The following is a 58,994-nucleotide window of genomic DNA, read 5'->3' as shown; positions in this document are numbered from 1 at the left end:
CACTGTCCAGCCCGCGGGCACAAAAGACACACGTCCCAATGTCATATCTGAAAAGTGCACAATAAGACCACATGCATGCTGTGGCGTTGAGGGCACTCTGAAAACAATGTGAGTCTCTGTTATAAATATCAGCACGGAAAAACTCTGGAGAGCTCCGGGTCTCTCTCTCTCTCTCTCTCTCTCTCTCGCTGGAGATGGCGAGCAGTCACCATAATGAGAGAATGGCAAGCGGCTCTCAGGTGATCGCTCCATCCACACAAACACGGACACAGACTGAACATGCAGCCTCTTCTTCCTCTCCAAACCGTGACTACATGACGTAAAACAAGCATGGATTGACATGAGATGAAAGGCAGATGTTTTGGGCATATCGTAGCAAGTGACAGAAGAGACCCCCCCCCCCTCTTTCTTATCCAGTGGCTGCGTCGTAAGGGAGCACAATGTGGCAATGTGTCACATCTCCAGCCTGATAAGGTAAGTCAACATCGGTGCAAAGCCGCACAGAAAACACAAGGGACAAACAAACGCAACTCCTGACGAGCATCACCCCACGAGCACCCGACAAAGTAACGCTGTCTGCCAGTTTTTACAAACAAATAATCAATTTCACCCGCTGATAAACACACAAACTGGCTGCATTGAGTTACTCGCAAAAAAAAAGAAAAGTAGCCAGCTGGACAACTACCAGAGGGGTGGGTGACACAACTTATTGTGCTGCTGGAGTGACCACGACATGGGGGCAGACAATATATCTAACTCCGCTGACCACCACCTCCACCAACCAGTCACCGCGGGTAGGTTTCCAGCTCCCTGCGCAGCGAGTCTCCGCGAAGCCCTCCTCGGCACTGCTCCCGGTGGTTTACATGTTGAGGCAGGCTACTGTTATTTATCCCCGGCCGACCTAATGTGAAGTGCCCCCGTCTCTCGTATCGGCCCTTTTGCTGGACTGACGGAACCACTTCGGTGTTGAAAGGCATTCACCGAGCGAGCCCCCCGACCCACCGAGCCTCTCCTCTCCGTGCCCCCCCTCTCCCTCTCCCCCTTTAAAGACTCTCTCTTGTCTCTCTCTGAAATATTGAATAATTCTCCAGCTAATCAGCAGGCGAGATAAAAGATGTCTAATGACACAAACAGTTACGAACCCGCTCGTCCAGATGGCATGTGAACGACGAACAGGCACGACTCGGATACGGCCGCGTCCAGCCTTTCGCCTCTGCCGTCCGCGGCTGCTCACTAATCTCGACGGTTTTCGGCTCTAAAAAGTCCGAGGAGGGGGGGTGGGAGGGAGATAGGGAGAGAGGAGGAGGAGGGGAGGGTGGGGGGGGGGGGGGGGTCGTCAAGACAGTCCGTTTCGTATCGCCAGTCTCCAGTCTGGTGGGAGAGAGAGAGAGGGGCAGAAGGGTGCTCGGTGACTGCATGGGAGATGTAGTGCTCGGCTATCCACGCCCCGGATTAGACGCTGGAGAGGCTGGGAGGGGTAAGGACTGCAGGTACCGGCATGCAATGCGAGCTCCAGCCGCTCAAGGGGAATGGGGGATCGCGACCAAAGAGTGTAACGGTGCGCTAAACTGAAAAGGCTTATCGGGGTAACGAAGTAATAAACTATATTTCTTTTTTTAACCAAAGGAAGCCCCGAGTGTCTCTGAGCGGGTGTTTGCGTTTCAGTGGCGGTCAGGTCAATTAACAGAGTCAGAGCAGTGGGTGATGGCAGCTAAACGGAATTGCCAAAATATAAAAAAAACAGGAGAGTGGGAGAGGTTTGGGTCTGTTTCAGGGGAATTAACACGAGGAAGCAAGACTCCGGGTGCTGGAGGCACTCCAGTTGCATGCTGAAGGCTGCAGGCTGGTGCAGGCTGGAGAAGATGAGGGGGGAAACACTGAAGCCTTTTCTACCGATTAGTGTGTGGGATTTCAAAACCCATAACAATGCGAGTTATCTATCTTTGAGTAAAGTTTTGGTTATTTGTGTTGATGCCATGGATGTGACTTAACTAACACCTGAAGAGGTTTTGCTTCAGTTGTGTAAAAAGCCCTGGAAACACAAAACATTTGCTCACAAGGTGACAGAGAGCTGTTGGGCAAAATGTCACTTGTGCCTTCCCTTTGCTCACACAGGATATGAGCTGTATGACCATTTTCACATTCCTTTGCAAACCAACAGTGATATTAGGAATCTGTAGAGCCAATATTATTATTCTCATCTGTATATTGCCCGGTAATTCTTACTGTCCTTCACGGAAAACACTAAAACATACAGTTAATCCAAAATAACTAAAAAGACAACTCATGCAGCGACAACTTCACTCCCTTGGATTCATGTTGAATGCTTTCCCCTCATTCATTATGACTGACTATAATGTGACTACATCTTCTACTGAGCTCAACTAATCTGTATTATTTATGATTTCCTTGGCATTGACATTGTGTCAGCGAGACCACCGATAATCACTGATTATGAATATGAACAAAAACTCTGCAGCGCATCTTCAGCTCACTGCCATTCACATCTTGCAGTGCAGTGTGTCAAAATCACATGTCCTGTTATTATCAGGTCAGGTTTTAACTGGATTCATACACACAGTTTTCTACAGAGAAGTGGGCTTCAGCTGAGTTCCAAGCAAATCCACAATTTGGATAAGGCTTAGATTTTTTATTTTAATTTTAGCCCTTAGTTCTCTGCCAGACTTTACACAAGACAAGCTGTGCCAGTTCATAAAGACAATAGCCTTCAACCTACACTGAAATAATCCAAACATGCTTCACACAGCAACTGCACTGAGTTTAACACAGCAGAGGACAGACAGGTTATTTTATAAATACAAGGCACCAACAGCCATGGAGATGAAACGCTCCTCTAATATGATGTACAAAGGGACCTCTCCTGGAGGCTGTATCATATTTACATCATTATTTGTAATAGAATAAAATCTCCTTTTACTTGCAACATTTTCTATATTCTCATTTTGAATGAGTGCACTGTGAAACACCTTTTCCTTACTTGAAGTCTGACTATAACTTAAAGGCTGAAAAACAAAGACAAAAGGAGCTGAGAGGAATATTTGAGGACCAACAGCTCATATTTGCAGTTATGAGGTGAATGACAACACATCTGCAACTCCCAGTCTCACTCAGACAAACAGATAAAACTTTGCAGTATGAAATCAGTCTGTTGAGTCTTTTCTGATTCTCCCCCAAAGATAATCACCCACAGGATATTTAGCTCTCCTATTCCATAATCACATTTTGGCACAGTACTTAAGCAGTACAGGTTACCCTGCTGTAATTAGGCCACTTGTCTTACCTGAGTCCTGAAAGCAGTGTGGGCCTGCTGTTTACAAGGGTATCCACTCCTTTAGGCCAACAAATTTCCTACTTTTCTCAACACTTGTGGTGGTGAGGAAATAACCGTGCACACACAGCGAGGCTGACATCGTCGTGTGACTGAAAGAGTTTGTTTACTACCATGCACGATTTGCGTCGGATCCTGACCACTAAGGCGGTGCAGGACAACGATCCTGTCCGTCCGCCGAGAGCGGTATACGAGCTGAAACTATTTCGCTGCTCTCCTATCGCGGAGTGGATCGGTGTGTGAGAGCCTCTAACGTGCCCTTCGCCATTCGCTCAGTAATGGCTGCGTGCAAGCAGCCAAATCGTTGACAGATGGCCAAACGTGAAATTGGGAAACCAAAAAACGCCGATCAGTAAAAAGAGGAACGCCGTAGAGAACCGTGTCGGCGGAAAGCAGGAGTATCACAAAGTCGGCAGCTGACACATCGCATTGTGTCTGAGCCGGGGTAACCCGGAGACCTCAACGACCGCGCAAGAGCTATCCCGGTAGTGACCGGCTGCTCGGGGCTTCACCAATTATAGACGAGTTTGGTTCACAGGCTCCACATCGGATGTCTGAAGCTGTGGGGTTAAAAAAAAAAACTTGTTATGCATGCAATTATAAATCTCTCGAGCAGGGATGTGGTATTCCGCACATGCACTATGACAACTGCGATAGCTCAGATGAAGAAGGCACGTTGTTTATTCCGAAGGCCTGGTTTTTGAAGAATGTCGTCTTCAAAGTGGGCATACATGGTCATCTATCTGTGAGTCGTATTGGAGATTATCGACCCTATTTAGGCCGCCATGGTTTACAGCGACGAGGATGTCCCGTCTAAGTTCGTGGTTCACCTGGTCAATATTGAATGTCGAGGCTGGGAAGGCGGCGGGGGGTGAACGCTGAGTAAAAACCAAGCGCATTATTCTTCCATCTTGGTATAAGTAATGAATTATTCTACAATAAACGACGGGAGGATGGCAGCCGATCACAGAAACAGTGAAGGGTGATGTTCCTATTTGCCAGGTTAATGGATGGCCCGATGCGCCGTCCAGATGATGTTAAATATCTGTCTCAAATTGAAATGTGCATCACTTCATAGTTACTGTGTCAGCGTTTGGAAAGCCTGCTGCATCCACCGCCGACACGCATGGACAGCAGACTCAAGTATGTCATCTCGATACACAACTTGGCTGTCCATACATGTGACACGATCCTACATAATGCCGTGGGATAACAGCGAGACATCACCGCAACTACAGTAGCTCCCGCAAGACACCAACAACTAGAAAATAGAGATATCCAGGTCAAAGTTTGGCAGAGTTTTACTCGCCCTCAATAGCGTTGTGCAATGCCCCCTTTAATGCCCCCTGCTCGCCCGTAACGCCTTTGTTATTAGTAATCGCATGGTATTGCACCGTCTTACCTTGCGCTCCGAGCTGTCTACAGCCTCAAAGCCTGCACACAGCGCAACAAGCTATTGTTGTCTTCACAGAGGCGTCCGTGCGGGGCCAGGGATGTGATTTTGAAGTAGAATGAATACAGTATGCAATTTTGGCTTGTCCTCGCGATCTTCCCTTATTGCCAGTTTTCGGTCTGCAGCAGCTGGAGATGAAAATCGCGCACCCTGGGTCCTAGCGCCGGGTAAAGCCCTACAGGTGAATAACAAACAGACTGCTGCTCGGTGGGTTTGAATCTTTAATTGCAGGGGACTTCGCTGGAGTCAGATAATAAATAGTCCTTCTTAGGGCAGACGGTCTGGCTTTTTACCACCAAAGACTCAACCAAGATTTAGATATTATGCTTGGAGGATTCTTAAAAAAGATGTGAACTACATTTAGAATAAGAATGTCTTCGAGGCCTGGCCACACATTACTTTAACGACATATTGATGGTCTGCTGTCACACTGAAAATTATCATTTGCAAACAATTTCAAAAGCACTTCTTTTGCCATTTAGACGTCCACGTCATCCTACAGCCCAGTTCATCGTGGCACAAAACAGACTCTGGTTTCATTTCCAATGGGGCCATCCAAAAAAAGATAATATAAGTGTTTAAAATCAAAGTGTGCGACAATTGGCAGGTGCATCCACTGGTTTATAAAAGTTACAGTTACATTAAGCGTTTAATATTTGATTACAATGGCTGATTACTGAGTGGACCTGCTGGGCAAAGATTCAGGGGCCCAGTAAGTGAGGGGCCAGCAGCATCTGTGTGAAGCGACTGTTACCAACATTTCTTGTTTAGTTTTTTAATGCTACTGATACTGATACTGCAAATACATAAATAAATATCAGATCGGATTTGGTATGGATTGATTCTCAGTATTGAAAGACCTACATTATAACTGGAGAAGAGGTTTACATGTTTTTAAGAAAATATAACCTGCACCACATGTTCCTCTTGGTGGGTTTGTATTAGAGCCTGACAGATAAATCGACCAGGCCAATATATCGGCCAATATCAGCTCATTGCAGATAAATCTGTGTATATAACAGCTGATGAATGAAATTGAAATAAAGAAATGCCAAAGGTGTGTTTTTGAAACAGCCACCTTTCTATAGTTTGTTTTGTCTCTCTTCATTTCCTGTGTGAACAAAATACTGAAGTTCAGGTGCAAAATGTTGCTCAAACAGACGACCTAACATAACTGAATCACATACACAGTGTCTGCCATCACCTGTACATCCAATACATGCAAGTGTATTGTTATTTCGCTAATGAATCATAGTCTGTAAAGGTGTTTGGAGAGAGCTCATGTGTGGTAAACAGATCGGAAACAGCTAGTCCTTGTTCTCTTGGCAACATATATGGGCTAGACGAGAGAAACTAGATGTTCAGTACAGTACAAATATAGAAGTACAAACAAGTCTAATAATTATCAATGACATAGATGCACACAAAGCTGACAGAAACAAGTTTTCTTTGTTTTATTCTTTTGCTGAAATCACACACAGGCCACTTGCAGACACTTGAGGTCAGGACATCCTGGCAACTTATTAGTGGCTTGTAAAAGTAGCTTAAGTCAGTGAACAAATCAGGGCTGCTGTTAGTGAGTTAAAGACCCAGTAAAAGGGTCAAGACTTAATCGGTGGGATGTGAGAATACACCATGAAGGAAGCAGGCAATGGTCTGAGGTCAGGTAGGCCGTGTCTCAGTGCAACAAGTTAATGATACAGTGCGCATGGTCTCACTAGCCTTGTGAAGCCCATCTGCAATGTTAAGGTTGAGTCATCCCTGTGCCTCAAGAGGCAATACTGGAGCAGTACCTGAGATGTTCTTACAAAGCAACACTGTCAGATCACCACAGCAAACTAAAGGCTGCTGCAGACATCAGCCACAGACACAGGACATTATTTAGAACAGCTTCCTCCGCCAAGAAAGGGCATTGCTTTCATTGAAGTGGTGTTGAAGCCATTGCCCACTGAGGAGAGCACGCGATTCTGTAGGTACAAGCCGGTCATTTTCCAGACACCATCACAGACGCTAAACACGTATATATACCGGTCCACATTTACCCCGAGTGGTAAGTAGCCATACAGATAGTTTGTGATTTTATATGCCGAGGTTTTGAGATATCTGCTTCTGCGATTTCAAATGCCACCCCAATACAATGAGGCGAATTTCATTTATGGAAATGTGGCATGAAAAACTGTGGATAATGTACAGACCTCACTGTGAGCAATTTTCAGTGGAAATAATGTACTTTCTACTGAAGAAACAGACCCTATGGAAACTGTTGACAGTGAGGTCTGTGGATTATCCTGAGTAACTGGGACACTGCAGATGAGTTTCAAATGTAATTTCCAAACTTTTTTAGCAGCACAAATGAAACAGTACTCTGCATGGCTGGACACCACGAGGATTGATTGATAAAATGTTTTTTTGTGTAGTTCTAGTAGACTGACTCTTTATGCCAGATGTTGTTCTTAAATAGTTTCTTAGGAAGAAGAGACAGACGGGACCAGTAAGAGTAAGATGGACACCCAGTAGGTGGACGCCGTAGATGCCCCTGATAAAGATGGCATGCACCGTCTGTGTCGACTGAGATAGTCTCCAGAGGCTCTGCAGGCCAGCCGCTCTGCAGGGAGTTATTGGAATCACAAGTGTGCGCAAGAAGAGGGCCATCAAACGTGTAACAGCAAATGGTGTGCCCTTTTAAACTGGGAACACACTGCACAGTTGGAAGTCCCACTGTAACACTAACGTAGTCAAGGTGACTGATTGCACTGGTCCGCACCCTTATCTCGTAATGTGTGGGAGAGCGTCAGGACCTCCAGAGTGACGCTCAGATTATTAAATAGATATATTCACTGTGCTTTGTCTATGTTTGTAATCTCCAAAAGACAAGCATTTAAATGTGCAGTGAACTTCTGTTCCACACACAGTGTAACTTTCTTTACAAGAAAACTCCAGTGGGCATCTTGAAGGCCATTAGATTGAGTTCTGAAGAAATAACTAAAACAGGACCTCAGCAACAGACTAACCACGTCACTGTGTCACACCAGTTGAACACTGATTTCATTAAAACACCAGAAACAAAATCATAAAGAACCATTTAGAAACTGCTTCAACTCATGTAGAGGAGAAGTTTTGGTTAGCAGATTATGAACATGGATTTAGAGGTTAAACAATTAGTCAATTAATCGATTTTAGTTAATAGTAGTTAATAGTTAATTGACAGAATATCAAACAGTAACCCTTTTTATGATTAATTAATCCTTTAAGTTATTTATCAAGCTAAAATGCCAAACATTCTCTGGCTGCAGCTTCTCAGACAGAATCGGGTTTATTGCCAAGTAATTTGCTTTGGTATTTTGGTGCAAAACAGTAACCACAGTAAGTAGAAAATATTAAGAATATAAAGCAAGTACAGTAAGTCAAGAAGCTTAAATATAAAGTAGAAAATTGACAATAAGATATGAAAAAATATTCAAAAAATATGGTTGTATGCCTCCACCAAACAGTCAAGTTGCAGTTTACATCCATGTCTGTTCATACTCATATCATATGTTGTGAATACTTGGAAGGAATTGAATAAACTGTAAAAAAAAAAAAAAAAAAAAATGTATTTTTTGGCTAGCTAGGCGCGCTCCAATACGTTGTTTGCAGTGATTCTGATGACGCTCGAAATTCAGAATGAGGCAGGGAGTGAAAGGCAGAATGGATGAGATGGAGGAAAGCCCGTACAGTGGTAGTTGTTGTTTACTCATTGTTCCAGTCAAGATGTGTGTGTGAAACCTGGAATCTAAAAAACAATTTTGAGGTCACAATGACCTTTGACCTTTGAGTCAAAAGTGTCACCTATTCAGTGTCTGACTATGGTCACAATCCTCCCTTCAGTTACTGAGTTATGGCGTTGAATAATAGCCAAAAAAGTGTTGACCTTTGACCTTTAGGGTAAAAAATGTCAATGCTTCAACGTTGTATCCCATTAAACATCTCTGTGAAACTCTGTCATAATTACCGCATCAATTCTTGAATTATGACCAAAAATGCATTTCTCAAGGTCATTGTGAGGTCACAGTGACCTTTGACCTTTGAGTCAAAAGTGTCACCTTTAAATTGTCCGACTAACTGTGAAATATGGTCATCAATTCTTGACTTATGGCCAAAAAATGTGTTTTGTGAGGTCACAGTGACTTTGACCTTTGACCACCAAATTCTACTCAGTTCATCCCTGAGTCCAAGTGGACGTTTGTGCCAAATTTGAAGAAAGGCATTCCTGAGATATCACGTTCATGAGAATGGGACGAACGGATGGCCAGACGGTCACACAGGGTGATGGGGGCGGGTGGGGCTGGGCTCTTTCTGAAATCCACTACCATCTCCACTGTCTTTACAGCATTGAGCTCCAAGTTGTTCCGACTGCACCAGGTCACCAGATGGTCAATCTCCCACCTGTTAGTGGACTCTTTCCCCATCAGAGATGAGCCCAGTGAGGGTGGCGTCAACCGCGAACTTCAGGAGCTTGACGGACTGATGACTGGAGGTGTAGCTATTGGTGTACAGGTAGAAGAGCAGAGTAGAAAAGGACGTAGCCTTGAGAGGAACCAGAGCTGATGGTCCAGGAGTCAGAGACATGTTTCCCCAGCCTCATGTGCTGCCTCCTGTTGGACAGGAAGTCTATGATCCACATGCAGGTGGAGTCAGGCACACTCAGCAGAATCCCAGCATATGATCCTGAGGAGTCCAGGTGGTGGAGAATGAAGTGGAGGGCCATATTTACTGCATCGTCTACAGACCTGTTGGCTCTGTAAGTGAACTGCAAGGGGTCCAGGAGAGGGGCAGCCATGGATATGAGGTGTGACAGCACAGGGTGCTCAAATGACTTCATTACCGCAGAGGACAGGGTGACGGGTCTGTAGTTGTTTAGTCCTGTGGTCCTTGGCCTTTTGGGGACGAGGATGATGGTGAAGGTTTTGAAGCAGGCTGACACGTGGATATCTCCACTGAGGTGTTGAAGATGTCTGTGAAGACCAGAGACAGCTGATCAGCACAGTGCTTCAGGGTGGATAGAAGGTGTTCTGACTCTTGAAAAGCCTGTTAACGTCCCCCTCCTGGATGGAGACGTGGACAGTTGTGGAGAGGCCCAGGCCCCTGTCGAGGAGGGGGAGGGGATGGATGGAGCCACGGGGGATGGTGTCAGGACTGTCCCATTGTCTTTCAAAGTGACTGTGAATGTGAGTATTTGCAATTTTCTTAGTTTTATATGGTTGTAAATAGAATAAATGTAGGTTTTGGTCTGTTGGTCGGACTAAATAAGCTTTTTGAAGACATCGCATGGGCAAATTGCACTATATTAATTTGTCTGAATACCCGATGATTCATCGATCAAGCGAGGAAATACTTTTCAGATTAATGGCTAATGAAAATAATAATTAGATGTTGTATCCATTTTAAAGTGCAAATATAATATTGGACACCAGTAAATAATTATCATTGCTTTCTAGTATCACATGCACATATTGTATGTCAGTAAAATTCAGAACTTGTGGAATAGATCTAGCACGTCTTGAATTTTGATCCTGCCTACATATGAATCTACCTTGTCTATTAATTCTGGTCCGTTGTGTTGGAGCCAGGATCAGTGAGAGAACAAGCTCTGGCTGCCTCTCAAGGTGTGCTATTGTACCCCACATGATAAACAGATGCAGCTGTCATCCCCACATTCTCCAATGCAGCCTTACTGCCCTTCCCTCCCTGGCACCTAAGGAAGCTGGAGAGCTACAGTCAAAATGGCTAAAAAAGGAAGGACGATGCTAAGGGCAGACAATTTCAAGAGAGAAAGGAGAGGGAACTCAGACTAGGCCTTCACTGATTTCAGACCCTACAGCAGTAAAGTATGGAGAGATGGACATTTAAAGAGACTTTTAAAACAATCTGGTGCTCACTTTAAGACTCCTCAAACAGTAACACACTCACAGCCCACAACTTTAGTGAAAGCAGGATATATATATATATATATATATATATATACACACACACACAGCCTGAATATCTCAAAGCAGAAGTTAGCAGGAGAATTATGACTGGGAGGTTTAGAAATTCAGTTTTGAACTCTTAACAGATCCATGTGCATTTGATGCAGAGACCACAGCAGAAACACTGGCAGATATAACAGATAGAATCACAGTGCAGGAGCACTCTGAGAAGCAAGCTCTGTTGAGATGAGCTGTGTCACGCATACGTGATACAGCAGTTTGCAAACAAAAATCTGTATGAGGAGATGCAGTAGATGCAGATCCATGAATAAGTCAATTACATTGACTTAGCAGTTTATAGCCTTTATTCTAAACTGGACTGATGACCTTGCATTAAGAGGTTGGTGGCTACTACCTGTAGGTCAACTGTTGATCACCTTTATAAATGGGTTAAATGGGTAAGATATTCTACACTATAGTAATGTTGTCACACACAACCAGTGATGTGTAGTGTTTAAACATTTAAGGTGGGCTGTGCATCAGTTGTAAACTATTAAAAACTTGACTTTGGTTGACTAAATTGCAGTGTAAACATCCCGTTTGTTGTTAAGCACTGTAGGTTAATGTTTGTGTATATGGGATTTGTTTTTGGTAAAATGTCATGTGTGTTAATGTCTTGCCCTAAAATTGAATGTCTCACGTGTGAGGTGTCAGGGTCAGGCAGCCTTTTTGACAATACACTGTCATATTTACAGTAGGTAACCTAAGCTGGTAAGATGCATCAGACAGTCTCCTGTTTTATGGGAAACGACATTTAATCCCAAGTTTTTATAGTTAACATCACAAGTTTGAAAATGCACTAACACGTAGCTAGGTGGAAGCCAAGTCAGATTTTTAAACATACAATCACAAATCCTTAGTCCTCAACATGTTACAGTGCACGCAGGCGGCAGGCTGGAAAGACGGACAAAATGTAGGCGACTCGCCCAGCGTGATTATTCCAGGTCATGGCTGGCTCGGCTCAGTTGCTGCATGTTAGCTACCGTACCGTGTGATGGGCCACAAAAGCGAAACGTCCCAACAGGGCTCGACCCGCAACTGAACCAAAACACCAGCAGCTGAGACGTAACGCTAGCTCAGTATCCAAGCGAGATGACTTACTGGGGAGACTGAAGCTGACCGATATTTTGTTTCGCTACACCGCAGCCTGCAGCTACGAAGCTCAGCTGGACGTTACAGGAAGCTTCAGTGAATGTTTTATCATATCGCAGACAAGACTATACTAACCGTCATTATCACTCAATAATCGATTCATACACAAGCACATTTGTATAATGGTTGTACCTGCAAGGTCGATCAGCTGGTTCCATAGTGTAGCGGTTATCACGTCTGCTTTACACGCAGAAGGTCCTGGGTTCGAGCCCCAGTGGAACCACAGTTTTTCTGCCAGGATCAAATGATTCCACGAGTTACTGATTATCTATTCATAAAATAAATGATCGGCACCAAGTTCGCAAATACACACGCATGAACAACGCCATCAGAGAAGTATTCATTTAACCAAATGTTTACTATTGAGGCTGTAGTTTGCAGTGGTGTTGAACTGGACTGTATCACACTCCATTTGTGGAGGCTCTCTCTCTCACTTGTGTGCATGTTGTTGTTGTCTCTCTCTCCCTGTGTGTGTGTGTCTGCTCCTTTCTCCTACCTGTGTGAATGGTATGCTTGAGACTTGCCTCTTGTTTTGCTTGTGTAGTCTGTCCTCTTTCCAGGTCTCCATGGTGGAGGAGGTTGTGTGGCTCAGGTCCGATCTAAAGTTACTCCACATCCTCCTGGATCCATATTTTTAATATATGTTACAATCTATTTATATGTTAGTCATCGTGATTGTCCATACTGTAATTTTACTGTTGGTCTGTTCTGTACACACAACACACAGCATGTCTGTCCGTCCTTCCTCTGTTGCTCTTCCTGAGGTTTCTTCCAATTTCCCCTGCCCGTTAAAGGGTCCTTATCCAAATCGAGGGCCTAAGATAAATTTATGATTTGTGACATTGGGTTGTATACTTAAAAACTGACCTGAATTATGTCTACTGTTTTGTTATTTACAAACACGAGGGAGGCAGAATATTAGAAACACATTTCAATACAATGTAGTCCAGTACAACACCACCACTAACAACGACCTCAGTAATAATCAAGTAAGCCAAAAACAGCAATACACTATATGATCATATAAATTGTATACCATGTCTAATCCTTACAATGGCCACGGCCATTTTGCTTTTTGTTTCATGACCTGTCCCTAATACTTAGCCTATTCCTAAACGATGTATTGTTTTTCCATAAATTAGTAAAGCTGCAACAATTAGTACATTCATTGATTAGTCATCAACTATTTTGATAATCGATTAATCATTTTAGTAAGTCAGTAAAACTTTATTTATATAGCATTTTTCAAAACCAGGGTTACAAAGTGCTGGTTACAACAAGATGATAAAAGCACGCCCAAATCATTTATATTACTTTAATATTAAGATATATTGACTTTTCTGATTCTGAAATTCTAGTATTCAGTCTACTATCTCTGTTATGTTCATAACACCAAAGTCTGATCAATTCTTACATGACTCAAGGCCAACAGTGCCCACCAGCTTTTATAAAAAAAAATACTGATTTCAGATAAAAACAAACTAACCAATGGCCTTGGCAGAAGAAACAACTGACATTTAATAGCAAATTCATACTGATATCTGTTGATTATATGTGTACCAATAAAGAAAATGCAGTTTGTAGACTCAACCAAGCAATATGTTGACATAGAACTATGCAAAACCATGTCCAAAATAATTAGAAAAAATAAAAAACTGAGACAAGGCAGGAAAAAATGAAAGAAATACCAAATCAGCTATTGGTAAATACTAATATTATACCTTTTGTGTATTTCATCAGGCTTTACAGGTGCTGCTAGTTAACTGTTAACTGACTAACAACAGGCCCCTGACATTCCCAACGGCTACAGTTATATTAGTTAAGTTAGCTAGCTAATGAGCAATTTAAAAATAAGTTAGCTTCCTAAACTCCAATTAATTACTCACCAAATCTTCTGTTGTAGGAAACCTGGATCTTCCGGAGCATATCGGGCGCGTCTACTCACTTGTTTTAATTTTAATTAAGGAATTACCAGTTAGTTAATAGCATTTCATATTTTTGTCAGTCACAGTGCTGGAAGGCGGTCCAATAAAGTAGCTAACTGAACCGCGGACAACAGCGCCATCTATTTTTCCTATCAATTTGTGCTGACCACTTTGACCATCTCTGTTCTTCAGCGAAGCCCACTTTCAAATAATTATTGTTCATTGCCAGTTAATTATTAAAGAGAAAAACATATAATAGTGTCAACTGTGAAGAGGTTAGGAAAGGTCGCACTGTTGGTATTTGAATGTGGCCTTTTCCCACAAACGGATATTACGTTTTATCCTAACTTCCTGGTGTCACATTCATTTGTGTCCCCAAAATGGCGAATGTTGCTGCCGCTGCGGCTGCTGCCGCCGCCGCCGCCGCTGCTGCCGCGAATAGAGACCCAGCCGTTGATCGTTCATTACGATCAGTGTTTGGTAAGTTTGCGGCTGTTACTTGCCCGGTTGCAGGTCGTTTTATCGGTTAGCTACATAAGTCAATAAACCAACGGCTAATGAATTAAGGCTTGCTAACATAGGTAGCCGGCTAGTGTTACCGTTAGCTAGGCAACGAGGGAACAAACTCACCGATAGCTAACGCCTCATTAAGAACGAGAAAACACATATTTAAATAAAAAAGTGAATTTATTTTTATTGTCATATTAACGTTATGTCATATCTCCATTATTTTAGTGGGGAACATTCCGTATGAAGCCACAGAAGAACAGCTGAAAGATATCTTTTCTGAAGTCGGACTTGTTGTCAGCTTCAGGTGAGTGAAAGAGGGGTACCACTCAAATTCTGGTATCGACAAGTTAACCATCATTATGTGCTGCAAACCCCAGATAGATTATTATATTTAGCTAGATGCATGTTTTTGTTCTATTAAACACTATGGTGTTTTAATGGTTGTATATGTTAATGTGTGTTAAAAGCATGTGGAGTAACAGACATGAATATATGTGTCTTGTTGTTCTCAGGTTAGTATATGATAGAGAGACAGGAAAGCCAAAGGGATATGGCTTCTGTGAATATCAAGACCAGGAGACGGCCCTCAGTGCCATGCGGAACCTGAACGGGAGAGAGTTCAGTGGTCGGGCTCTCCGTGTCGACAACGCAGCCAGTGAGAAAAACAAGGAAGAGCTCAAAAGTAAGCGTTTATTTCCTCTTCAAACTAAACTGTTGTATTTGATTCGACTGAGAGATGTTTGTGTAAAACCACAGTTCTCTGCTATTTCTGTCTTGCACAGGTTTGGGAACAGGAGCCCCCATAATTGAGTCTCCTTATGGAGATAGTATCCAGCCACAGGAAGCCCCAGAGTCCATCAGCAGAGCTGTGGCCAGTCTGCCACCTGAGCAGATGTTTGAACTTATGAAACAGATGAAGGTAGGCTGCTTTACTGCTTCAGTTTTTTACTTGAGGTATTTCAGCTCCTTCTTGCGTGGGACTCATGTTACAGGTCTAGTTGACCTATCTCTCCACTCCATACAGACATTTTAAATTGATATAATTTAACACTGCAAGTCTTCTCTGCACTGTTTGACTTACTCAATCAAGTGGCGTTGGTTAGGTTGCACTTAGAAAGACCAGAACCATTTACAGTTTAAGCGGGGCTCACAAACGAACGAAATGAACCTTGTGTGTTTAAATATAGCACTCAAATTGACATTTGAGCATCAAAGTTGGGTTGTGTCCCGTTCTACTTAATGACGGAAGAGGCTGTAAAGAGCTTACTGAATAGTTGCCTCTGTTATTCAGTGGTTATGATGCTGTTGTAAATAATTCACATTCTGGTAGTTGACCCTTGACCCCTATGAAGTAAGAAAGATTAGTGACACGGTTTGATTTGAGTAAAACCAGAATAAAAGTTACTTTGACTAAATCTTTGTTATTTCATTTATCAATTTTCGCCTATTTTATTTATTGGTTATGATGTTGTTGTAAGCTCATAGTTCCTGACAACTCACAGATGTCGCTAGTTAGTTACTGTTCTGCATGCATATTGTAACAAATAGTCCTGGTTATTCTGAAAAAGAAAATGTGCAGTACATCCATATCTGGGCTGAAAGGGTTAATGGGCAGTTATGGTGCGTAGTCTCTGGTATTTTTAATCGATCTCTGTAACGGGTGCATCAGTGGCATTCATGTATTATTCTGGTGAATTTACCCTCAGATCTCTGTGTACAGTATGGTCTCCTTAGAATAAGGCAGAAGATATAGCATCTGACTTTCACATATTGCAGCATTTCACCATTTTGATGCTGGTTGGCTTCTGCTACTTCTGTTAAGACTGTTTTGACTTTCTGTCAAAAGTTTGAAACCAGAATGTGATTGAACAAACTGAATGTTGCTGAGGTTTTCAAATATTACAAAGTGCCATAGTGGAATTAAAGTAAAGTCAGCGATCTAATGAGGCATCTAATATAATTAAAAGCATTATAATCTTTCCCAAAAGTCATGTTCTCAGACTGTATGCTAAATGCTGCTTACTCTCTTTAGTCCCCAAGAAAGATGGTGACAAATGTTTCTCTCCGTTTGAATCACCTCCAGTATGACAACTGTATTCGGATGCTTGTCCTTCCCTTTCATTAACGGAGTCTGTGCTGTACAGTCTGTCTCTCTCAGCTCTGCCAGAGAAGACTTATCTTTGCACATCTGGCAGTCTGCTTCATTAAGCTCAAAGAAACACCACACTGCAGACATTTTCCCTCCGACTGGAGAAGTGTTGTTGGTGCACCAAAGCTTGTGTCAGTGCTCCATATGCTGATCAGAGTGTGAGGCTCCGATCTTTATACCACAGATATTGTTGCACGTCTTTGTCTAATGTTTTGTGCTGATGCCGCCACTTCGGTTGGTTATACGGACATTTATCTGCTTCATAATTGGGTAACAAAAACCACAGGGGTTATGTCTAACTTGTCAGGAACTAAAAGCACACAAAGCTTTAATGAGGAGCTCTTTTTATATTTTTCACACAGTCTATAATATCACATTTCTGATTTCTCTCTCCAGCTGTGTGTGCAGAACAGTCCCCAGGAGGCAAGGAACATGCTGCTGCAGAACCCTCAGCTGGCCTATGCTCTGCTGCAGGCCCAAGTGGTCATGCGGATTGTTGACCCTGAGATAGCCTTGGTGAGAGACACTGAGAACGAAGAGATCAGTCAAATCTTACATGATCTTATGTTTATTTTATAAGTTCATCTAACTGTCACCTTGTCATTAGTCGAATGAGCGGAAAGCTAGTCTGCACCTTTGGACCGGTACAACGTGTTAAAACGATGTTATTCCATTTCATCCATGTCCAGAAAATGCTCCACCGTCAAACTCCGGTCCCGCCTCTGATTCCCAGCGGGCAGGGTGGAGGAGCACCAACCGTCAATCCACCTCCTGCACAGCCCAGCGTGCCAATACCTCAGCCGCAGCCTGTGGTGAGTAGTCCTTTCACTCTCTAAAGTATCGGTCACGTTACACTTCTGTTCAACAAAACAGTCCCGCACTCTACCCTAAAAAAGGACGCGATGTCTCGGCACTGATGCGGGAGATAAATAAGCATTGGTGAGAATCAGTGTTTGAGAGCAACGTTACTGTTTGTAGTCTGGTAGTGTGATCAGTTATTAGATATGTTGATGAAACAAAATTGGACAAATGTGAGTGGGTGACACATCTTTATATTCTACTCAGTGTAGGAAAAAATGGAGTGAAATATCTTTATTTCCCATCATGCACATCTTTATATCTCATCTCTTTAATCTACATGACCTAAGTAAATTTAAGCTCATACCATCTTAGAAGTCAAGAAAGATGCATATTAGATTCATTCTGTAAAGATTAAAGTTTAGGTTCAGTTATTTATGTTTTCTTATTTAATTGTTTTTATTTTGTCATGCAATCAGCCTGGAATGCATGTCAATGGAGCCCCACAAATGATGCAGCCCCCCAACATGGGTGTTGTCCCTGGACCAATGCCTGTACCGGGGCCCGGACCGGGGCCCGGACCAGGGCCGGGACCAGGACCAGGACAAGTGGGACCTCCAGGTAATCATCAAACTGCATGCATACTCATGTCACCGACTGAACTAGTTGTGGTAGCTACCACATATCACCCCATATGTTCCAAATATCAATTACTATCATTGATGGTTAATGTGTGAGGTGTGACTGTTTCATTGCGCCCATTACTCGTGCAGAATGAGGCCAATTGACCACAAACTGATTGCTTACCAATTTTTTATTCCACTCTTAAATCAGCCAAAATCCTCTGTGTCTGTAAATCTGTAGGTTTACTGTTTTTGAATGTGTCGTATCTGCTCAGTTTATTCCATACAGTTGTCATGATGTAGCTGCCTCTAGTTTATTAGTCTCAATTGTTTGTTTTCCCTCTTTTTGATGAAGAGAGTTTCACTAATAAGATCTGCAAAGCCATTAAGGATTATAGATTTTGGTTAATGTTATGTTTGACAAATAGTTCTACAGGTTTTAATGATAATAGAAAATCAGATTTGTCCATTTTGGGCAACTTAAAACTAATTTAAGACATTTCTGGAAAGTAGTTAGACATTCAATAACACTGGGGAACAATTTGAAAAAACTTTTCTGTTGAGTTAGATTTTTATGCTGATTAAAACTAAAATTGGCATGCTGATTCCAAAATTGCAGTCAGTTTTTTTCTAGCACGTCAAGTTTTTTCTCCACAGCTTACCCTCCAGATAAGCAAAATTCCCCTCATTAGCTGTAGTAAGACTTGCCAGCTGATTACTATTGGACTCATCTACAGCTACGTGGCAACTTGTTTGTGCAGTCACAATTGAGACAGTGCGGTGAGAGGTGTGTGCAGCTCCCAATAGGTCAGTACTATCACACACATATCTGTTAAGTACAGTATTTTTCATATTTTGTAAGAAAACCGGGATCCTATAGTTCAAAAACTTGACGTGATAGAGAAAAACTGAGATCAGTTTTGGATTCCGCACTCAAAAATGAGTTAAAAACAGCTGTCAGACCTAACTCAACAAAAATTGTGTTCCCCAGTGTAATCTGTAAATGTCAAATTAAGAATATTTGATAATATAGTGAGTTTCTATGTATATACTAATGATTATTCATTGTTGTTTTTAATAGTAAACCAATAAACATCATGAGTTGTCTGCAGGTTGAAAAAGACAATCTTATTTTTGCTTTGCATTTATTCTAATCTACCACCACAGTGCTGTGTTTCCTGTGCACATTTTATTCAAGCAGATATTCAAAATAGATTCGGCCAAACAAAAAACATTGCTTTGTGTTTATTGAGTCAAAGTGACATTAAACTAACGTAGCAGGTGCAAACACATTTTATTATCTCTATATCTCATTTAATGTTGAAGCTTTGCTCATGTCATGGCTCACACTGGTCACTAGGTGTCACCAGAGCCTTGTAATTAGTCGAGGTGTTTTACGAGCAGCACAGAATAAGCAACTTGACCCATGAGGATCTTTTTTTTTTCTTCTTTTTTTTCTATTCTCCCTCAATGTTTGGCATGCTATTGTCTCACTGTTTCTGTTGAGCCATCATCCAACATATTTACTAATTAAGTTTACTAGTTAAGTTTCTAAAAGTTCCCTCTTCACTAATCTGCGTGTGTGTGTGTGTTTGTGCGTGCATACAATAATGTCATGAGCACGCTTCAAAGATGCTCATAAAGTGCCACTTTGCTCTCTTGAGTCTTGTGTCTCCTGTTCTTTTCACTTTAATGCTGGCTCAGGAAACCTGCAGCATTCTCCCACAGGATCGTCTGGGCAAGCTGCTATCGAGCGGCCTCAAGGTATCACTGTACTCCTTCAGCTCTCCCGTCAGGTCGTAGGACTGTTATGGAGAGGACACTGTCCACATATACAGCACTGCTGGGATTCAGTGTTAGCTTTCTACAGTTAGTTTGACTGCATGTGCACTGTAATCAAGTATGAACCCCTTTGCCTTTTACGCTTTCAGCCCTTAAAGTAGTTTTTTAGCCAGTTTGTGTAAAGATTATGATATCTGAGCATTATCATGACTGAAGCAGAATGTGTCGTGTCATGCGGGCGGGAGGACGGTGGTGACACTGCATGTGAACAGATATGGGTTTGGGCAGGGTGTCAGGAAAAAGTGTTAATGTGACTCAAAACCCAAATGTTTTTGCATGATTACTGTCAATGTTAAAGTCACATTATTTTTTTAGTTAGTTGGTAAGCGGTGAGGAGTGTATTGTAGATAGTTTTGTTCATACACAACCTTCAGTAGAAAAGTAGCTTGCGTCCTCAGAGAAAACGTAACTTGATGTCTGCAGCAGAACACAGTGATGGGATACATCAAGTGAGAATATATAGACACACAACTGACTTTTCTTACTAGAAATGTTGAGCAAGTGTATGAATATAAAAAGCTGTTGTGTAAAGAACAGAATTCATGAACATAATCTGAACAAATAGAAAGAAAACAACAATAGTACTGCTGTTAAATAAGAAAAATGTGAAGTTTTAATACACACAAACAAAGGTTCTGATTGGATCTGCAGCTTGAAATAAGAAAACTCTAAACTTCTAAAAACTGGAGGCATCGTATGTTTAGAGGTTTGGTTTTGATATTTCGACAGTGCCATTGTCAGAACATTTTGCATCTGTGGAAGGACATAGCGTACATACGGCAGTCGTGTATTAAAGTACGTTGGTTAACTCTGTCTTTGTGAAGACAATACAGGCTTTCTACACTCTTCTAGTTGGACTGCATTGTAACAGCTTGATGTCTATCAATACAAACGAGAACTTAAGATTCTCCAATTTCACTTTTGGATGCTGTGAAGGAGGTTGAAAATGCTGTACAGGCCTCACCAGGTTGTCTAGTTGATAGTTGCACAGTGTGACCTGCAGTAAATGCGCAGGTGTGACTCTGATCTCAGGTAAGTCTGAGCCAGTCATTGGAAATAAATTGGACTCTTTTACACTGACAGTTGACCTGCACCCGATGCTGGTTCAGAGCCTGATGCCCTATTCCTGGTCCTTTAGTCAACAACAAACTTTAAGTCTCTAAAGTATCTGAACTGTGTACTTGTTTCTGGTGGGGCTGTGTTGTTGTTGTTGTTATATTTAAATGTTTTATCCATGTGCTTCTTTTGTTCTGATGCTCTGAACGGGCTCATCTCTCTCACAGAAGACAAACTGCATTAAAACATCCTCATCACTGTTAAACGACCTTGACTCCGGGGGGTTTACTTTGCAGAGTCTGCTATTTGTAGTTTGGGCAAGTTAGGGAGAGCTCTCATTGATCCGGACTGATGGATGTCGATCACTGGAGATCTCCTGTTGTTTAAGACCTGATGTTGGGGTTGGGGCACTTTTTTTTTTTCCTTCATTCTCATTTCCTGTGTTTACGTACTGTTTTTAGCCACAGTGCTGTTGCCATGGCACTGTGGGCAAATTGGAGTCAGTCAGCCACGGGTGTGACGCTTCTCACCTGTGTGCCAGACAACATTGAACAAGGACTTTTGTTTAGCAACTGTAATTAAAATGAGATATACTATTTATTCAGAAAATGTCATTATTAATATTCACACCTAGCAGATTTTAACAAAACTCAAACTCTCAAAAACGTTTTTTATGAATCATCAAGAGTTTCCTTTGACCTTATATGTATGTAAGTTAGGTATACTAACTATAGGTTAACTTTGGGAGTTATCAGGGAGTCTGCATTCTAGCTGTCATTTAACTGTAATATAGCATGAAGCAAGCAATCTACCAGTGACCCTTCTTGTGCATGAAAGCTGTGTTAAGTGTTGCATTCAGTTCATTGCATAATGAAACATTCAGACTAATTATTTAATAGCTTACATGACAGGAGATGTAAGGAAATGAATGTGTTCCAGTCACTGGCGTGTACAGATCTAAACCATCCAAATATTGTGCCCTGTTGTTTACTTTTGATAGTGTTGCTGTAGGTACTCATCTGTGGTATTTATGCTATTAGACAAGCAGTTGACATTGAACACTGACACACCCATTGTGCTTGATCTTCTCCCTGCATGCTTCCCATCATGATGCTCTCATGGCCAAATAACACCAGAGTTACAAGACACAAGTAGGAAAATGTTCTCAAGTCAGGCCTTCTGTATCTCTTGATATTGTTGAAACTTCATTTTTGTGTTCCTGATCTCGTGATATCTCCCTGTGTGTTGTGACATCAGGAAGTGGCAGTTTCAAACCACTCTGGTGGTTTCCTGTGATATCTACCCTGAGCAAACACTCCCTTACCTGGAATTGCAGCATATTAAGAGTTACAGCCTATTATTAATGGTTTAGTTATGAAAGACTGCCCAATGAATAGAAAAAAAACGTGTTGGTGTTTTCATGTCAGTGAATGTATGATTTTCTCCTCTCAGGACCAGGTGGTATCCCCCCCAGAGGCCTGCTGGGAGATGGTCCAAATGATCCCAGAGGAGGGACTCTGCTGTCGGTCACTGGAGAGGTCATTGAACCCACGTAAGATGTTCACCTGTATCACATTACCCTAATAATACAACAGGTTGTGTGGATTTAAAGGAGTCATGCCATTCCTGGTTGATTAGGCGACACCTGTGGTTACCATGGTAACAGAATGTGAGGTACTATAGATCCCACGACTCCAGAGGCCGTTAACAGTCATTGAGCAGCTACTTTGTGGGAAAACTGTGGGAAAAAGTCAAAATGACCATGACCAAATGTAGATGACAAGTGCCTTTCGTTTCCTGTTACTGCTTCACAATAAAAGCCACCCCATGCTTCGCCAGTTTAACACTTTTAATATGAAGCAGCTACAGGAGGAAATGCTCCATTTGCATTAGCAGTGACTTAATATAGATCTGATACAGCGTTGGAGTGAAAATACAAACTGTAATGCTGAATCATGTGCATGCATCATTTTGTGGGTGTGAAGGCAATTTGACTCCAGCTTGTGAATGGCGGACTCTGCCACTAACATTGACAACTAACATCCAGAGAGGTATTGTAGTGTAAATACATCAAATGGCTATTGCTGAAAATTGCAGACCATAAATAGTATCAAAATCATTCAATGGCATGAAAACGTTTTTATTATAACGTGATGTGTGATTTTAGTAGTTTAATTTCATAAAGATTTAATTGCGCTTATTTTCTGTCTGTGTGTGTTTAGTCGGGGTTACATGGGAGCTCCACCACCCCACCAAGCTCCACCTGTACACATGGCCCAAATGGCAAGTGGACCCCCTCCGGATATGAGAGGACCTCCAATGGACATGAGAGGCCCCCCCATGGGTGAACCACGAAACATGATGGGTGACCCCAGAGGGCCCCCAATGATGGAGCCACGGGGACCCCCGATGGAAACCAGAGGTATTTGCTCTGATAATGCTTCGTAGTTTGAGAACATGTTGTCAACATTTAGTTTGAAACAGATCTCAGTTCAGTTTCAGTCCCAGCTGGCAGACAAACCAAACGCCACGAAACCAAACAAAAGTCCTTTGTCCCGACAAGATGTGTTTGGAGAATAAAAGTAGTTGTTTGACATGACGCACACTTTTTTCTTTCTGCTGTTACACTTTGTGACATGGATGAAGTATGAAATGTAAGGAAATAAGGAAACGGGTTTAACAATGTTTCTAGAAACCAACACGACTTCTCTCAGGTAAACACTCCTTTTTACATTTGTTGTTTTTATGTAATGATAAACTTTCTTTCACTTCAAACAGCACAAGTCATATTTAAACAAAATTGTCCTTTGTCCGTAATGTGCACTTGTAATTAATGATTCGCTCAATATTCAGTGAGGTGTGAATACCAAGTGTTTTGTTTCTTTCTGCAGGTCGTGACCCGAGGGCGATGGACGCTCGTGGTCCGGTGACGGGACAGAGGGTTCCCATGGCGGCAGGGATGCAAGGCCCAGTTCCTCATAGCATGGGTCCCAATGCTCCTCCACCTGCAAGACCGGTAACAGCCGCATCTCATGTCTCTGTCTGTGGCTGTTTGGTTGTGTTTTTTTATTTTTGGCCGTTAGCTACCCAGGGATTTTTCCTTTTTATGGCTACATGCACTTTAAAAGAAAACTATGCACACAAAACAAAAACAAACAACCTTTTCAGTATTGATTTGGAGAAGTACATAGGATATAAATTCGATACGTCACATCTCTCCGCATTTGGCTCATCAGTTATTAGTTGGTCTATAAATACTGATTAAATTAAAAACATTTGCATCTCATTTAAAAACATTGTAAAAGTGGTGTGAGTGTGATTTGAGGGAAAGAATCAAAATAAATCAGTGTTCTCTGCTCACATTTGGATAATCATCACCCCCCTGATAAACAGTGAGAGCTAACAGTGTGTTTGTCCTGCAGGGTCCTGGTATCTCTGGTGTTCCTCCATCGGGAGGAGGCTTCAGTCCGGGGCAGAGCCAGGTCTCCACACAGGACCAGGAGAAGGTGGGTGTCACTCTATCACCCATGTATTATAACAAACTGGGACCAAGAGTCACTTTTAATGACCGTCATCATAATATTTAATATCTGCAGCCGGGGGAAAGACACACGCATGAAGACAAGAATAAAACAAGCGGTTCTTCGGGTTGGACAGCCTGTTGTTGTTGAAGTGCAAAATTCTCATTCATTGATTGCAAATTATTCTGAGTATGTATCACCTGTGGGGGGAAAGCGGGGCATATGTAAATGCAGGGCGGGTGATGTTTTAACACAATAGAAGCTTTTTTTGGGAGGTATTCTGATTTTCCTGTTAGCAGTGAAGACACCCAAGAAGTCACTCCTCATCATTATTTGTTCACTTTGAAGGCAGAAAAGCACATTTTACCTCCTGTATGACAATTAAATGTGATATATGTAATATTTTTGTCTCTCTCCAGGCCGCCCTGATTATGCAGGTCCTGCAGCTGACCCCAGAACAGATCGCCATGTTGCCCCCGGAGCAGCGGCAGAGCATCCTCATCCTCAAAGAGCAGATTCAGAAGACTGCAGGAGGGGCACCTTGATGGTCTGACTGAGGGAAAACCTCAGAGGTTTCAGGTAGGTCAAATTTCTTTATTTCCATCCCTCCCGGAAATTCACTTATTTTGTCGTCATGGAGCAACTCTGTGATTTCTGACTCATGATTCTGTTTTCCTTCCTTCCTTTTTCAGGACTCGCAAACTGCTCCACCTTCAGCTTGAACAGGTCTGAAGACGTCTCAATAGTTTGGAATATTGTATAGTTTTTTTAAAATCATATTGTCTGTATGAAAGCGTGAAGTTGGTGCTTGTGGATTCAAAAACAAAGTGAAACGTTTGAGAGGATGATGATGGTGAATGCTGAACAGATAAAAAGGTCAGAGCTGGAACGTCGTGAGGTTTCATCCTTTTCCTCCAAAGCCGACTGTTTTCTCTGGAAACTGTTTATGTGGATATTGTTTTGTCAATAAAACAAAAAAAACATCGACTTCTTTGTTTATGTATTTATTCAACAGGAGTTTGGAATTGAGTACAAGACAGGATTAAAAACAGCAAATTATGAAATAATGAAAGTAATTTCAATAACCAGAAGTCCTTCCTCGTCTCGTAGGAGATGATTAACCACAGGCTGCGTCACTGCCAGGCTTCCTCCTAATTAACCCGTCATCTTATCACTGATAAGGAAATACCACCAGATTTGATAAGTTGTAATAAACCATTGTTTGTTTCCAAGAAACCTGTTTACAAAACCAGTAAGGCTTTAGGGGGAAAAAGGGACAATTATTGTTTACACTTAATTTGAAACTTCAAACACATTGTTAAGTTGGGTTTTTTTTACCCTGTAGCTCAATCACATGTATTTAGTAACACAACATGGTTATTTCTTGATCTTATGAGGTAATAAACTGAACTAAACCTTTTTGGGCTTTAGACTGTTGGATAAAACAAAGAAATCTGAAGATATTAACTTGAGCTCTGAGACGATGGACAAGCTGAGCTGCTGTAGAAGTAAATGGTAAATTACCATATGCACCCGAAAGAAGTACAATAAATTGCGTACTGTCTTGATTTAAAAGTTAATCTTTGTGGAAAAAAAGGTAGTTTTAACAACTCATGTACTAAATGGAGGAAACCTTCGAGGTCCTGAGGTCTTTGTAACAGTAAAATTCTTCCCTATAATTTTGTTCAGGAACTACGAGGGCTGAAAGAAAGTCGATGAGTATTTACAAACATCTGAGTGTAATTGACCTTGTAAAGCATGATTCATAGTGGATTGTGAGGCCTTGATGATTCATGGTTTCATCATGGATTAAAAGGGTATGAAGAAAGAGAGTCAGTCCCTGAGACAACAAGCCCTGCCTCTTCGTCAGTGTGCAGGTAGTCTGCGTCAAAACACACCCAGCTGGTGTCAAAGGTTGTCAGGCAACTTTGTTGTTTGTCAATTGTTTTTGCGACAGTTCACAGTGAAAGAAATTCCCCACCAGCTGCTGTCCTTCAAAAAGCCCAAAATGCTGCAGCTTGTATTTTTGCTCAGAAATTCTCCTTGTTGAAGTAGAATTTGGTCTTCCGAGGATCCACGTCTGAGTATTTGGCGCATTTCTTATCCAAGACTTTAGCCAGAGCTGCAGGGCCACACAAGAAGGTTCCCACCACAGACCTGAAAACATCAACAAGATGAAGAGGGTACAGTAACATTTAATCAAGTGCTATACTTTCTGAGGTACTTGTACTTGAGTATATTGTACAGCTGTAGTTACTTGTCAGATTAAGTTTTTAGATAACAACATATAAGACGTGACTTACAAAAAGTTGTTTTTATAAATATTGTGTTATTATTTATATTTACCTTTAAAATGTGGGAGAAGTATAAAATGCCAGAAAATGGAAATACACAAGTAAAGTAAAGTACTTAAGTACAGTACATGAGTAAAAGTACTTTCACCACTATGTATAAAGTAGTAAAAAGTAGCTCCTCCTCGAGCTGCAACAGTAAAACGCTGCTTACACACTGATGCATACTATTTATATCAAACGTAATATGTCAGTCAAGACCCTCTTTTTCTGCAGAAGCAGTACTTTTACTTTTGATACTTTTTGTATCAGTAGATTTTGTGCTTTTACTTAAGTAAGGTGTTGAATGCAGGACTTTTACTTGTAAAATAGTGTTTTTACATTGTTGTATTGGTACTTTTACAAAAGTAAAGGATCTGTTAACATGATTAGCTGATCTCCTGTATTTCAATAGAGAATTAAAGATATTTTATATTTTCTAAAAAGAGGATTTTATCTTACGTGGGGTTCTCTTTGCGGACTTGTTCGAACTCCTTGTCCCAGGCAGGTCGGCCGTAGTGAGTCTTCTGTTTGAGCCCAGTGACCACGTCTATGTCCTCATCAAAGTGGATCTTGGCATGAGTGGCCTGCGACAAAAACAGACAACACAGCTGAGTTTAAGCTGAAAAGACCTCACACTGTTCATTATCTGGACTGATTCACACACACACGTACATGGCTTTGATCCCATCCGGTCAGATAGAGTTTGTAGGTGAGGAAATCCCCCATGCCTCTCTCCTCCATCTCTTTCTCCAGCACCTGTAGGAGGTCGGCAAACCACTCAAAAGCGTGCGTTTCCCTGCAGAGCCAATAGAAGTAGATCTGAAACCAGGAAGCAGATGCAGGCACGTTAAACAATGATCCTCTTACAAAAGATGACTTGTCTTCTAAAGTGGGCGTATTGTGAAGACATACGTTGTTCTTTATTTAAAAAGACAATAAAAGCTCCTGTTTCACATCAGTCAGGTGCAGCAGTGCGTATATACAGGTTTAAATGTCAAAAGCAGACCGGTTGGGGCACGAGGAAGTTTGAGTTGTTACCTTTCTGGTGCGCAGTTTAGGGTTGGAGACTTTGAACTTGTACCAGATGGACTTGAGGATGGAGGCAAAGGGGGTGACGCCGATGCCAGCACCGACCAGCATGCTGACCTCATAGTCGAACACGTCCTCGCTGGCTGTGCCAAAGGGTCCGTCCACACCCATTCTGAGTGAAAACGATAAATAAACCGTGTGATTAGGGAAAATAAACTACAGGTGACAACGACAACATGAAGGGAGGGCAGCCAAGCGAGGTCAAGTTTAACAATAATTCATAAATAAATAAAATATGGACCCTCATGCTAGTTTTGACACTAATGAGGTTGAAAATATCTATTCATCCAGGTTAGCATCACTGCACAGCCCCTTAAATATAATATGTGTCAGTCATATCTCTTAAATTCAACCTGTAATTCCTTTTTTTGGTCATTTGCCGTTGTTATGGGCACAGACAATTTGTCCTGAAGCTCTCCTTGTTGTCTCAGAGTTTATTCTCGACCAGCTGAGAATAAAAAGTTACTTTCATGTTTGTTTTTATAGAGGCACGTATGCAGCGCGGGGAGTGCCACAGCGGATTATTTATAGGCTGAGCTGGATTTCAGTGCCTGTCTCTAGATACACAAAACTCAGCAAACAATACATACAAAACAATGATACAATTATCTCACTACAAGGTCCATTTAGTAGCTGTTCTGGAGCTTTTGACCATATAACACAGTTTAAACCTCAGCATTTAATAACAGTGACATTTTGCAGGAGGTATTAACATTGTTTTTTATGTTTTGTGGATCATTATACTGTATATACTGCTGACTAAACTAAACATGTGCAGGGCCCTACGATCAGTGGTTTAATTAAGAGGGGTCGTTTACTAAAACAGGGTTTGAGGCAAAAATTCCCATCAAAGTTCATGGAATTTCCGGTGAAATTAAAAATAAGACAGCCAGGGAACATTTGATCCTTTCCCAGAAGTTTGTTTTGTTTGTTTATCTTTGACTTTAATAACCACACAGATGCAGGAAATAACATCCGAAACACTGGGATGAAGTTGGAGTGTTGTTTTTAGGTAAATGACAGAGAGTTTATCTCAAAAAGGGCAAATAATATAGCAAATACCTTTAACCTGGTCTGGTTCTATTAGTTAAGTCATGTATGTATGTGGCTTTCCACCAGAGGAACCCTGCAGGGGTTGTTGTTGGAGCTTTCGACAGTTTGAGAGGAAACTGGTTCAGGTTCATGTTGTGCATGAGATATATGATGATTTATGATGAAAGAAGTGCTCACTTGGGTCCCTGCGCTCCCTCTGGTAGCTGCTGCATAATGCTGATGAGTTTGTCTGTCCAGTCTCCGGCCGAGCGGATGTGGACGCTGAAGAAGTCCTCCTCGGGGGCAGAGGTCATGGTGAACGGATGCCACTCCAGCTGGGAGATGGCCGGGCAGTTGAGGAAGACGTACTGACCCACCTCCATCTTGAAACCGTTCTTCACCAGCTGCAGTTCCAGCACCTTGGACGGCCGCATCACGATCTGAGAGTAAAGCGAACAGATTAAAGTCACCGTGACACCACCTGCAGGACAAAAGATGAATCATGAATCACACGTACCTTCCTGTATTGGACTCTCTGCATGTAACGAATGAAACGCAGCAGACGTTCACAAAGATACAGAACCATTGGACCGATCACCCACATCCAGGTCTAAAAGAAGACAAAACACATAGACTAAATTACGCTTTTATTTGTACTAGTAGTTGTAGTAATTACGTAGTTTTAAGATATTAGTAATAGTTGTAAAGACAGAGGATGAACAGTAAAGAAAAAAGACAGACCTGCGGGAACCCTCCTGCAAACTGAGGGATGGGACACTCGGGGATCCGTCCCCACTCTGCACTGCGGTCTTTACATAAGGTGAAGTTGTGTGGTGGATCTGTTGTCTTTTGACTCCTCACAATGCGTCTGCATATGGAACATACAAGTGAAACAACAACAACAACAGCAACAACAACAACAACAACAACAACAGCGTTCCATTAAAAAGAAGACAAATCTGAGGCCTCTCTCTTACCCGGCTCCGTGAAAGACGAGACCAGCGAAGAAGATGATGAAGAGGTGGTGGGTGTACCAGAAGACTTCAAAGTAGCTGCGTCTGATGACCTCCATGGAGGAGGTGATGATGAGGATGAGGGCCAGAGTGATGATGACCCCTGTGATGCCAGCGATGGTGGTGAAGACTAAGTAGGTTGGAATCTGCTGCGCGTCCTGAGACACAAGAAGAAGAAGGAGGGAGAGACAGAGTGGAGGTTGGAGTGGGCACATGAGGTTTCCTTCACAAGGACGAGAGGAGGGACAAAGACAGATTTGAGGATGAGGACTCCAGATATTGTGATATTTAAGGGACGGCACCACTTCTAGCCACGCTAGCAGCATGGCTCTATTTCAGTCCAGACTTTTTGATGGACGCCATAACATTCATGATCCCCAGAGGACGAATCCTTCTAACTTTATCCATCCAATATTAGTGAAATGTCTCAGCTATTATTGGATGAATTGTTATGAAATTTGTCCATACACATCAGTATGTTAGCATTGTCGCTGTGAGCATGTTAGCATGTTGATGTTAGGATCCAGCTCAAAGCACTGCAGAGCTTAGCGAAGTACAGCCTCACAGAGCGGCTGAAGACTCTTATTTCTTACCTTTTATCCTACATTTGCACACAACACAACATTTATCTGACTGTTTTTAAAATTCATAATTTATATTCTATGTGATATAAACATTAATAAAGATGAATGAATGATGAACTGTGAAAAATAGCCTCGTTCCGTTGATGACACATTAGTTTTAGCAAATTTACTCAACTTGTCGATGAGCATATGATCCTTCAATTTATATGAAAAAAGAGATGAAGGGATCTTGTATCTCCACATGTTTCATTTCATTATATTTAGTTACAATAACTTACAATGTCTGTTACGCGGATCGGGTTCAGGTAGGTGGTGTTGTCAGTGTCCTCCAGGTTGGACAGGGCAGTGCTGAGTGTGTCATAAACTCCCTGTCTGCTGTTGTTGTACCACTCCACGTTCAACAGATGAGCGATCATGTGAACAGCTGTCAGGGCACAGAGAGGAGACACGTTACTGCTTTCACATGTTCATTCATACTGACTGAAATCTGCTCCACCTCCGGGAAAAAATGCTGCTGATTTGGACTTAAATACACGTTAATGACAGTTTGATGGACAAATGTATTTTAGGCAGTTACGTGAATAAAATAAAATAAAAATCAGCCTTTTAAAAATGTTTCGCTGCCCTCGAGGTCAAGACTTCCTCTTATCTTTGAAAAGAAGTGGGAAAACGGTTTTAAATACACCTTCGGTTAATATTTATTTTAGGCTTTGTTTGCTTCCTACTCCCCTCGCCAAAATGTAACCATGACCCCCTTTTTAACATTTTGACCTGTGTGTGTATTCGTCACATATAGGAGGAAGTGCGGTGGTGTAGGAAAATACTGTTTTTGGCATTAAGTAAATATTTTTTTTCCATTTGTGCAGTTTCACTACACCATCAGGATGGACTGAACATTTTATTTCCTCTTTACTTTTCAGTGTCACTGTTGAGTAAAGTATCTGATAAGTGCTGATAAGCTTCAGGACAGACAAGTTTGCACTGTGTGTAAAATAGTAAACAATGCACCAGAACCGTGCACAAAAAGCATTTCCTATATAGTCGGAGAAAAGTAATTCGGTGTCACATCCACCCAAATCTACACCTAAGGTACTTAAATAAATTGCATACACATTAATTCTAATCCAAACTGAAATGTTGATGAAATTAGCCATTTCTATCTCTGTAACTTAACCAATTACTCATTTTCATCTATAAACAAAGAATACTGTCAGAGTGTGTTGAATATCTGCATGAGAGACTTAAACTTCAACCATCTGAATCAAAGTGAAGACTGAAAGAGAAACGCTTGCATGAGTTCACCTGTCATCAGACCGATCATGTACGCCACCAGCTTGTGGAAACTCAAATTCTTGTCCAGTTGTTTCCTCATTGTTCTGCCGCAACACTGAAAAGATAAAGAAAGAAAGGAAGTTAAATAAATACGCAATGCAGCGACTGAAACCTCCCTGACCTGTGTGTATGAACAGAGGTGTGGCCCCGGGTGGTACTATGAATGTATACCTGAACACCTGAATGGTCCAGTTTTTGGTTGGGTTTGCAGTCGGATATGCTGTAAAAACACAACACTAATACTCCTCTTTGTTTTACCAATTTAACGTGTTGAAATATCACCCAAATATGTATTATAATTAGTGTAAGATCCTTGGTGAATGTTAGAAATCACAGCTCCATTTGTGCCGCACCTTTCATGCAGACATGCGGCCTTAAGTCGTTCACAAAACACTATTAAAAGGAGGAAACTAAGTTAAGCAAAAAACAAAGCTAGAGCAAAGATGCACAACGTTTAATTTAATGTTTGATAACACTAGAATGAATAAAATATGTTTAAAAAGTATATAAATTAGAAAAACAAAAAGAATGAAGCAGTTTGGTGTGAAACTATCACAGACATCCAGCAGTCAGACCAGTTTGAATGACATTCATTAAAACACACCTTAAAATTATAATGACAGGTGTATTCAGCGCACGTCGCCCTGCTTTAACACGTAGACATCGCGATCTTACCACGAAGGAGCCGCGGAGCAGAGACAGCAGGTTCCTGCACACCGGGAGGAGGATCAGCATGCAGTTGAAGTTTAGGACAGCTGCAGGAGCTCTGGCCCAGGCCAAGGCGGACTGGAAGACAAACATATGTTCATACGAGTCTGACTGTAATTATAATGATGAACCAAACCACTTATCTTTACTCACCCCTAAAATATGGCGCGTGTAGAAAAACTGATCCCCCAGGTCGTAGAAGAGGTAAAACCAGACGAAGAGGAAGATGTTGATGCCCATCCAGACCACCTGCAAACACAGCCAGCATCACGTGTCCGTCACAAAATTAGTCTTTCATTAAAAAATGAATGCATTTTAATCTTAGTTAGTTGAGTTAAAGATGCAGTTTGGACACTCTGTTGTCTGTTTTTATTTTGGACATTCAGGATTTTGCGCACAAAATCTGTGCGTAAACTCACTCTTGTCACCCTAAATCCTCTTTGCGATTTGAAACATGAAATAGCTGAAGTGTAACCATGCAGAACTCACCAGTATGAAGGACGTAAGTCCATTGTTGATAATCCAGTTACCCATGTTGAGCACTTTATCTCGACTCGCAGCGGCTTCCCAGCATCTTCAACCTGCCTGCTCCTTATATCTTATACCCTCCCGCCCGGACTCCTCCCTCCTCCACGCGTGAAGCTACAGGTGACGATACTCACGGAAACAAAACGCACAGAGAGTGAAATTGCGTTTCCAAGGAAGTTTAGAGGAGAGGCTTCCTTCTTGGAGCTGTGTGACCACATTCCTACCTGCTGGAAAAACAAGTACGGACGGCAGGAATGAGGAAGTATCTGTTGCACCATTCAGGAAAGTTCATCCTGCTGGATGGTGACGCAAGTTTTATAGGAGAAATAAAGTCTTATTGTGTGTGTGACAAAAAGGAGAGCATAGCCATGTTTTATTTTTTACGGAGTAATAAAAGGTGAGGATGACTGTGTCGACATCAGATTCTTTTATTTCAGTTTCAAGTAAAACAGTAGTAGTCAAGGCACCGAACGAACAAAACATAAAAAACAAGCAAACTGTGAAGCTACTTCAATAAAGCAGAAGCTCATTCAGGGTCAGTCTTGTTAATGCATCAAGGTTCATTTTTAAAGACACAAACCTGGTGTTCCCTCAAGGCTTTTAAGAATATTTGCACCAACTCCAGATGTATCTCCTTGTTTTTTTAAATCAAGGCAACCAGACTGGACAGTGAACAACACAAGGCATTCATCACAGCAGGTTTATGCAGTCGGGTATGAGGAAGATAAATTCTCCATCTGACCTTTTCTTACCCTCGTGCTTTTTAAATTTTTTTTAGTGGGTTTAGTGTGCAAAGGGGGCGTTCACGGTGTGAAAACCCTGAGAGGAAGTAAACTGGAGGTGTCCCGCTCAGTCTTTTTCGGGGACTTCAGGACACACTTGGCACGTTTCCCGCACACCTGGCTCAGCCCTGTGCACGACCCACTGCCGCTCTCTCAAGGCGGCCTTTGTGCATCGCTGCATATCTCCACATGCTACATTCTTCGGTGATCTGGGGCCTTGTGGTGCCCTAAGTGTGTGTAATCATCCCAGATAAAGACATCAGGAATTAACCTAAATCCCTCTCAGAAGCATGAATGAATAAAGTTTTGTGCACTTAAGAGAAAAAGGCCAAAAGTTTGTTCTCCAACACGTCACCTCACTAAGTCAAAAACACAAAATCATTCTGGGTTTTGTGTTAAAGGAGTCGAGGTCTCTTTCAGTAGTGTACCCTTTAGCACCACCTGGGATGCATTTCTACATTAGAGGACTTGAGTTTGCTCATTTAGTTCCCCACAAAGCCCTTCTCAGGCTGCCTCCATCATGTCTTCAACAATAGCTGTCTCCTGCTCTCCTGGCTGACTGGTGAGGTTGGGCGGTTCTGAGTTTTGGGGGTCCAGCAGCTCAAGGGGCTCATCTGGCCCCAGCACCATAGTGGCAGTGGTAGAGTACGAGGGCGGTGGCTTCTGTCGTCGACCTCTCGCTCCCCTTCCTCCGTTAGTGCAGCACACGCAGTGCAGGCAGTCGTGGACGTTGTACTTGAAGAGGCGTCTGCAGGGGTGGCAGAACTGGTAGAAGAGCAGCATGAAGAGCACGGCCAGGCTGTAGCAGATCAGCAGCTGGACGGCCAGCAGCGGCGCGCACACGTATTCGTAGAAGTCCGACTTGAAGAAGTACCAGAGCGTGATGAGGAGGAAGTTCTCGAGAAAGCGTCCGCAGTAGTACATGGCCAGGCGGTCCCAGCGCTGCTTCCTCTCGATGAGCTCTCGGTGGGAGAGGTCCAGCTGCACCGCAGACCAGCAGAAGACGTTGATGCAGGCGTAGAGCAACGTGAACATGCACAGTACCACTGTGGTGCCCAGCTTAGAGAAGTTTTTCTCCACGTCCTCGGTCAGTGCGCCTTTCCTGGCCCAGAACTCGGCCCAGGGGAGGAAGAAGAAGAAGAGCAGGTTGACCATGCCAACCAGGATCACCCAGTGTGTGAGAGCCGTGCTGAAGAGGACCAGAACGGTGATCCGGGTGGCAATCTCCAACCCTCTCCACGCAATCATGCACAGGTAGGCAGCAGGGCGCAACCGCACCTTGTAGTCGTCGTATCTGATCTGGATGGCCAGAACGCTGCACACCAGGGCCCCGTATATGACAGAGATCAGGGTGATGATCATCAGAGTCCCTGAGGAAACAAACACAAGTCATCTGTTACACATATCAACATCTCATCACTGCACCACTCAGAGATATCTCGTCATTAAAGGCCTATCTTATCATAATTCAATACAGCAATATATTCAATATGCTAACATGCTAAACTGCGACTATGAACATTATAAACATTGTAAACATTATACCTGCTTAACATCAGCATGTTAGCATGGTCTTTTACTAGTGATTCAGTTTGCGATGACACAGCTCTCTCTTCCACAAATCTCCAGCTTTTTATCTGACATCTTTCATAAACACCTCCTCATTCACCAGCCTCTTAATGATAGTGGTGAGAAATACACAGAAGAAAGGACTTACTAGGTTATATGAGGTTATGTAAAATGTTGCACCCTTACTTAACTGCATTTACACCCACTGGAAGTGACATTTCATTTTATTTGTACAGTCTTAAAGAGCTGCCAACCTCAAAGAATGTCATGCTTTTGTCACTTGAAAGGTATTTCAACCTTGTCAATAATAAAAATCCGGATGCAACACTGTAAAGAAGTGCTTTTTAAAGATTCTTTTTATCTTAACCCCTCGGCCATTCTTACATCTTGCAGGGAGGTGTAAGTATTTCTCCTGGATAGTGGCGTACAGCTGGAGCGTCAGTTGAGGCGTGGAGCCCAGAAAAGCCTGGATGACCGCCGTGCGTTTGAAGGCGTTTCTGTGGGTGGCCAGGATGCGCTCCGACTGGCCGATTTCCCACTCCATGGGCGTCCCCTGTCCCTTCTTCAGACTGATCTTCCTGGAGATGGTGACGTAAGGCTCCTCCCTTTTACCCGCCTTGAAATAGACCACCAGAGCCTCGAAACACCTGAGGATGGAATAAAAGAGAGAGACTGAGAGTGGAGTTATGTTTTCCCACCAACAGAGGGCAGTGCAATGTTGTGTTTAAGTTATGGGACACCACAATGGGATGTTGTGTTGTCTTGTGTTTCAACCTCAACATTTAATCATCAGAGTGTGAATATGTAAGGGCAATAAACAAAAATATGAGTAGAATGAATTAAAGTATCAGGGGTAATATATCAGCAAATTTGTCATTGCAGCTGGTTTTCAGTCCAGGAGCTTAAAATGAGATATCTATGTTTTATAACATTGATCTCAGAAATGTTATCTCACGTGAGGGATCTATCATAAACAAACCTTTCTTTGTAAATCACAGCTAAACAAACACAAGCACAATACAGAGAATCCACCAGAGGGCAGCCAGAGGAAAGAAAACACAGTTCCCCGAGGCCTGAATGGATACACTGAAAATATCTGGGTGTGGTTCTCTTAACCTTTGCAAGGTAAATGCTCCCTGTGTTCGGCCACAGGGCAGAAATTCACACAGATCGTGTGGAGGGAAACATGTTTTTCACTGCAAGAGGTTTCTCTGTAAGATGTACCGACTGTAGTATTTGAATATTAAACAAATATTGGGGATTTATGGCTAATCTAATTGTTTCTACATTAAAAAAAACTGGAAGTGCAAGGTTTCCACCTACCAACAACAAAATGTCTGCATTATAATCCCTGATTAATACTTGTAAATGACCTGAAACTCACAGAGCTGCACCTCTGCGCTCAACATACAAACCCAGCCCTCTGAGGATTCCCACTGCAGCACTAAATCTCACATCACCACGCTGGAATGTAATCTTTCGCTCCAAATTCTACAACTTTGGACATGAGACTTCCAACATGAACCTACTCCTCCATGATTCAACTACGTGCCGTCCTGACACTCCAGAGCCAGCAATCGGGCATTTTCAGAGACTGTTGCTTCAGCTGCTACTGGTGAGGTGACTGTACTATTCACTTACAAGGCAAATACGGCACAGTGCCAAGCTTCCATGCAAGTCCCTGAACTGTGTTTGACCCAAATGTTAGAGGCTGGCAGGGGAAATCTTTGTCGTTATTTGGAAGCACACTCTTATCTCTAAAACCACTACACACACTCGCAGCATGTTCACTCCCAGACTGATAGCCACAGGCAGATGAGGGTCATTCAGCGTTAGTGTACAAGGCCTATGGTAGAAGGCTCAAAAACCTGATTTACTGACATCTTTCCCCTGGAAATCTGGCAGCACAATGGCCTGAGGACACAGTATGAGGGTACTGAACTCGAGCCAGCAGGCACTTAGGATTCTGCAAAGCGACTGAGAGGCAGACAGCAAAAAAACAGCCTTACTGACGAATGCATTAGCCAAGAGAATCAATATGCTGACTTCCGAGGCAGCCTCTTATGGATTTATGAAAGGAAACACAAAGGCTACTGCTTCGTGTTTGCAGTCTAAACATCCAAACAGTATGGTGTGACAAATACCACATGAAAGAAGAGGAACTGCCTTTAAAAAGAAGTCAAGAGACTCCTGAGACAACTGAAATACTGATGTTTAGTGACTAAAGGTCAGCAGAGCATTCAGGAAATTCTTTCAACAGCTCTTAAGATCATCTTGTGTTGGTGGCTGGGTATTACCCCATCAGTCTCATCAGACTGCGGAGAGCTTTCAAACACAAACAGACACTAAACAAGAAACTCTGCATGCTGAGACTGGCCCAAGCTACCAGAGTAATTATGCTGTTTCTGTCCCTGCTTTGGGAGCAGGATCATATACTTAAGGAGACAAGTCAAGACTAGGTCCACCCTGTGGCAGATAATCCGACCCCCTCCCTAAAGTTGCCATATTGACTGTGAGGATACACTATCTTCCGGTGGACAAAACAACTAAAACAAGGCTCTTAAAGAAGAAGAAAAAAGGTTTATATGCAGTTATCTGTAAAAATCATTGTATGTTTGACTGTCCAGCCACAAGATCAGCAATTACACCATCCCCGAGTCACACAGGAAACCTCCCATCTGAGCCTAGAAGGAGCAGAGGTGTTTGTTTACAGCAGCACAGCCTGGAATAAGGAGACCTTGAAATAAAACAGAAGAATAGAGCGCAAAGCAGAACAGAGTGAAATGTTCTGTAATGACCATCCTGGTATTTGTTATGTATTAGTATTTGTTGCCGCATTATTAGCGTGCAGTTACAGCTCAGTGTAACAGATGATAACTGCACAAAGCTCACATTAGAGATGCAGCCGGCATGGTCGCATAAGCTCAGTGTGATATGAAAAGCTGTTTCATCGGTCATGGCTGTTTTAAATTCTTAGGTGGAGGAGAGACGTGTACGGGATCATAAACTAGTGCGAGTAGCTGACAGATAACAGCTGCTTCTGGTTTTACTTTTTTCAGCAGGACAATCCTGCATAGCTTTGTAGGCAGCTTGGCTCTATGGATGGTCCAGACTGAGAACATCTGAAATATCTACGCAAATAAAATATGGACTGTCGTGCAGGAATTGATGTTGTCTCCAGAGGATGAAGCCCACTGACTTTGGTGATCCCTTGACTTTTTCTCTCGTCCCATCAACTGGTCAAATTTGTCCAATACTTTGGTCTATGACAACATAGCTGCAAAATAAGACATTCCCATCGACTTCAACTGTACTTAGTGATTAGTGCAAATGTTAGCATGCAAACAAACTTAACTAAAATAGTGAACATGGCAAACATTATATCTGCAAAACATCAGCATTGCACTCTATAACACTGTCAGACTCACAATGGACAGTTTAAAAAAAAAAAGAAATGATCAAAATCCATGCAACAAAACCAGATGGCATCTTTTTTATTCCATGCAGTCTCCTTCCTTGTCAAAAACGGGGCCTAGTAGCAGCTAATGTGGCCTCGAGCTGAGACGAGGAGCGCTATGGTAACCTCGCCTCTTTCTAACGCCACACCCCCAGATTTCTGTCATTTTCAAAGCTGTCGTCTTCAGCTCCAAGAAACGTTGACTCGCTTGAGGCAATTTATCAGACTTCATGCAGCTCCCTCAAGCCTTTTACAGAACTTAATTCTGTAAAATCAGTTCCCCTTTAATTATAGCCCGAGTGATTGAGGCAGATACTGATATCAATAGTTCAGATAGCAATATATCGGTCTCTATCTCTTATCTTTAGGCTAGTTTTTTGTTTTTTTAAGAATTGTGACTAAGATACATAATAAGCAGATTATTTTACATTTGAAAAATAAACATTTCAGTACTCAAACACCTCGCCACCTACGTTGGCTTTTCTGTACTGAAATTATAGCCAAAATAAGCTAATATTGTCTGATTGTCTAGCTACTAATCATCTTTGCTGCACGTCACCCCCCAGATTGAAATAGCCTCTGGAACTGCAGGTCGTCTCCTGCAACGACATGGGCGGCTTTATCCCCACTGTGTTAATAGATAATTATAGACATGTGACTGACCTTGGTCCAGTTAACTGTGGGAAATAAAAATCTGCATGGAGCACCGTTCGCCCTTCCTGGTGAATACTCTTTACATGTGTTACATTGTCCTGATTTGTGAAGCACTTTTGGCTCAAACGGCATTTTTCACAACCAGTAAATCAGGAATTATGTGAGCCCTGTGCAGTATTCTGAAAAGACACCGAGTTGTATCTGTTTTGATGCACTACATCACACAATGGATGATCTCACATCAAAACCGTTAGCTTTATTAAAGATAAAATAATTTCCTGTATTCTGAATGGCATGACAAAGGGCTGTTTCTTCTGTAGCTCTCCTCTTCTCTATCTATATCCTTATATCTGCGAACTGAAATAACATGGACTGGTTATATTTTGGGCTGCACTGAAAGCTGAAAGCCACAAATCAAATTATTTATATGCCTTTTAACATTTAATTTATATGCAACACTTTCTCCCGCAAAACATTCGTCCTGTGGCACGTAACACCTGCACAGAGCTGAGACCTGCCAAAGAACACACCCTTCAGTTAAGTCTTATGGTACCGTAAAATTCAGAGCAACACCTCAGGGTTCACTGTTGACATATCAAAGTTCAGAGAGAGAGTATCAAGTGTAGATTTGAATTTCAGAGAACTTAAGACTCCACCTACATCTTCCTACATGAGTCACGGTTCGTCAAACAGGTCTTGCAGCTGAAACCAACTGACACTGTGAACAGGCTGTATGTAAACAGACAAACCAGTATCATAAAATAGCATTTAAAAACGTTTTAAAACGTCTGATCTTCCTTTTAAGAAGTCTTATTTGCTGCTTTTTCTAAATTTTTGCCGGCCTGTCACATTTGCGTTCCCACCGCTTTGATTTCCAAGAATAAAATCAAGCTGTATTATTTCTAGAAGCCTTTCCGGCAACATCTATGGCCCCAGTATGACCTCTCTCTCTCTCCTCCTGAGACAACCAGGCCTGACCAGCGGTCTGACTGGTCTGCAGCACCGAGGCCATTGGGTGTCATTATCCTGAGCTGAGGTCACACAACCGAGCGGCGTACGAGCCATAAATGTGAGGGATGCGTTACCAGGCCGGGTGCCAGCTCTGCAGAGTCATTTGACAGACTGGTTTTCGAGTCTAGGCTGCAGAGGGTTAAACAGAGGACGTGACCACACCATCAAGGAAGACTTCAAATTAAAAGAAGCTCAGGGCTCCTTATATTTGAAGTCTGTCCCTTGACTACGCTTTAGAGGCCGTGGGAGGCTGTTATGTTCAGTCGTCCCTCCTGTTCTTCACACTGGACAGGCTTCCCATCTGGAGTGTGACTCTGTAAATGACTGCCAAATCTGCAATACTCAGTCAGTGCAATAAAAAAAGCTGTTTCAACCAAAGTTATCATGACGCTGACACAGTCTATCATAACAAATGAATGTGGTTCATTAAATTTAGTTGATGAACTGCAACAGATCGATGCTCACTGACCGACTCAACATTACAAGTATTTTCATTATCGATTAATCTTCCAATAATAGTTTATACTCTATGAAACATCAAAAAAATAGAGAAAAATGGCCATCACAACCTTCCAGAGCCGAAGGTGACGTCTTCCAATTTCTTGTTTTGTTCGATCAAATGTCCAAAAAACCCAAATATTCCATTTCCATGATATATGATGAAGAAAAGAAGCAAATCCTCTCATTTGAGAAGCTGGAATCAGTGAATGTTTGGCATTGTTAACATTTCTTAACTATTTTTGCTCGAAAGATGACAAAAACTGTGAATGGAAAATGGAAGTTCATGTCTAGTAAGATGGAAAGCTGACTAAAAACAAAACAATTGCCAAATATTTTCTCAATTGAAGCTGAAACCAACAAATGGTTGGCATTTTTGCTTAAAAAAAGAGAAGTACTACAACCATGAATCGACTAGTTGCCAATAAATTTGTTGTTAATTGACTAAAATTCCAAACTTTTCTCTAATAAAATGGCCAGTGTGGACAGACATGACTAAAACAAACTGTTTAAATAAACATTCTGGTGTTTTTCACATCCACCTCTGGCTGGCTGAAACATTGGATAAACACCAGCAACTATCAAGTAACTTGTGCAAAGTAGCATGATTTGTTGTGAGTGGCCCTTTACCGACAGTGCCTGCGTGTTGCACCACCTGACCCTCACCCACCTGATGACTGGGCCGAGCAGCAGCAGGTGCAGGAAGAGAACCAGAGGCCGGTCCCGACCCAGGTCCCTGTGGATGAACGTCAGCGCCAACTGAATGAGCACGGCGGGCAGCAGCATGAAGGCGATGGTGAGGCCCATCCAGATGTCATCGTCGGTCTTGTGGTACCGGCTGCAGAGCACGGCGGCGGCGAACAGCTCTGCGCAGTAGAGCACGGTGGCCAACACGACGCTGAAGGGAGGATGGACCTGGCTGTGATTGACCACCAGCATGACCCCGTTCTCCGCCACCGAGGGGCACTCCTGCGGGTCTATGTCCGAGATCTCCCTCTCCTCCCGCTCCTCCATGGCCACTTCGCACATACTCCTATTCACTTTGATTTGAATGCGAGAAGCGATTTCGACGTCGCTAAAGGACGTTGACGTTGAAGTGAACTCTTCTTGCCGTATTGTGCTGAAAAAACATCACATTTTGTAAATATTTCCTTTGGTGCGTCGTCTCTCCCAACTTTCCACCAAGTTGATCATCGCTGGTTTCACATTGTATTTAACTTTACAACTCGGCTGTGCCACCGCTCCACTGCAGCCACTCTCTCACAACATAAAAACAGCTTTTGTTAAATTGTTTGGTGTACCGTCGTACGTGGCGTTACCACCCTGGTTAATCCAGAGGAAACCACCTCACTGTCCGCAGTGATCTCACCGCTGTTGCCGCACCGTCAATGTGCAGGATCGGGAAAGTTCAACCTTGTCATTCAGCGCAAAAAACTCAACCGGGCGATCACCACTCAGAGGTTATCTGTAGCTTGAAGTTATCCGAAGCGCGCTGTTCGTTATTAAAAACACACCAAGGTTTCCTCCAGAGTCTGGCTGCAGGCTGTGGGAGGTTTGGGTGTCTCCGTGTCGGCATAGTTGCTCGGCTGCTAGCAGGTCATGTTTTCAGTCTGTTTTTTGATGCGCTGTCAATGCAATAACTGCGTCAAGTCAGCAAGAAATACACGGGGCGATACCGGAAGTAATGGCGGCAGCCTTCAAAGTAAGAGAGATAAGTGATAAGATAAGATTGGACTTGACTCGTCAACAAAGGCATTTCTGTGCCCTGACATTCCTGTAAAAAACAAAAACAAACAAACAACTAAAAACAATGGCTTCCCAAACGAGTCCGCAATAAGAGCTATTGAAGGCAGAATATAAATAAAATGCTAAATATTAGCACAAATACAGGCGCTTGATGGCAAGAAAAACACAGAAATGTTTTGGACTGGCAGCTACCCTGGAAATAAATATACATATTTAGTAAAATAAAATATACATACTAAAATGATCAATAGAATAATATAAAAGTAAACGCATTAAGAAAGTGCAGAGTATCGGTTATAATATTCCAGTAACTAATGAATATCATAATGAACAAAAAGTAGAAAGGTGCATTTACTGTGTTACAAAAAATAAAAAGCTTAGAAATATTCAGCATGGATTAAAAGTGTGATTAAAAAAATAAATTGTTCACTTAATTATTGTGTAAACAAAACAGCACTGGGAGGTGCTCTGCATTTCAAATGTTAGATGTTAGAAATTGGAGGCAGAGAAATATACAGTATTAATGGAAATAGAAAGGAAAACACTGAAAGAACTGAATAACGGGGTGATTGCACTGCACACAGGAAAGGATATAAAAACAGAGGAAATAGGAACAATGGATTGAGTGTGAGGTATATTGGAAAAATTGAAGAGTGTATAAATGTGTCTGGTGCATAGTCGGGCTATTTTGAGCAGCCCTATATGTGGTATCTTGCACAGGTCACCGTGGCTTTAAGTACTGCTACTACTACTACTACTACCACTACTACTACTACCAGTAGGGGAGGTCAGTCAAAGTTGTAAAATCTCAGAGGCTTCTCAGTCCGTCTAAAATAGCTACAATAATCAATAATCAGTAAGAAAAAGAAGGATTTGTTCTAAATTGGGAGGAACACGGCAATTTATTTTTACATTTCATTCTCTCTGGACGACTTTTGCCAAACTGCTACTGATGCAGTGAGAAATGCACTGTATTTTCATTTCATCCAGTATTTGTCCTCTCCAAATGGAAGCACTGCAGAGGGTGATCATGGAGAGATCAGTTTCTCTGCGCTTCCATTTTTAGTTTCCACCAGCAGAGTGGACTTGGCCTTGTTCTGGTGGCCTGCAGGCCTGCGAGTGAACAGGTGCAACACACACACACACACACACACACACACACACACACACACACACACACACAGACTGAATCAGCTATTGAAACTTCACTCCATCTTCTCATTCACGTTTTACACAGACATTTCCTCATTATATTACTATTTGTTAAGGCCCCATTAGACAATGTTAATATTTTGTGACCCAGGTGAACACAATCAGTTTGATGTTTGATCAACCATTTATGCAAACAAGGATTGTCTGTTTGGAAGGTGCATGAGAAGCACACAATCTGTAGTGACATACCTAACATTTCCATTACAAAACTATTCTCTGTGTTGCTTTGGTTGATTTCAACATGACCTTTCACCTTAAATAAGCCCTGTCTCCTAGTATGGTAAAAGTAACTCTGCTATCATTTCCCCTTCAACTACAAAACAACAAAAGGGAGTTGTTCCGTGTATATTTATATTTCACAATCAACTGTGGTACAGTTTTAACACAGCTCACTCCAAACATGCAGACCTCTTCCTGTCTAATCAGATCCAATCTGAGTCAGTGACATCAGCTTGGCATTGTGAAGGGGGTCAACACAAGGTATGAAAGCTTGTCATTACTAATGCATGTGTTTGGTGAAGCAGTGGTGTGGGTCAGTGACTCAGACTGCAGAGACTGTGTGCTCTGTGGAGACAGGGGAAGTGGAAGACGGAAACCTCATCACGCAGCACCAGACATGCCCTGTGCTACCAGCCAATCAGGTCAGTGAAACGGTACACTGCTTGTCTATGTTTAAAATTCTTAGCAAGAGACAGGAACAAACAATTTGTCCTGCCTTTGTCTTGAACTGTCTTTAAAGGGATAGTTCGACATTTTGGGAAATATGTTTTCGCTTTCTTGCAAAGAGTTAGATGAGAAGATCGATACCACTCTCATGTTTGTACGGTAAATAGGAATCTACAGCCAGCAGCCGGTTAGCTTAGCTTAGCATAAAGACTGGAAGCGGGGGGAAACAGCAGAAAGTAACAAACTACCAGCACCTCTAAAGCGTAAAACAACAATTTACCGCTTTATGGGAGTTATGTGTCAGACTGTTGCTTGGTCAGGTGCAGTCCCTTCTGGGAGTCTCTCCTGGTTGCCGGGCACATAACCTTGCGTAAAACCACAATGGGTCTTTTATACACTTACGTTTTCGTACAGTTTAATCAAACCACGTGTAACACGTCAATTAGGTGCTGGTAGACAAGTCTTTGTTACCTTTGGACAGAGCCAGGCTAGCTGTTTCTCTCTGTTTCCAGTCTTTATGCTAAGCTAGGCTAACTGCAGTTACGGTTTCGATCTACTCATCTAACTCTAGGCAAGACAGCGGACAAGCGTATTTCTGTTCCTTCAGTGTTAACATTTTACAGCAGAAGTCTAACTGTAAGATTTTGCAGTCGGGGGTCTGAAACATGTTTGCAATGTGGTGAACAGGAGCAGATGGGGGGTGTGGTCCTCAGCTGCTGTTGTTTTTGCTGTGTGTGTACATGTGTCAGAGTGTTTGAGGGTGTGTGTGTGTGTGTGTGTGTGTGTGTGTGTGTGTGTGTCAGCTGACACAGGGCTGTGGTCAGAGTCTGAGATGAGTCTACTCAGCAGAGGAGGGCAGAGCCTGATTGGACATTGGTTTAATGACATAATGAGATAAGGCCGGCACACAAACCATCGCCTGAGGTCTCTGAAAGATGTATTGTATAATTGCATTATAGCTGCAGAAGCTCTGCTCTTTAGCCACTGTCTTTAGATTTTCCTATATAAACATTAAGATATGAAATATTCAGTGCAATGGATTGGTGTGTAAAGAGGCCGCATATCAAAAATATGCATGTTCAGCTGTGAGTAGTCTGAGATTTAACTGCAGAGGAAATCCATCTTAGCTTGTCAAGGACTGGAACATAGAGCCATTATATTATTTACAGAGTCTACACGATGCACAGCAGTGAAAACAGACCCTGTGAATGTGAGGCCATCTAGTGGCTCACGCTGCACCACAAGATGTGTTGGACTGGCTTAATTATTATTGTTAACACCATTATGTAACATGTTGATCCTCTGTAAATGTTGAAGTGAATCAACCCGTAACATTTATATTTACTGTCAGATAATTATATTGATCTCTGCTAAAAGGTATTTTCAATAAATGAAATGTGCTATTATAAATAAACTTGACTTTCCTTGTCAAATGCGGGTTCACCCTCTTTCTTATCCACACTGAGTTATATTTTGTTTATTTATTTATTTATTTTTTGTTTATTTGACAGGAGGAGTGCTCACTGAACAGGACATTTTTTTTTTTTTTATTGAATTTCATCCGTTGTCCCTGGCCAGATGTGGAAAAAGTCACCATGAAGATAGAATAAAATTACATGTTTTAAAACATTCATACACAAAACTATAAATATGCACATAAATGTACAATACACATCCACTAAATGAAATAAATATTAGTATAAACACAGTAACATGTTAGTTAGCTACAATCTATATTTCTCATTGTTATCATCAAATCCAATCAAAATGTACCTAACAAGAAACAATAAGTCTATAGTAAGCTTTAGTTCCAATTATACCTGTAAACCTGTCTCACAGACACTGTAGTGTGACACCACCTGGCCATCATCAAACACATGATGTCATTGTCTCCCTGAGTGACTCAAGGTGTGCAGCCTAAATCTGTCCATACGACCACTTTCAGAGTTCAGCAGGAACAGGAGATCACCGCACATCACAGATCACACCATGAGACACGTTTAGTTCTCCTGGATGGATATATACGCACCTTCGTTTGGTGTAGTTAAAGAAGAACCACGCCATCCAATGGGATTAGCGATTGGCTCAGAGGACTCCGGGATTGGTTGAATACAACATTTCCCATGTTGTACCTCCCACATGGGGTGACCAAAGGCTTAGTGTGAGCCTGATTAGTTTTGTAGCTGGTGGGCACAAGATGTTAGTAGAGACGAGCACCCAAACAAATGCATGGACATAGACTTACTTCTGTAAGTATTCTTTGAATTTCTACTAGTTTATTAAACTCTGCATGTATTACATATGGTTTGGTCATTCACTTAGAAATGCTTTGTTTTAATTCATTGATTCACTGCATTTTACCACCCATGCATAATGTTTGCTCCTTATGTGAATTTAAACTGGTGCACTGTTATTCATGCTGTTTTTACACAGAAATATTAATACAAATATTATTTTCTATTAGTGATAAACACAAAGTAATTACTGTAGGTCTGCTATTGTTTTCATTCCTATTATTACTGCTTATTGTGGTTTTTATTATTGTACTTTGAACATTTTTGGTATTTTTTGTTCTTAATATTCCAGTATTCCATTATATTTATGCTTTCTGATATCACTAAAAGCAAGATATATATTAACGTTTATATATTTACAAAGTATGGATCAGAACCAAACATTCAATTGGAACAAAAAACTCCACTATTTGTCAAAATAAACAAAACTTTTAAAATGATCAAACTTAAAGCATGTTTTGTATTGCACAAACTATTTTTTAAACATATATTTAATGCTGTTTTAAATCTCCACATTGAGCAAAGACATAAAAAATTTACATTCAAACTTTCTCAGTGCTGTGGACAGGTGACGTCGTCATATTCTAAAAACACAGTTAACTGCTGATATTGACACTGTCAGTCATTTGTAAGCCAAAACAAATATGGGTCAGCTTGTTAACAACATTGTAAAAGCAGGCCATGTAGACTGGCTTTAGCAGATTAAGAAGCGTCAACAGATACACTGTACAAAGGACTGAAAGATCTGCCGGTGTTTTTTTTTAGCACTACTTCAGATACACCTGCTGCTTGTGCATTACAAGACTCGAGATGACTACTCATAGTTCCCCAGACGAGGCAGAAAGTTTTACTGGGCACACACATCAGTACCATACAAGACGATACCGAGTTTATATTATATATATATTATATTATATTATATTATATTATATTATATTATATATATTAATATTTATGTTTGTAGTAAGATTGACTGCAGAAAAATACTCTTTGGTTTTTGGTTCTGATTGATTATTGATCCTACAAACTAAAGAAAATAAGATTTGAAATTAAAGCAAGCCAAAAATGACTAGATTACAGCTAAGTTTAGATTCTGGGGAGGTGGAGAGAGACACTTGGCAGGACACAGGAGACACAAAGCATCTTTGTGTTGGACCTGGCCATGACTCGCAGTGAGTCAACCGACTGGCCCTATTTTTGTGAGTGAGTCATACTAAGGTTGACCATCTGTTTGCAGGTACCAGTTCCAGAGAAGATGGTGGCCACTGTGCTCACCTTTCTCACCTCAAGTAAACATGTTCAACCTGATGAGCAACTGCTGCACCTGGGTCTCCAAAATACAGGAGCCAATCAGGTACAAATCAGTGACATGTATAACGAAACGGCAAAACTTCTATCTTCCAAAAGATTTAATCAGCTGAATCACAAAGTTGGGCACCATGAAACCTCCTAGATTTACTATATTTGACCAAATAAAATCCTAGTGTTGTTGGGTGCAGACATTTCTCTGCTCATAGGAATTGGTCTGAAAATTACTGAACTTAAAATACAAACAAAACTGAGCGAGCATTCTGTACAGAGAAAACATATCACATATGACATATCACCATTACATCTTCTTTTTCCTTTGGTAGTTTTGTATGATATGAATTTGCATGTCATGTACAGATCATTGATTCCACCTGGTTTCCGGTTGCTGCTCAAATTTAGAGCTGTAAACTAAAGCTATATGGTGCTCCCTTAAGTGAAACTGTACGTACTTCTTTGCAGGAAAGTGACCATTCTGGTGGTTGGTCTTGACAAAGCAGGAAAAACATCCTCCATCAGAGGGATGTTAAGAGGTAATTCAACAATGACTGTAAAACTGATTCATCTCTTAAAATACTTAAAGAAGAAACACAGCAAATGACTACCCGTGTTTCACTTCCTGTACTTTTCAGTCCCCCATGGTGTTGAATCAGGACCCACCCAGGGCTGCATCCGAAATGAGCTGAGAGTGGAGAACTACCTGGTCACCTTGTTGGACGTGGGAGGATCAGCAGAGTCGAGAGGAGCCTGGAGGGAGCTCCACGGAGAGGCCCATGGGATCATCTTTGTGGTGGACTCCAGCGACAGGCAGAGGATAAAGGAGGTCAAGGAGGTTCTTGCCGACCTGCTGAAGCAACCAAGAGTGGCAGGAAAACCCATATTAGTGTAATTATATTCAACTTCATACATACAAGTGTGATCTAACATCATGTGCGGTGTAAACAGTGCCCTCTGGTGGCTGATGAGGGACAACACTGAAATAACTAATCACTGGGTAACTCCTTTTCTTTTCAGGTTGGCAAACAAACAGGACAAAATGAACGCTTTGCTGGGAAGTGAGCTGATTGAGATTCTGTCACTGGAGAAGCTGGTCAACCAGAGCCGCTCTCTGTGCCATATTGTAAGTGCTCTAAATGTAAAGTTCACTAATGCAAACTGAACAAACGTAAATCTCTTGTAGGCACTGAAACAGACTATTGATGACAGACAAGCCAGAGAGACAGACACAGACCTTTTTCCTTTCCCTCTCAGGAGCCTTGTTCAGCCTTAATGGACCTGCGACGCTGGTCGGACAGAAAGACTCTACGAGGCCTTCGCTGGTTGCTGCGTGCTGTTTGTCTGGATTACCCCGAGCTGTGTACTCGTGTAGCCCAGGACAGCAAGAGGCCTCTGGAACCAAGAGAAAGGGGAAAGAACTGGAAAACAGAGAAAGTTCGCAGGAAAACAAAGGGGGAACGGTAAGAGAAGCCTTAATATTCATAGCTTTCTTTCACACAAATATTGTACATGTCAACATAAACCTAATGTGAGCTACACACTGCCTTTCTATGTTAAATGTTTTCTCACCTCAGAATCAGATCCAGTAAGTCAGATCTTCGGCAGGTTCATCGGCCAAAAGACAAGGAGAAGAAGACCAAGGGTGAAGGAAAGCTGCAACCCATTCGAAACATGCTGCAAAAGGTTAGGAAGATATCTTGCTTCCTTTTTTCACTCAGTGGCCACTTTATTAGGTACGCCTGTAAAATGTGATGCAATCCAACAGCTCAGCCATAAATTCTACCTTTATAAAGAGAATAATGTTCAGTGTTGATCGACACTGTTAGAGAGGTATTCATTTAACTATATGTTTATTATTGAGGTTGTAGTTTGCAGTGGTGTTGACTGGACTGCATTGACAATTGTTTCTAATTGTTTTGCCTTTTAAAACATGAGGCAGCTTTACACCTTACCCACCTCTTAACCCAGGTCTCAGTTATGCCAATAGCTTTTGTCCTTTGTTACCTTATTTTTGTATTTTTTTTGTCAGAAGTATGACGTCCTCTATGATAATGTGATATGAAATGAATGTTACAATAAATATATGGTTAATTAAACTCAAGTCTTTTTTTATTCACAGGAAACCACTCTGAAAAAGAAGCTGACGACAAAGAAGAAAAAGAAGAAGCCGGTTAAAGTCAAGGAAGGTGAAAAAGATCACGAAGGACATGAACAGGAGGATGAAGACGATGGTGACGGTAATGAAGCAGAGCAAGAAAACTCAGGTCACAGAGAGAAAGCCAGCAGTGCCCTGATTCCCCCCAAAAAAGGCAAACCGAAACGCAAACCAAAGGTGAAAGAGACTGTGGACATGACAGAGTCACCCGACAATGACGAGAAGGAACTCAAAGGTTAAAATCAGATATTAATGGCTTATATGTTTTGGTTATTATCTGTTTAAGAATGGAAATCTAATATGTATTTTATCTTCTGTCTAGTTAAAGGGGAAAAGAGGAAGAAGAAGAAAGTCGTCAAAGTAAAAAGGAAGAACAAGATCAACACAGAGGAGATGCCTGGAGCTTACTCTCAACCTGTGGACCTGTCTGCAACCTTTGGTGAGCCTCATCCACTTCTTCCATCTCCAAATCAGACACAATAACACTTTAGACTCTGAAAATGATGAAATCACGGCTTTCATTTTAAAAGATGACCCTGTCTCCCGATAGATCTATACCGAAAAGCAATACTGGCTCTGAAGGAACGTCAGGATCAGGGACGGTGAGAGTGAATCCTGGTTGTGTCCTGCAACCTGAGTGGGAGGGTGTGGTCCACAGCAGTACGGTCACACTACATCACCTCACACTGTTTTCCCCACTCAATGACTGCTATGTCTTTATCACTTTCTATAGACACCACTTCAGATCTGATCCCTGAACATTTGGAGTGAAACTGCAAATTCCAATGTGTAGTGAAGGGCAGGTCTGCATATTCATGTAATGACAGAAACATTAATAATATAAAATTAAATAAACACTTATATAGTATAAGGTAAATCTATAAATAACAATATATACATTTTTAAAATTGACGATAAAATTGTGTACCTGGCCAAAATGTTAAAGGAGATTTTGTTTGTATACATCTATGCAATTCTGATCGTAAGGTAAACATGATTTTTGAACTGTATCTTTTCTTTTCTTTTTTTTTTTTTTACCATTATTTGAACATTTTCCAACAATGAACTGGGTAGATATGGGACATTGCTGAAATGATGAACACATCTATGAAATTGTATAATAAACATTTTGTCACTACTTGCATGGCATATCTTATCTGTTTACATTACAGCAGCAGCAACAGGAGTATAAGTAATTTGTTAGATTTAAAAATATAACATAGACGAAAAAACATATTGTTTATCTGAATGTATAATCGGTTCTGTCAGATTTGAGCCCCAAAATGTACTGCCTTCTAGTCACCTTGACGATCTTCCACAATCCACAAATCATTTCCTACATCTGGAGAAACAATTTATCAGATGGCACAACAGATTTGACCGTGATGCTACAGCTTCTGGCTTTGGCAGTTGTTCAGTTTTATCAATATTGACTGTACTATCCTTGACAAAAATTGTTAAATTGACTAAAGATAAGCATAACTTCTGTTGTTTGTTGAGCGATCATGATGAGTTTTCTTTGTAAATCCATCATGTCAAACAGTTCTGTTGCAGCTTAAAGTGTCTCCATTACTCACTGGTGAATTTGTGACCTTGTTTTGACCACCATGTCAGATTTTTCTACCTCCTATAGTATCACTACAACTCCTACATTAATATTTAAATATTCCTACACACACCTATAGTTTTACATGTTATTTGTGCAAAACTAACCAAATAAGACGAGACATGAGCGGGGAGCTAAGAGACTCATCAATTAATTGAAGGAATAATTTGGTGTTTTTTTGTTTTTTAGGATCACAAACACCACTTGGGTTGGAGCCATCAAATGCTTAAGCCAGGCAATGTTCATATTTCTAAATATTTTAGGCTTTTATTTCACTCTACCCTACTCTACCTGGTTTTTAATGAGATTCTATTGAAATCTGTAAAAGTACTGATTATTTTTTGTTGTTGTGCTGCCTTGAGAGATACTGACACAATTAGGAATCAAATCTGTCAGAGTTTTTTCCGTGCAGACCAAGGAAAAAACAAATTAACCTGCTTGGGGATCCTGAGGCAAAAATGAACTGCTAGCTCCGCCTATTACCCCGTGGTCATCCCACTCTCTGTACAATGTGTACAGTTTTTCTATGCTAGAGCACCACCTGACCCGCTGTGTGGTAATTAGATGAAACAAATCAATTTAGGAATATGCAACATAGTGTACAAAAACTGAGTATTTAAAGTTATCGCAACTACATTTTAATACAAGGACCCTCTTCAAAATCAGATAATGAAGGATTCACCTTAAAGGAAAAGTTAAACATTTTGGGAAACACATGTACTCTCTTTATTGTCAAGAGTTAATGTGAAGGTCGATACCCCTCCTGTCTGCATGGTAAATATGAAGTGAAAGCCAGCAGCCGGTTAGCTTATCTTAGCATAGCGTAAAGAAAACAGGGAAAAACAGCTAACTTAGCTCAATCCAAAGGTAAAAAAATACACCTACCAGCACTTCTAAAGATCTCTAATGAACATGTTTTATCTCATTTGTTTAATCCGTACAAAAAACAAAGTGTAAAGGCCACAATTTCTGGTTTTACTGGGAGTTGTTTCCCAGGGGAAGTGACTTCCTGGAGTAGCTGGTTGCCAGGCAACCTCAATGTATTGATCTTCTAATCTAACTCTTTGCAATAGAGCAAATAAGCTTATTTCCCAAAATGCTGAAAATTCCTTTAAAGCTAAGATCATATCAGCTAATATTGTGCTTTAGTAATTTTTTCCAGAGTTAGCCACTGGAGTTATGGGGCCTCAGGCTTGCTGCCCCCCCCCCCCCGAGAGTCTAGAGACGATTTATTGTTGTTACAGAAGCTATAACGGCCTACTAGCACTGTCGAGTCAGTGCTATCAATAAGTGAATTGGTAATGAAACTGTAACGCCGTGTGTGAATTGTGGATGAGCTCCTGTCAGGCTACAGTTGTCTCCTGCTGCTGGATCCGGCGCAGAGAGGGGACCAGCGCGTCGCCATTTTTGTCTTTCATCCAGAAGCCCATCCCCCTGGTGCATCTTCACCGGGAAACCGTCCGGCTTTCATTCAATTCAGTGGGAAGCGCCAGCTGCATGCACGGTGGCGAAACATGGCCTCACCAAGGACAATAACTATCGTGGCCCTTTCTTTTGCTTTGGGTTTATTTTTCGTGTTCATGGGGACTATTAAGCTCACTCCGAGACTAAGCAAAGATGCATACAGTGAAATGGTGAGTAAACCGTTATGATAAACTGTCCGCAGCTGTGTGGGTAAAGGCCATTGTTCTGTGTTTGCTGCAGACACGAACGGTTCTCAAGCTCGATTAATGTGAGGAGACGCTGACCTAAATAGTAAAAGATATGGAAAATGGATGCTTTCCCAAAAGGAGATTCTTGTAAATGAACCGTTAAGACTGCTGTATTGCCTGTAATAATACAGTTAGCACATAGGCTAGGCCTGTATGTTTTCAGATAAAAACCATGAAATGCTTAAGTATTAACACCGGACCCGTCCATGAATCAGTATGGATACAGAAAACAATCCGAAATGCGTCTGCCATTAGCTAGTAAACGCTGAAACTATGATGAATAATGAATGATTGAATGCACCTTACTTTCCTAATACATTTAGTTTGAAGATGCCAACATATATGCCGAGTAATCTACTGAGTTGTAAGTAATATCTTGCTCTTTAAAGCCTATTAAATATGTTGTAGCTGCTAAGCTTCTCATTTAATATGAAGAGCAACTTAACAGCTAAAGAGCAATGGCGGCGCTTTCCAGCAAATTCTGTGAGATGCACCTGTCGGTGCTGATGTTGAAATGTCCTGTGTGGAAGATGATTGGTGGCATCTGTACAGGCTTCATCCGAAATCCAAATTCATATGCAACAACATATGCTCAGTGGATACTTTCTTATCATACCTTTTATAGGTTTTCTTGCGCCAGGGAACAATAGGCCGACGATTAATTGTGCAACTATAGTGATGAAATAAAAGCATTTAAATGTTAAACACTTCTCTTGAGAATGGTGGCCTTACATGGTCCTTAAATGACCTCACTAAAAGACACCCGTGTAAGTTTGTATGTATTAGTTAAATGTTAGAGATATTAAAAAAGATCTTTCTCTTTCTCCTTTCAGAAAAGGGCATACAAGAGCTATGCCAAGGCATTGCCAGGCCTGAAAAAGATTGGGATCAGCTCTGTCCTACTTCGTAAGATCATTGGCTCTCTGGAGGTGGGCTGCGGTGTGGTGCTCACCCTTGTGCCGGGCAGGCCAAAGGATGTGGCCAACTTCTTGCTGCTGCTGGTCATGCTGGCTGTCCTGTTCTTCCACCAGCTAGTAGGAGACCCTCTGAAACGTTACGCCCACGCTCTAGTCTTTGGTATTCTGCTCACCTGCCGACTGCTTATTGCCCGCCAGAGTGATGATCGGCCGGAGAGAGACGACAGCAGAGAGGAACAGCACATCAATGACCAGGAAAAGAACAAGGTCAAGCAGTCTTAAGATCCTCTTCTACTTTGATCCAAGCCACAACGAAGGGAACCTGGTGCGCCTCTGTGGATTGTAGTAATTCAAATTTTGAAGGAAAAACAGTCACTCCCAGTAATAATACCCCCCTCACACATCTTGCGTCCCATCCAGCTGGCTGACTGATGACTCTCACCTACTCCTCTGCACTCTTAATGTGAAACTGAGAACTCCTGATCCATCCATCCACCCTCTACATAACCGTGGACAATCATACCTGTGGAAACTCTGATGAGCTCAGCTCATTGTCACAATAGTCAATCAATTGTCCCTACTTATTTCAGTCCTACACTGTGTTAAATGTGTTTGTGTTTTTAATCAAGTATGAATTACCTTTATGTTAATAAGTTGATTAAGTAAGTAAGTTAATTTGAGAATGCTGTTTTTCATGAAAAAATATTTGTAGCTTGTTTTTCTAATTTGTTTTTATACTGTAGGTAGGAGAGACTGGTAAGTTATGAATTCCAATAGGTCAAGCATGTTTCATTTGGTCAAGAAAAAACCAAAATGAGCAATTTTGAAAGAATTTTGTACTAATCATACATCAAGTAGTGTTACATATCCACATTATTTTGGTGCAGTGTTACCAGATGGCTATTTTAGAAAGAATAAAAATATATAAATCCATGTTCTTTTTTCATCAAAGTAGATTTTTGCAGAAGTACGCATGAAATCCTTTCCCCCAAAGTAAAATAAGCTGAATATCCTCTGTCTCCTTTCAGTTCAGTTATCACAGTGAAATTGTTTGGCTGGAAAGGACAGCAGTTGCTGCCTCAGTTGTCCGCTGCTAGCTTGTACAGCAGAAAATAACCAAATCAAATCAAAAAAGTCTTTCTGCCTGTTAAAAATGAATTTTACCTTTTGTAATTCACAGTTGAAATCTTAAACTTATTCACTGTCTCTTAAAGATTCTGCTCATCTGTTTGGTTTTATTTTTTCTCTAAAGATATGAAAAGCATTCCTATTATAGTTTTGTAAGGGGATGAAAGCTCAGTTGAAAATGCTGTTTTGCAGTTTTGAGATTCACAATATTTCTGTAAGTGACATACTTAAAATAAAAAAATGGAGGTGAGACTGACTAGATATTGTTTGTTTCATTAGCACCCTTGCATTTCATTCAGTCAAAGTTAATAATGAACCCTACCTGATATTTGCAGCAAAGGGTGCTGTTGTGAGATTTTTGTGTTGTCATCTTGTTATGTAACTTCAGTCAGTCCCTGTCAAGTTAATTCCTTCATATCAGCACGTCCGCTACATAATAAGTTTTATGGGCCAAGACAATGTAGTGCTTATCATCATGCCTGTTAGGGATTTGTTGCTTATTTTATTCTATGCATTAGAGGTTGATCAGTTTTGTGAATGGAAGTCAATTTCTGCTTAATTCATGTTCCATGTCTGTCATTATCTGACCATTTGGTTTGTAGGGTGTAGATAGTTTATATTGTTTTGATTTTATTTGACCAGGTTTTGAGATATCCAAGATTAGTCAACTGACAGAAAATTAATTGTCAACATGTTTTAAGCACAAATGCAAAGAATTCAATGGTTCCAGGCTCTCAAATGTGAATATTTGTTGCTTTTCTCAGTCTTCTATGAGAGTAAATATTTTTGAGTTTTGGGTTTTGGTCTTGTGAGCACCACAAATTAATTAATTAACCTGCATTACTAATTTTTGAGAAATCTGGGTAAATAAAATCATCACAAAATCTGACACCCTGGCCCCTGTCACAAGCTAGGTCTATCAAAGGGCAGTTCAGTTATCTGATCAGTGCTTCGCAGGTTTGTGTCTACTGGTACATTAATATCCTATTTTTCTGTTTAATTAGGACGTACTGACCAGCTTTCGACGTAGTCGTTTCTCATTAAACACCAAAAATATACCCAGATAGACAGCTAGCATACATGACTGGTAGTTGACGCTTCGGCAAACGGACTACAACTCCCGAGAAGCAACCGAGCGGATGGACTATACTGCGCAAGCGCAGAGCAAACGGTCGCGCGGAACATTTGAGTTTTGTTTGAATGGCTGAAGACAGACAAAGTAGGGCACAGTGTTTTTAAATCTTAGCAATGTAGAAATGGCAGCGAAGCTAAACCTGTCGGTGCCGTCGGACTCAGACCCGTCGTCTCTGAGCGACCAGTCTGTGTCCAGCCGGAGCACTAACAGAAGTCTGAGAGTGGCAGAAAAGGCGAGAAGGAAGAACGAGGCGGAGGACCCGTTTGTTCTGGCCCTGAAGTACTTCTCTGACGGTAGGACTCGGCTCAGACTACGCAGGTCGATAGCAGATGGTGGCGTTATTGTTACCAACGGTAGTGACTAGCTTCCCAGGATTTATACGTTAACGTTAAAGCAAGGAAAAAACTGACGAAAAACCGACAAGGCCACAGGATAACGTTAACCCAAGTTTACTTGTTGTATTTGGGGTGTAACTGAGAGCTAATGTTGCTAAGTTACTTACTAGCTCTAAATTCAGTGTATGAGATAGTCCCAAACAAAGCTAGCCTTGGCGTAAAGTCGGAAATGTTATGTACAAACAAACAATTAAACACAGTTATTAAAAGCTCGATATTAGAGGATCAACCCGTGGTTTTGTGACGTCATCTGTTGCCACTGTATGTGTTGGCCCGTTTATACTCAATTCGCTAAGTGACTGAATATTGTTGACTTTTGTTAAATATTATATCCGAATGACGTTTATTTGGATGCAGAACGTAACACATGCGAACCAGGAAAAGATTAATAATTAATATAATGTGCTGTCGTATTGTCTCAGGAGTTGCACTGCAGTTTCTGTGGTCGCATACTATATATTATGATAGCTGTTATCCCTATATACTGGGGATGGGGTCACAAACTTTGATACACCTTACCTGAAGACATTTGGCCAACCCAACAGGCATTTTTTTTGTTTTAATTTAATGTTTTCCCTTGTTGTGCCTAAATAACTAAATGTCCTGTCCTGTAACAAACTGGGGTTATTTACTGTATACAGAGCAGTTCCAGGATTTGTCTCTAGATGACATCAACACTACCATCTGATTCACTGATGCTCAACGAGGGGACACCAAACTCCTGAATATTTTTTTGATGGACTTTACACTCAATGCTAAACTATAAAAGTTTTATGGAGAAAATACTGTACTTTGTTCTAGGAAAGATTTGTACAGTGCCAGCTCACCTGCTATCATGTCACAACAGAAAAAAACATCTGAAGTTGTTGACATTACTTCTTTCATGTGGCGAACTGAGTACGTGAACATTTTAAAAAACACATAGACACTCTGATGTGATCTTACCTCTCCTTCCTGTAGTTGAAGCAGGTACTCCTGTGATCGGAAACGATGAGGTGGAGAATAACCTGGTGCTGGTGGAGAAGGTGGCCTATAGTAAAGGACTTTCCCCAGAGGCCATCTCTATTATGCTGGAGTTTGCCATGAGCCTCCGTATGGGTAAGACAGTCACTTAACAGCAGCTGTGGACGATGTATTAATTGTGGAATTAGCAGAAGGAATGAGAGGTGGCATTGTTGACCACTGAACCACTGTGATGTACGAAATGTAATGCCATCTGGTAGTTGTGTTTTAGTGCAGTTTAATTGACAAGAATGCTGTAGCCAAATATTGCTTATGCAGTAAATATGTTTTATTTTATTTTTTATGTATGGCACAAAAAATGTCTTTCATTCATGTTTAGGGCAGCTGGTCAGTCTTAACATTTTCTTCCTTTAACTGATTTTGTTTCCGTGTAGGGACTACTCTGTGTTCCCGGGTGCTGAAGTGTCTGATTCCTGCCACTGTGGTGCCACAGGAGGCTGTTGTGCGAGCAGTGGTTTGGCTGGGTGTTGGCAAAATACCTAACAGCACACAAGTAAGTGCAAATAGTTTTATTTATTTAAAACTTTGATCTCAATGGGTAGTTACTTTTTTACTTCATGTTGCTGGGCAGTAAATCTTAGTCTGGTTATTTTCATCTGTTTTCTGTTCATTAGTAATTTGCAATTATGTTGGTTGGAAGATGTATTATTACCCTCAAAGATTAATTACATTTTTAGTTTTGAGTGAATGTTAGTTTACCTGCTTTTTATTATGTATGTGTCAT

The 58,994-nt window shown here is 41.5% G+C and overlaps 7 protein-coding genes and 1 non-coding gene across 11 annotated transcripts in view; 5 read left to right on the top strand and 3 right to left on the bottom strand.

Moving 5' to 3' along the window:
- Positions 1 to 977, bottom strand: part of bcorl1 (BCL6 corepressor-like 1) — a 15,619-nt gene extending 14,642 nt beyond the window's left edge. Inside the window, exon 1 of the mRNA XM_070913936.1 lies at positions 790 to 977. Coding sequence (XP_070770037.1) covers positions 790 to 977 — 188 coding nt within the window. The remainder of the gene's footprint in view (positions 1 to 789) is intronic.
- Positions 978 to 12,112: 11,135 nt separating this feature from the next.
- On the top strand, positions 12,113 to 12,185 carry trnav-uac (transfer RNA valine (anticodon UAC)). The gene has a single exon. It is a non-coding gene; the product is annotated as a tRNA-Val (tRNA).
- Positions 12,186 to 14,267: 2,082 nt separating this feature from the next.
- cstf2 (cleavage stimulation factor, 3' pre-RNA, subunit 2) lies at positions 14,268 to 25,373 on the top strand. Its single transcript, XM_070912914.1, has 13 exons — positions 14,268 to 14,367; positions 14,623 to 14,701; positions 14,910 to 15,079; positions 15,180 to 15,316; positions 16,943 to 17,062; positions 17,236 to 17,358; positions 17,824 to 17,965; positions 22,318 to 22,417; positions 23,088 to 23,287; positions 23,757 to 23,881; positions 24,288 to 24,371; positions 24,806 to 24,965; positions 25,079 to 25,373. Exons 1-12 carry the CDS (start codon positions 14,268 to 14,270, stop codon positions 24,929 to 24,931), a joined length of 1,506 nt encoding a protein of 501 aa, XP_070769015.1. The 3' UTR covers positions 24,932 to 24,965; positions 25,079 to 25,373.
- A 1-nt stretch (position 25,374) lies between these two features.
- On the bottom strand, positions 25,375 to 33,034 carry nox1 (NADPH oxidase 1). Of its 4 annotated transcripts, none has more exons than XM_070912910.1 (13): positions 32,967 to 33,034; positions 32,631 to 32,726; positions 32,445 to 32,555; positions 31,740 to 31,824; positions 30,716 to 30,861; positions 29,818 to 30,011; positions 29,582 to 29,708; positions 29,358 to 29,450; positions 29,039 to 29,280; positions 27,758 to 27,920; positions 27,392 to 27,538; positions 27,179 to 27,303; positions 25,375 to 26,543 (listed from the first exon to the last, which is right to left on the bottom strand). In XM_070912910.1, exons 1-13 carry the CDS (start codon positions 33,009 to 33,011, stop codon positions 26,417 to 26,419), a joined length of 1,701 nt encoding a protein of 566 aa, XP_070769011.1. In that variant the 5' UTR covers positions 33,012 to 33,034; the 3' UTR covers positions 25,375 to 26,416. The 4 variants fall into 4 exon arrangements, with proteins under 4 accessions (XP_070769011.1, XP_070769013.1, XP_070769012.1 ...); XM_070912912.1 differs by having other exon boundaries at positions 29,818 to 29,999; XM_070912911.1 differs by having other exon boundaries at positions 30,728 to 30,861.
- Positions 33,035 to 33,417: 383 nt separating this feature from the next.
- On the bottom strand, positions 33,418 to 42,231 carry xkrx (XK related X-linked). Its single transcript, XM_070913085.1, has 3 exons — positions 41,647 to 42,231; positions 35,741 to 36,003; positions 33,418 to 35,157 (listed from the first exon to the last, which is right to left on the bottom strand). Exons 1-3 carry the CDS (start codon positions 42,003 to 42,005, stop codon positions 34,292 to 34,294), a joined length of 1,488 nt encoding a protein of 495 aa, XP_070769186.1. The 5' UTR covers positions 42,006 to 42,231; the 3' UTR covers positions 33,418 to 34,291.
- A 4,486-nt stretch (positions 42,232 to 46,717) lies between these two features.
- arl13a (ADP-ribosylation factor-like 13A) lies at positions 46,718 to 51,294 on the top strand. The gene is made up of 10 exons (XM_070913086.1): positions 46,718 to 46,849; positions 48,132 to 48,248; positions 48,665 to 48,735; positions 48,835 to 49,087; positions 49,217 to 49,322; positions 49,454 to 49,659; positions 49,774 to 49,882; positions 50,319 to 50,589; positions 50,677 to 50,793; positions 50,905 to 51,294. The coding sequence occupies exons 1-10, from the start codon at positions 46,830 to 46,832 to the stop codon at positions 50,958 to 50,960; spliced, it is 1,326 nt and encodes a 441-aa protein (XP_070769187.1). The 5' UTR covers positions 46,718 to 46,829; the 3' UTR covers positions 50,961 to 51,294.
- A 2,180-nt stretch (positions 51,295 to 53,474) lies between these two features.
- On the top strand, positions 53,475 to 54,871 carry tmem35 (transmembrane protein 35). Its single transcript, XM_070913943.1, has 2 exons — positions 53,475 to 53,594; positions 54,506 to 54,871. The coding sequence occupies exons 1-2, from the start codon at positions 53,475 to 53,477 to the stop codon at positions 54,869 to 54,871; spliced, it is 486 nt and encodes a 161-aa protein (XP_070770044.1).
- A 2,102-nt stretch (positions 54,872 to 56,973) lies between these two features.
- cenpi (centromere protein I) overlaps positions 56,974 to 58,994 on the top strand; it is an 11,053-nt gene continuing 9,032 nt past the window's right edge. The window contains exons 1-3 of the mRNA XM_070913490.1: positions 56,974 to 57,145; positions 58,208 to 58,345; positions 58,645 to 58,763. Coding sequence (XP_070769591.1) covers positions 56,974 to 57,145; positions 58,208 to 58,345; positions 58,645 to 58,763 — 429 coding nt within the window. The remainder of the gene's footprint in view (positions 57,146 to 58,207; positions 58,346 to 58,644; positions 58,764 to 58,994) is intronic.

The sequence above is a fragment of the Enoplosus armatus genome, chromosome 10, assembly GCF_043641665.1.
Source record: "Enoplosus armatus isolate fEnoArm2 chromosome 10, fEnoArm2.hap1, whole genome shotgun sequence".
Lineage (NCBI taxonomy): Eukaryota > Metazoa > Chordata > Actinopteri > Centrarchiformes > Enoplosidae > Enoplosus > Enoplosus armatus.
Note: the sequence above shows the minus strand (reverse complement) of the source record. Positions and strands in the feature narration are given on the sequence as shown.

What these genes read in the sequence shown, in the direction of transcription:
- cstf2 (XM_070912914.1), top strand. Translation starts at nt 14,268, where the DNA reads ATGGCGAATGTTGCTGCCGCTGCGGCTGCTGCCGCCGCCGCCGCCGCT. An exon ending in GGACTTGTTGTCAGCTTCAG is followed by an intron (nt 14,702 to 14,909) that starts GTGAGTGAAAGA and finishes TGTTGTTCTCAG; the next exon opens with GTTAGTATATGATAGAGAGA. An exon ending in AACTTATGAAACAGATGAAG is followed by an intron (nt 15,317 to 16,942) that starts GTAGGCTGCTTT and finishes TTCTCTCTCCAG; the next exon opens with CTGTGTGTGCAGAACAGTCC.
- tmem35 (XM_070913943.1), top strand. Translation starts at nt 53,475, where the DNA reads ATGGCCTCACCAAGGACAATAACTATCGTGGCCCTTTCTTTTGCTTTG. An exon ending in AAGATGCATACAGTGAAATG is followed by an intron (nt 53,595 to 54,505) that starts GTGAGTAAACCG and finishes TTCTCCTTTCAG; the next exon opens with AAAAGGGCATACAAGAGCTA.
- arl13a (XM_070913086.1), top strand. Translation starts at nt 46,830, where the DNA reads ATGGACATAGACTTACTTCT. An exon ending in ATGGACATAGACTTACTTCT is followed by an intron (nt 46,850 to 48,131) that starts GTAAGTATTCTT and finishes ATCTGTTTGCAG; the next exon opens with GTACCAGTTCCAGAGAAGAT. An exon ending in TGACGAGAAGGAACTCAAAG is followed by an intron (nt 50,590 to 50,676) that starts GTTAAAATCAGA and finishes TCTTCTGTCTAG; the next exon opens with TTAAAGGGGAAAAGAGGAAG.
- xkrx (XM_070913085.1), bottom strand. Translation starts at nt 42,005, where the DNA reads ATGTGCGAAGTGGCCATGGAGGAGCGGGAGGAGAGGGAGATCTCGGAC. An exon ending in CTGCTCGGCCCAGTCATCAG is followed by an intron (nt 36,004 to 41,646) that starts GTGGGTGAGGGT and finishes TTCCATCCTCAG; the next exon opens with GTGTTTCGAGGCTCTGGTGG. An exon ending in CTTACACCTCCCTGCAAGAT is followed by an intron (nt 35,158 to 35,740) that starts GTAAGAATGGCC and finishes TTGTTTCCTCAG; the next exon opens with GGACTCTGATGATCATCACC.
- nox1 (XM_070912910.1), bottom strand. Translation starts at nt 33,011, where the DNA reads ATGGGTAACTGGATTATCAACAATGGACTTACGTCCTTCATACTG. An exon ending in TGCTCCGCGGCTCCTTCGTG is followed by an intron (nt 31,825 to 32,444) that starts GTAAGATCGCGA and finishes TTATCTTTTCAG; the next exon opens with TGTTGCGGCAGAACAATGAG. An exon ending in AGAGAGTCCAATACAGGAAG is followed by an intron (nt 29,281 to 29,357) that starts GTACGTGTGATT and finishes CTTTACTCTCAG; the next exon opens with ATCGTGATGCGGCCGTCCAA.